This window comes from Impatiens glandulifera, chromosome 2, assembly GCF_907164915.1.
Source record: "Impatiens glandulifera chromosome 2, dImpGla2.1, whole genome shotgun sequence".
Classification (NCBI taxonomy): Eukaryota; Viridiplantae; Streptophyta; class Magnoliopsida; order Ericales; family Balsaminaceae; genus Impatiens; species Impatiens glandulifera.
This window is the reverse complement of record NC_061863.1, coordinates 64,034,014-64,094,961: the sequence shown is the minus strand read 5'-3', so window position 1 is coordinate 64,094,961 and position 60,948 is coordinate 64,034,014. Positions and strand designations below refer to the sequence as shown.

The 60,948-nt window shown below is 29.3% G+C and overlaps 5 protein-coding genes and 2 non-coding genes across 7 annotated transcripts; 4 read left to right on the top strand and 3 right to left on the bottom strand.

Moving 5' to 3' along the window:
• Positions 1–621: 621 nt before the first annotated feature.
• LOC124927139 (polycomb group protein EMBRYONIC FLOWER 2-like) lies at positions 622–7,671 on the top strand. The gene is made up of 16 exons (XM_047467493.1): positions 622–827; positions 945–1,007; positions 1,113–1,205; positions 1,313–1,428; positions 1,843–1,907; positions 2,402–2,454; positions 3,497–3,550; positions 3,625–3,684; positions 4,101–4,147; positions 4,252–4,373; positions 4,687–4,879; positions 5,524–5,572; positions 6,209–6,292; positions 6,828–6,907; positions 7,022–7,111; positions 7,333–7,671. Exons 1-16 carry the CDS (start codon positions 672–674, stop codon positions 7,460–7,462), a joined length of 1,455 nt encoding a protein of 484 aa, XP_047323449.1. The 5' UTR covers positions 622–671; the 3' UTR covers positions 7,463–7,671.
• Positions 7,672–12,830: 5,159 nt separating this feature from the next.
• LOC124925202 (polycomb group protein EMBRYONIC FLOWER 2-like) lies at positions 12,831–23,110 on the top strand. The gene is made up of 22 exons (XM_047465173.1): positions 12,831–13,089; positions 13,823–13,917; positions 14,227–14,365; positions 14,538–14,593; positions 15,399–15,516; positions 15,693–15,834; positions 15,923–15,991; positions 16,374–16,492; positions 16,610–16,672; positions 16,978–17,093; positions 17,509–17,573; positions 18,011–18,063; positions 19,104–19,157; positions 19,232–19,291; positions 19,742–19,791; positions 19,896–20,017; positions 20,331–20,523; positions 21,166–21,214; positions 21,851–21,934; positions 22,433–22,512; positions 22,627–22,716; positions 22,938–23,110. Exons 2-22 carry the CDS (start codon positions 13,883–13,885, stop codon positions 23,065–23,067), a joined length of 1,887 nt encoding a protein of 628 aa, XP_047321129.1. The 5' UTR covers positions 12,831–13,089; positions 13,823–13,882; the 3' UTR covers positions 23,068–23,110.
• Positions 23,111–25,420: 2,310 nt separating this feature from the next.
• LOC124925201 (zinc finger CCCH domain-containing protein 54-like) lies at positions 25,421–26,071 on the top strand. The gene has a single exon (XM_047465172.1). The coding sequence runs from the start codon at positions 25,421–25,423 to the stop codon at positions 26,069–26,071; it is 651 nt and encodes a 216-aa protein (XP_047321128.1).
• A 6,367-nt stretch (positions 26,072–32,438) lies between these two features.
• LOC124926465 (ethylene-responsive transcription factor 2-like) lies at positions 32,439–33,301 on the bottom strand. Its single transcript, XM_047466696.1, has one exon. The coding sequence runs from the start codon at positions 33,253–33,255 to the stop codon at positions 32,593–32,595; it is 663 nt and encodes a 220-aa protein (XP_047322652.1). The 5' UTR covers positions 33,256–33,301; the 3' UTR covers positions 32,439–32,592.
• Positions 33,302–50,208: 16,907 nt separating this feature from the next.
• Positions 50,209–51,248, top strand: LOC124926677 (ethylene-responsive transcription factor 5-like). Its single transcript, XM_047466953.1, has one exon. It carries the CDS (start codon positions 50,355–50,357, stop codon positions 50,928–50,930), a length of 576 nt encoding a protein of 191 aa, XP_047322909.1. The 5' UTR covers positions 50,209–50,354; the 3' UTR covers positions 50,931–51,248.
• A 7,762-nt stretch (positions 51,249–59,010) lies between these two features.
• On the bottom strand, positions 59,011–59,082 carry TRNAT-UGU. Its single transcript has one exon. It is a non-coding gene; the product is annotated as a tRNA-Thr (tRNA).
• Positions 59,083–60,102: 1,020 nt separating this feature from the next.
• TRNAT-UGU lies at positions 60,103–60,174 on the bottom strand. Its single transcript has one exon. It is a non-coding gene; the product is annotated as a tRNA-Thr (tRNA).
• Between the last annotated feature and the right edge of the window lie 774 nt (positions 60,175–60,948).

Here is a 60,948-nt window from a genome sequence, read left to right as displayed (position 1 = left end):
GAAAGGCTTGTTGATTGGGACGAGTGTTTTGTTTTTCATCCTAATATTATGTTCATACAGTATTCTGCAGTTTATCGCTTTAGTCGAGCAGATATCCTAACTACTTCAACTGGAGCTGAAACAAAGTTTACCTTTCCAGACATTAACAAGTTGGAGGGGGAGATTAAATCTGGTTCTCTTTTTATTCTGTTTGTCAGCTTTGGTATGCTGTAACACTTATATGGTGACAAATGATGGATTTCCAATGATTCTTCTCTTCTTTGTAATAATTTTTTTTGTCCCCTTTAATGCAGCTCAATTAGGAGAATCAATTAATGCTATTGATCTGACAAAGTATTGTACAGATGCATCACATTGTCCATGTAAGTTGTTATTCAGGTTACATTTTAGTAAAGAAGGTAGATATATGAAGCATGAAATTGATTCTTGCGAGTAACGGATGTTTGATGTACATTTTGGAGGCATGTTATGTCGCATGGATGACAGTGGATCTAGCCTATATGAGCCTTAAAAATGCCTTCTGAACCCCCAATTACAATATCAAAGTCCAATTACAATATGTAACCTATATTAATATCAACTGTTTTTAATACTACTTTATTATTATTATTATTATTTATTTTGGGTGAATTAATCTTGAGCTTGTGATTCCTTGTTTTCTCTGCCCAAAAATGTCCTGCTTCTTACTTGATTCCATGTACATGTCAGCAAACATTGAAGGATGCTGCCTATTTGGCAAAATACCCATGGAAAAGTCTCCCAACTTGAGTTTAGGGGAGAAGGCGGAGATGACGACCTCCATTGAAATGCACTCTTCATTTATGAAGGTATAAGTTAACCTGAAGTGTCTTACTTTACATCATCTTCTTTACTCTTAGAAAGGTAATATACTTAAAAAAAAGTCTAAACTAGACTTGTTTCTTTTTTTCTTCTATATTTTACAGTTAAGTTGCACAGACAAGGACAAATTTATTTCATTTCAGACCCCTTACAACTCTGTTGCTGAGGTTTGTACCGTTTCATTTGTCTCTGCAAAGCTCTTGTTAACATGTATTTCTTGTGTGTGTAATAATACTTTTTTGGTTGATCACAATTTGTTTTATCGTATGAAGACTGCACCAAAGCAAATTGAAGTTATTATTTGTGCGGAAGAAGTTGGCGCAAAAGACAAATACCCTTATGACTCAGACAACTCTGATGCTGTGGTTTGTACCGTTTCATTTGTCTCTGCAAAGCTCTTGTTAAGATGTGTTTCTTGTTAAGAGTTGACTAGTGCTTTCTTGTTGATCACAATTTATTTTATTGTATGAAGTCTGCTCCAAAGCAAGTGGAAGATATTATTTGTGCTGAAGAAGTTGGTGCAAAAGACAAATCCCCTTATGACTCAAACGACAGTACTCTTAATACTTCATTGTACCGTGTTATCCGGTAACGATTTTCAATTGTTTTTTCTCCTTACTGAGAAATATTGATGCTACCTTTTTATTTGTGCTTCACCCTCTTTTTAATTGAGTTGGTTTAGTTTTTCTGAGTACCCTTCTTGTGATTGAAGATATTCCATATGGAAGTGAGTTAAAATTTTACATTACAAATAAAATCGCCAAAGCCTTACTGTGAACTCTCTTGTTGCTACCTCTTTATATGTTCTGCATCATCATAATATATCTTTCTATTGTTCGATTTATTGCTTGTTTGCCCGGTGATGTAAGTGGTCTTTGATATTCATCTCGAGTAATATATGAAATACTATTAGTTTTGGGTAATACATTTTGTAGGTCGATTAGTTAACATGGATCTCTAATAAATAAAATACTTCTAATTTTTTAGTAATTCTTTTTGTAGGTTGAGAAGTGGTAATGTAGTATTCAACTTCAGGTACCTTAACAATAAGTTGCAGAGAACAGAAGGTATTCTTGTTGTTCAAATGTCCTATTTTTCAAACTGCCATATAAATTGAATAATAGTTTCTCTGAGGGAATAGTCATTAAACATTCCAGTCCCAATCTAAATTTATGTTTTATCATATTCCTTATTATTTAATATTAGTTATAGTGTAAAATAATAAATATTAAATTCTTAATAGGACATTTTATTAAAAACATTAAAGTTTGCATAAAATTGTTGCAATATGCGAACAGTCGCTTTGAGATGCTGTTTACCCAAAAACCACGATCCAATGTAAAAAAAATGGGGGTTTAGAAGAAGAAAATGAACGAGAAATAAAAAGATCCTACATAATCTTAGCATCCTTGTTTGTATACATCACTAAAAGCAGTTAGTATGACGTTAATCAGGAGCTGTCTAGACTAGAATATCATTCATTTGAATTTATACTACTGCCAACATTGTCACTTCAAGCTGCCTTTGAGGTGTGTATCTGATGTTTTCCCTGAAAATGCAGTTGTAGAAGACTCCTCTTGCCCGTTCTGTTTGGCCAAATGTGGTAGTTTTAAGGTAAATCTTCTTGTCTATTTTATCTACTTCACCTTTTCGGAAAGAAAATTTAATGTGATAGTCTCTTCCCTAGTATTTTCTTTTGTATATTTATTTTTATAAAGAAATAAATCAAGGATAAATTTTATTATTGAAAACATGTCTTACATAATATAGATAATCTATTTATAAGATACTCAAGATAGTAGTATTTTATTTAATCTAATCACATACTGTATGTGAATCAACCTAATCCTTTTATTTTAGGAGTATAATATCTAATATTCAACACTCTCCCTCAAGTCTAACCCTTAAGTCTTAACCTAATGTTGTGAATTATGATATCATTTACTATTATAAACTTTAATTGTATTATTGAGAATATATTTATATATAAATAATCTATTATGGATATCCTAACATTGTAGCACTTTATTCAAATCCAATCATATAAATTTATCTTTTATTACACCCTATCTGATACAAATTTAATCTCATAATTTTAGGAGTATCATATATCTAATATTCCGATAGTTTGTGACCACAAGGTCGTGGGCTCTGTCCTTCGTGACCATTTTAAAAAGAAAACATCCAATAGTTTCCAAATTAATTTACAAAAGAAAAAACAGAGATTGGGTTTTAAATCTTAGTTTTTCTTGTTTATAGCACAAAACATCCTAGTGTAATTTGAAAACCCGGAAAAAGAGAGACTTTTTTTTGTTAAGATACTGTTGCACTATAGAAGTCATTTGATTTGGGGTTATTTGAATAAAATTTGGAATTAAGAATTCAAATCTTGTTTGATGAAAAAATGGATTATTTTGCTTAAATTACTAAATAACATTTTGTATGTTAAGTAGGGATAATTTGGTGTTTTGATTGATGAATTGAGTGAATTGATTGTTGAAGGGATATATGATGTGATATGGGAATAAATCCAACTAACCCCACATCGAACAAGCTCCTATAGTTCTCATATTTTTGTTTTCAAGTATTATACTGATGCTGCTGAGATAAACACAATCTTAAGTTAGTTTGGCTAATGCTTGTAGTTTATTAACAGGGTTTGAGATACCATTTATCCTCATCTCATGATCTATTCAACTTTGAGTTTTGGGTTAGTAAATGTCTTGATTTGATTTAATCTTTTATCCTTTGGAGAGCAAACTACAAACTTCCTTCATCTTATAGGTCAAAGGTGAGATTCAAGCTGTGAATGTATCTGTAAAAACTGAGGTTGAGCAATCTGAGGTGAGATTCTACTTCCATCTTGAAAAATTATAGAATTTTTTTTTCTGTTATAGGGGCTATAGGGATTCTAACCATAGAATTTATCAGCATCAGTAATACAATTATGATTCAAACTATTAAGATGAGCTTCATATAAAAAAAGATTCAAACTATTCCACTAAGCTGTTTAAAATTATATCAAAGTGTTATAATATATATATATATATATATATATATATATATATATATTGTTCTTGTTTGTAATGCACGTGTTTTTTAGTTTGTTTCTCATTTCTTTTGCAGAATATCATTTTGTGAGAAGTTTTGTATACTCCACTTAAATTTTGTTTAATGATGCTTCTTTTAGTGGATGATGGATCTACATGTGATTATAACTAGATGATCTTATTAATTTCTTTGTAATGTACTTCATTTAGGTCGCTGCCGATTGTGTCGATCCTCAGCAACAGGCCTTTTTCTTTTGGTGAGTTTGTATAGTCATTTTCTTCGTGTATAATTTATGACCTAAGTGCTAATATAATTTTGACTTGACTGAGAATTTGATCCTTCTGAATGTTCTCTGTGAAGTTCAAAGCTACTAAAGCGTAGAAAAGCAACCAATCTTCTGCAGAATTCGAAGCATGTTCATCCACTGATCATAGATTCTGACTACCCATCTGCAGTTAACGAAGTTCAGGACAAGGCTGATGGTATGTACACACATTCAAGTAAATTTTTCTAAAAGTTCTGTTCTTGTTGTAAAACTGTCCAGAAAAATATATTTACATTGATTGTGTAAACAATGGTTTATCAGTGACTTGGTAAATAATTTATTTTCTTCAGAGGTTTATACAACTCAGATCCATTTTAGAAAAATTTCTATTCTTAACAAATTCAAAGGCTACCTTCTCTGGAAAGGAACCCTATAAGCTATATCTTCTGTATCTCCATGAATGATAGGGAAAGATCTTAATGCGTGGACTTATATCTTTATGAGAGTAATTGACATATTCTCATTTTTAGGTATCGCAGAGTTCTTGGATCGTGATATACCCAGTTCTGATGTCACTGGAATGTCAAAAGGTATTGCTCAATCACACTCACATGCAGATCCTGAAGGTATCCAATCGATAGCTGGAAACAATCTCGGACCTACTACCTTGCCACAGCTTGCAAAGAAGAAAAAGTTATCTATTGCGCGTTCTGACCCAAGGAAGTATGTTCATATTCCAATTTAGTCTTTGAATTTAGACAGAGTTGGTAAAATATTATATGCTTTAATTTCCAGATCTTTAGTTTAATATTATTTGATATATTCTGTAATTATCTAAACTAGTAGATAAGCATAAGGGGTTCAATTCATATCATTACCCAAGGTTACTTAAAAAATAGGCATCTAATCACTATTTTCAAGTAACTTTGGATAAGATTATTTAGGTTAACCCCCTATAATCTCTGTATCCCTTGTCACCATGCATATTTCACATCACAGTTGAGCTTATTATTTAGGTACAACCCTATTTTTCTTGTGGCTAAAGAGTTTCAAAATTTTTAAAGGGAAATTGGATTACTTTATCTGTAAAACACAACTGCAGTAGTTGAATGATTTGTGAAGTATTATTTTGTATCTGAAAGAGTGTGATAGATCTAGGTCTATTCATTTGATTGCCTTATCAGTTGCTTTACCTTCTATATATTGAAATCCAATTTTGCATTTGTTGAAATGTTTGTTCCTTAAAGCCTTGCATTTATAACTGTCTTAATATTTGATGTTTTCTATAAACTCATTTAAAATTTTTAGTGGATTCTTCTCCTTCTCCATGATCTGAATATAGTTCTTTATTTAATTCTTCGTTTCAGTCGTGCCTTGTTGGAGAAACGCCCATTCATCCACTCCCAAAGTGCACAGGTGAGATGCCTTTGTCTAATCTTCACAATCTCTATCAATTATCTAGCTTTTTGTACGTGAGTACAATATGTGTTGCTTGTGCATGAATTAAAATTGTTTCTGAAAGGATTATATTTGTTTTAGTAGTTTTCCTAAAAAATTGTAAAATTACAAGTGTTCTTCCACGGGTTTTCTAATTACATTGTTAGCATATTTTAATATTGAAGTTCTGCTTCAATTTACTCATTTTTGCACCCACTTCTTTGATAGTTCATTAAACCATAAACGAGCTACAAGCACAAATCCAACATAGATACTATGTAGTTTAAGAACTTGAAATATGGCCTATTGAATTAGCAGATCATTATTTAAACAATATAGTTCTGCTTCAATTTTCTTATTTGCACCTACTTCTTTGATGGTTCATTAAACCATAAACGAGCTCCAAGCACAAATCTGACCTAGATACTATTTAGTTTAAAAACTTGAAATATGGCATATTGATTAGCAGATCAATGCTTAAATGATGGCCAAATCTTAACAGTGATGAAGGCTATAATGATATTTTCCTGAACAAAGCTGCTTTGTGGATAAAGATCTTGGCATTAAATTGTTATATCTCTAATTGTTGTCTAAAGTGTAATCTTCTAATTGCAGCCTATGGCATTGGAAGAAGTTTTGGCAGATCGTGACAGTGAAGATGAGGTTGACAATGATGTTGTGGATATTGAAGATCGAAGGGTATGTTTGTTTGATTCATTTCTTGGGATTTCTTAGCTGTCCTAGCTTTGAATAATTGAAGGGCTAGCAGATTCTCACTGTTCATTTGTTTCACCATCTTATCTTTCACAAAAAAAATGTTACACATACAGATTCTTATTCCTGGATAGATTTGTGATTCCTTTGCTTTCGTTCAATTTATACGTGGTAATCATAAATGTGTATTGTGTTTGATTGTACAAATAATTAAAACTGTGAATCACATAATTTTCTGGAGGTGCACATAATCAAAGCTTTTAATCAGTTTTTTTATACAATATTTCATGTGGTGAATCAAGGTTTATGCTTTGGGACATGACTCTTATCACTTGAGCTACCCCGTTGGGTTTGGAAAGATTGTATATCAGATTAGACAAATAAACAAAGAATTGCTGGAGATATTTAAAATGAGAACATAAGTTTCAACTTTAGTAATATGATAAAGTGATTGTGTATTCAACATATTTGCATAAGTAAAATCTTTATTTTCCAACAAATTTACACTTTATTGTTGCAGAGGCTTAATGAGTTTGTGGACGTTACCAAAGACGAAAAAGAAATGATGTTAATGTGGAACACATTTGCGAGGAAACAGCGGTAATCCTTTTACATTGCTTATCATAGCCATATTTCTGGTATTGGTATTGGAAGCATTGAACCTGTTCCATAAGGGCTTCTTTGATGCTAATGTTTATATTTTCACATTGGCAGAATAATTGCAGACGGTCACATGCCTTGGGCTTGTGTAGCATTTTCAAAACTGCATGGCCGAGCTCTTGTTGATTCGCCATCACTGCTATGGTAGCTTGTGCTTTTTCATCTTCATTTGTTTAAATTTACTCTTTTGTCTGCTTCAATCTTGAAAACTCATACCCAATTGTTTCACTTACTTCCCATTTGGAAACTCTTTTAATTTTTGGATCTGAATTTGGATCCACGTGAGAAACTAAATGCCAGTAATTTTTGAATCGGTTCGAACATGTGGATCTGTATATGGCTTCGTTAATGAATTGGTTGTGCAGGTGCTGGAGATTATTTTTGATAAAGCTATGGAAGCACGGGCTGATTGGTGGACGGAACATTAACGATTGTAACCTAATATTTGAAAAGATTCAGAAAAAAGATGCGGAGGATCCTGAGAAGAAGAGCTAGGATGGTGGTGATGATATATTTGGATTTTGTTAAAGGTGTCAAGAACCACCCTCACTAATTTACTGCTAATGATATTTGTTACTGGTTTCTTGAAATTTACTCTTTTGTTAAGATTATCAACAATTTAAGTGACGGCGGTGGCGGTGGTAAGAACTCTTCCTTTTGTTCAATTTTAGAAAGAAATAAAGACCTATTAATTAATCTGTTTACATATGTGTCTAGTTTATCGACAAAAATATATTTTCAATGCCTATTTGATTTAGCTTACAACATAGTTTCTAAATTCTTTGAATAAGAAATCATGATCATTGGATTTCCTAATTGCGAGGATTGCTGAGTTTACCCTTGGGTTTGCTCTGTGTGGTCCGGCATATAAGCCAAAGACCAATACTATACTATATATGCATGTCCTCTACCATAAACCAAACAGTTTGACCTTAATAGGGAAAGTTAAACCCTAGAACAAGTATTAAATTGCTTTCCCACTCCAAAGTCAAATCTCTATCTTAAAATATAGTTTTAGTTAGTTGTGTTGCATTGAATGAAGTTTGTTTGAAAGGTATAAAGCTAGTATATTCATTTTAAGTAAATGTAACTAAATCTCTTCTAATGTGTCTTGCCTAAGTAGATAGCATACGGACTGTTCGCTTCTTGTCTAATCTTTTGTCGTTCACAACTCTATTTTTTATTTCTATCATATTTATGTGCTAATAAAGAATCAAAATTGCACATAAATTTAATCATTGTATAAAGGTAAGACTAAGGTGAATTAAGTAACATAAATAATTGTTCAATTTACTCAAATTTGTTAAGGAGAAGGAACTCAGTATTTGTTTATTGTTTTCTCTTTTATTTAGTATTAATATTTTGTAAATGTTAAATTTAGTTTATTTCTAGTAATATAATCATATATATATATATATATTTATTGATAAATTCTTTAAGGCATTTGAATAAACTTGATTAAATTTAATTGAGAAAAAAAGGAGAGAAGATCTTACTTAAATTACATTATGTGTTCATTTATGGTTCAATTTTCAAATTAACCTGGTTTGAAATTTAATTTCTCATAATAATTTTTTTTATTCATTCTCAAACTAAATTTAGTTTTTTTCCTTAATTTTTTTAAATCTTATAACTCATTATTAAATATATATATATATATATATATATATATTTAAATTATTACTTTTTTATAAATTTGATTATTTATATTTTAATATATCAATTTATATTATAATTTGTATAAATTTAATTAGTTATATTTTAATATATCTATTTAAATTATTATTTTTAATTTGATTATATATTTTTAATATTAATATTTAAATTATTATTTTTAAAAATTTAATTATTGCAGTCTAGTTTGTTTGTTTTTTTTTATTATTTTATATTATCCCTTCCAAACAAATTTTACTCTAATAAGTCTAATCTCAATAGACAAATTTAAAAGCTTACTGAACAATTTATTTTTTCTAATCCAGCTTTTGTTTGACTGTCAACTCTGAGTTTATTATATATTATATTAGTTCACATAAAATTGAAAATATTTTTTTACCATTTATTTTAGTTATTTGCTTATGAATATAAATTATAATCCTTCATTGGTTTTATTCGAATTGTAAACATCTCCAAGGAAACAGCAAATGCAAACGTATTCCCATTTTCTGCTCTAACGCCGGCAACCGCAGCGGCAAAATAAGAATGTCCTCCATTTCTAAACAAGAAAACGCATATATGCGGTAGTTTCTGTTCATTTCCACAATTTTTTTTATAAATTTATAAATAAGTCCTTCAAATATATGAAGTATAATTTAAATATTAAACTTGTTTATATAAATTATTTGAAACACTTCACTGATTTTTTAATTTTTAATTTTAAGATAAAAGTTATAATATTTTTTAAATACATAATTAAATCATTAAATTGTATTATATTTGAAATTTTATTTTTTTATTTTATTTTTTTATTTTTTATTTTTACGTTATATTTTATAACTTAAATTTTAATATAATATATTTGTTTATTTAAATATATTATTGAATTATTTAGTTGTATATGAATTATTGATATATATAATTTATTTTATTAAAGAAATGAAAAAAGATTAGGGTTAAATATATAAAGCAGATAAATATATAGATAATATTAATAAAGTTAAAAAGTTAGTGTAAGAAAATAATATTCTAAAAATATTCTTTTTGAGTTTGAAAATGAGTTTTTGGGTTGGAGATGAATTAGTGTTTGATATGATGTTTATTACATTTTGAGTTTGAGAATGAGTTTGTGGGTTTTAGATGATCTTAGGGCTGCTTTTTATCCCGTTTTGGCCGGTACTTGATTGAGAATGGAATGAGATGAGATGTTATTTGTTTTCCGCTCGGATATCACCCCAATTTTATCATGAATAATCATAAACACAATTAAATATATAATATCACTAATATATTTGTTTATTTTTTATGTTTTACAAGTATTTTAAATTTAATTTTTAAAATAATATAAATTTTGAATATTTTTTAAAATCTTACTATATAACAGATATATTAAAATATAACTTGTCAGATTTATAAAAGTAATAATTTAAATTGATATATTAAAATATAAATAATTAAATTTATAAAAATAATAATTTAAATATATTAAAATATACAATTAAATTCATAAAAATAATAATTTAAATATATATATAATATAAATTATTAAATTTATAATATATTTAATAATTAATTATAAAAAAATAAGTTTGATCAATAAATTAAATTAATGTGAGAATAAATAAATAAAATAAATTAGTTTAAAAAATTGAACTCCAAACAAGATTAATTTAAGAACGTCCAAAGGTCACGAGGTAGTTTCTTTGTATTTCACGTTCCATCTTTCAACTAATTGACCTAAAAGCAAACACCTTCTCTTTTTATATAAACTTATAATTTTTAAATAAATTCATTAAATTGACATAATATACGAACATCATCGTATTCTTAAACTAAAGAGAAAAATTGTATTGAATTATTATTTTTTGTTACAAAGATTATGTCGATTATATAGACATTGTAATTGACATATAAGAAAACTAAATAATAAAATATTGATATTATCACAATTTATAATATTGTTATAATATCTTACAAATATATATTATATTATACTCTAACATTCATATTCAAACTCACGATTCAACAACAAAATGCATGGAGAGTTTAACAATCAGAAAATGAAAACGCGAACAATAAGAAGTTACGCATCATTCTTAATCTTCTTTTCTTCCCTCTTCTGCCCAATCCATTAACCTTTCACCAAAAAAATAGCTCTTTTTCGATTCAGACCAACCAAAATTAACTACCAAACCAAAATCAATTAAACCAAACTTCTCCAAAACACCAAAATGAAATAAAAAAAAAAACCCACAACAATCAAACCAAACCAAAACCAATCAAACCAAATTTACAAACTTAAGGAAAATCCAAACCAAATTCAACTCCATATTCTCAACAACAACCAAACCAATCAAATCAAGTTTCACAAAAATAGGAAAACACCAAATCAAATTCAACTCCCTATACTCAACTAAACAACCAAAACCAAAACCAATCAAACAAAGACCAATCAAACCAATCTTCAAAAACTCACTTTCGATTTTCTCTCCTCCAAGACTAATAATAAAACCAACATTCTTTTAAATCAGCTAATTCAACTAAATCAACCTTCGATCCGTCCAAGTTACCCTCCTCATATAAGAACAAAACAACCAAACTCATTTCCACCACGCTACCAAAAAAAAATCTTCAATCCAACTAGAAAACAAATTCACTCAAATGAAATCCAAAACCCTAGATAAGTTGCTTAAGGCCACCGACAAAAAATAATATTATTACTAAATGATTAGAGCCCACCATCAATGACTAATGTAACCATTGATGGAGACAGCGGAAGACTATCACTTAATTGACTCGAGAACAAAAATAAGGCTCTGATACCATGTTAAACTAAAGAGAGAAAAATTGTATTGAATTGTTATTTTTTGTTACAAAGATTGTGTCGATTATATAGACATAATAATTAACATATAAGGAACTAGATAATATAATATTGATATTATCACAATTTATAATATTGTGATAATTTATAATATTGTGATAATATCTTACAAATATATATTATATTATTCTATAACATATATAACCAAAACAAATAAAAAAAGAATAAATTAGACCTAAATTTAAAAGTTATAGAAAAATATCAAATTCAAGTATAAGATGTTGCTCCTCTATTTTTATGCAAAAAAAAAAAAAAAAAAATTATGTTTTTCCTTGAGTATCTATCAAATGAAGGAGATTACTAGAAATTCAATATGTCATTAATTTGAATTGCCAGATTCTTGGAGAGTTTTGGGGAGACCTATCCCAATAGAGACGGTCTCAATTTCGAAATACATATTCCACAAAAACTGCGTAAACAATCCTTTCCGTTACAAAAAAATTCATAATTTTGAAATTCAATAGAATTATTTTACTTCACCAAAAGAAGTTAAAAATATGATCTCTTTCCAAATTTGTCTCTAATATTTCATTTAAAAAATGTATCATCATTTTGAAATGTTAAAAGTAAAATAATGAAATAAAAATAAGATTAGAGAATACTTCGACACAAGTCAAACACCTCTTACTCTACTTGAAAAGAGAAAGAGGGTGATTTCATTAAATTTCCCACTCCAACTTATGCATGCATAAAAAAAAAATAAAGAAAAATAAATTATAAAATATATATTTAATTCAAAAGTAATAAAATATTTTCTAAAAGCCCATATATATATATAAAAGTCCAATAAAACTCTTTTCTTCTTCCATTGTTGCTTCACCCTCCTTGATATCTCTCTCTCACACACATGCACACACAAAAACATATAGAGAGAGAGACTATTACAGTCTATAGAGCTGCTAGCAATGGCTGGCTGATCATTATAATCCTCCTCTCAGCTGTCAATGGTATATGATAATTGGATAACCCATTTCAGTCCGATGATCATTTCATAACCAATACCTGAATTCTCTATTATCAAGCTAGAGACCGCTATATGTAAAGATGAGCTCTGTCTGGGCATTCTGCTAATGATTTTTATGAAGTTTCAGATTACTTGTTATACGCACGAGCCTTATAAACGAGTCGGAAGAATTCAGGATGATCGGATTCAAGATCAATAAATGTCCGAAGACGACGAGGAGGAGCCACCACTGGAGACTCTTTCGTTTTGCTCACCGCGGCATGAAAGCCTGCCGCCGGGATCACAACTACGAAGCCATGGCATGCGCGCACTTTTGGGTTTAATGCCCTCAAGGACAGTTATGCGCACGGCGTATTCGAAGAATACTGACTCCATCCTGTTGGACGGATCATCTTTATTAATTGGAGGCCCTTTAAACTTTCGAAACGGGGGCCCGATTACTTAATGCTGACGCGAAAAAAAACCCTGATCTTGAGCTAATCAGCTGCTGCTGTTTCAGCTAATGCCTTAGGTTTCCAAGTATAAGAAGAACTTACCAATTGTTTACAGATAGGTTTACGGACCCACCCACCGTAGGAAATCACCCCCACCCTATATCTGCGCCGTATCAACCTTAATCTGGTAACATTTTTTGTTTTTCAATTCAATTCAATTCAGTTCAGCTCTCATTATAGTTTATGCTTATCATTATCATCTTTGAATAGAGCTGATATTTTCATCTGCTGAGACGCATATGATCGGTGGACAGACACTTGTATTATAAGTGTATAGAGGTGATACTAGATTTGATCAGAACTTTTATCCTACACGGAGAAAGCTTTATCTACGTACTGTATTGCGTGTTTTAACATATCAACATAGATTCTAAATATTCAGATTCATCTTTCCTTAGTCCTTACTCTCGTTCTTGAAGAATGATGACTTTCTAGTTGAGAAGTTGCCTGTTGGAGATGATAGCTTATAGAAATCTTGTTTTCTGATAATTCACAGCAGTGTTGTGTGCATATAAATTTGCAAAAGTAGAATCCATTTAGGGTTGGCAAAAGTTTTAAGTGATGTTTGTTGGCGTTGACCAATTTTGGCTCCATGGGAACCTGTACTTACTATAATGAGTTTTCAACAGTGTTAGTATGGAGGCCTTGGGGGGTGAAAAGTATTTTAGTATGGGATGGAATGGAATGGAATGGAATGTTTACTATAAAAAAGGAATTTTGAGAGCTATTGAAATACCCCTAGTAATTTTCCTTATTGGCATCACTTACAATAAGTACATTAAAATAGTTATGTTTGTATCTTGGTCCATTTTATTTCCCTTTAAATTTTTGTTTGTAACAATGGATATCATTTCATGCAGGTCTGTTAAACTAACATAGAATTGTCCAAAAGCTGCGTCGTCTGATATCATCTGACAAGCATGCCTGGCATACCTCTCGTGGATCGTGAAATCACGTATGTACTTTCTCACCCTTAGTCATGTTACTGTTCTAGTCGCTAGTTCAAAGTGTTGCACATGTGGATTTGTTTCCATATTCTTGGACCAACTGTAATTCTTGTTTTTTCACAAGCTTTTGGGGGGGGGGGGGGGGGGGGGGATGTCTATGTGGATATGATAATTAATCAAAAACGGCTAGAATGGAATACCTATTCCTTTTCTATATATGACGCATATGGTGAATATGCTGTTTCTCTGTAATGTTATTGGAAATAAGAGCTTCCACTAACTCACATCATTTCTGTTTGCAATTGCGGCTATTCTAGAAGTGCAGATCAAATGTGCCGCCAAGGTTGTATCCTACATTTGTCCGAGGAAGAGGAAATTGCAGCTGAAGAAAGCCTTAAACTTTATTGCAAGCCTGTAGAGCTCTACAATATTCTTCAACGACGTGCTATAAGAAATGTAATACTAGTTAATAGGTGCTCATGCAATGTATCTCTTACATTAAAACTATGTTCTTGGATTTACAATATTTTTACTCTGACATCCAGATTTTTATCCCCTATAATATTCATTCTTGCAACATATTGTTCCATTTTTCCCACCTAATCAGTAATGGTCTGTCCTTGTGTAGCCATCATTTCTCCAGAGATGCCTACGGTACAAAGTACAGGAAAAAAACAAAAGGAGGTATCATCCTTCAATGTTTTTGTTTTTAATGCACTTAAATAGGCTTTACATACTTTTAAAAGCCCTGTAGTTTGACATAATGGATATTTGCATGTTGAACGTTCAACAACTTGTAATGCTTTCCATTCTTACCAATTTTCCAATTTGTCTAAAGAATTTGTTGAATAGAAGCATAGCTCCTTGTCCTTCTGTTTCAACAGCTACTTTAAGGCTTCTTAATCATATCTTAAGACCCTGCTTCCTTTCACTACTAAAAAGATCTTGAGAGATGTACTGTTCCTCTGAATCTAATCAACCAGAATAGTTCAAGATTGTAACTTACTAAATGATTGATCTTTGTTTCGTAGTCTGAGAATCCCAGGTGAAACTGGGAAAGTGCATTACTGAGATTTCCAGATAATTAATGAGAATATGCTTCTTCGCTGCATGGATAATCTTTTATTGTTCTTTTTCAAGCAGATTTTGTTGGGTTTTTCCTAATTTCGATGTTATTGTACCTTATGAGAAAGGCCCGTCTATATATTGTCTTCATGAAATCGAGGTTCATAAAATTGTATAATTTGCTTAATTTGACATCTTGCTATCTGGGAAAAAAATCAGAATAATTTATCATACTGTGTAATTGGAGTATTAAATGCAAGTTTGCCTGTTTTGATCAACAGTATATTTCTCTAAAACCTTCTAGGCCAAGTTATGAACTGACCATCACTAGAACATTTTTCCATAATATCTGGGACAATTTTTAACATTATATGTTTTGAAGTTTTCAGATTGACAACACTTCTGGTTTCTTTTTTAACTGCAGGGTCCAGATACCAGTTTCTGTTTCAGGGACTCTGATCAATGGATTTCAACATCAAAATCTTTTCCCTATTTGCATAATGTTGGCTAAGCCAGTTGCTGACTTTGGAGTTACAGATACTGTATGTTTCTCTAGTTCTCTGCTAATCCATCTTGTCGTTCTGCTTTTCTGGAAACATTATCCTTCTTTGTTTACTATCCATTTTATGTTCATACAAATGTCTGTCTAAATACTTATGAAAGGCTTGTTGATTGGGACGAGTGTTTTGTTTTTCATCCTAATATTATGTTCATACAGTATTCTGCAGTTTATCGCTTTAGTCGAGCAGTTATCCTAACTACTTCAACTGGAGCTGAAACAAAGTTTACCTTTCCAGACATTAAAAAGTTGGAGGGGGAGATTAAATCTGGTTCTCTTTTTATTCTGTTTGTCAGCTTTGGTATGCTGTACTTATATGGTGACAAATGATGGACTTCTAATGATTCTTCTCTTCTTTGTAATAATTTTTTTTGTCCCCTTTAATGCAGCTCAATTAGGAGAATCAGTTTCTGCTATTGATCTGACAAAGTATTGTACAGATGCATCACATTGTCCAAGTAAGTTGTTATTCAGGTTACATTTTAGTAAAGAAGGTAGATATATGAAGCATGAAATTGATTCTCGCGAGTAACGGATGTTAGATGTACATTTTGGAGGCATGTTCAACTCTTTGAATCCTTCCATGAATCCTAGCTATATTATATGTCGCATGGATGACAGTGGATCTAGCCTATATGAGCCTTAAAAATGCCTTCTGAACCCCCAATTACAATATCAAAGTCCAATTACAATATGTAGCCTATATTAATATCAACTGTTTTTAATACTACTTTATTATTATTATTATTTATTTTGGGTGAATTAATCTTGAGCTTGTGATTCCTTGTTTTCTCTGCCCAAAAATGTCCCGCTTCTTACTTGATTCCATGTACATGTCAGCAAACATTGAAGGATGCTGCCTATTTGGCAAAATACCCATGGAAAAGTCTCCCAACTTGAGTTTAGGGGAGAAGGGGGAGATGACGACCTCCATTGAAATGCACTCTTCATTTATGAAGGTATAAGTTAACCTGAAGTGTCTTACTTTACATCATCTTCTTTACTCTTAGAAAGGTAATATACTTAAAAAAAAGTCTAAACTAGACTTGTTTCTTTTTTTCTTCTATATTTTGCAGTTAAGTTGCACAGACAAGGACAAATTTATTTCATTTCAGACCCCTTACAACTCTGATGCTGAGGTTTGTACCGTTTCATTTGTCTCTGCAAAGCTCTTGTTAACATGTATTTCTTGTGTGTGTATTAATACTTTTTTTGTTGATCACAATTTATTTTATCGTATGAAGACTGCACCAAAGCAAATTGAAGTTATTATTTGTGCGGAAGAAGTTGGCGCAAAAGACAAATACCCTTATGACTCAAACAACTCTGATGCTGTGGTTTGTACCGTTTCATTTGTCTCTGCAAAGCTCTTGTTAAGATGTGTTTCTTGTTAAGAGTTGACTAGTGCTTTTTTGTTGATCACAATTTATTTTATTGTATGAAGTCTGCTCCAAAGCAAGTGGAAGATATTATTTGTGCAGAAGAAGTTGGTGCAAAAGACAAATCCCCTTATGACTCATACGACAGTACTCTTAATACTTCATTGTACCGTGTTATCCGGTAACGATTTTCAATTGTTTTTTCTCCTTACTGAGAAATATTGATGCTACCTTTTTATTTGTGCTTCACCCTCTTTTTAATTGAGTTGGTTTAGTTTTTCTGAGTACCCTTCTTATGATTGAAGATATTCCATATGGAAGTGAGTTAAAATTTTACATTACAAATAAAATCGCCAAAGCCTTACTGTGAACTCTCTTGTTGCTACCTCTTTATATGTTCTGCATCATCATAATATATCTTTCTATTGTTCGATTTATTGCTTGTTTGCCCGGTGATGTAAGTGGTCTTTGATATTCATCTCGAGTAATATATGAAATACTATTAATTTTGGGTAATACATTTTGTAGGTCGATTAGTTAACATGGATCTCTAATAAATAAAATACTTCTAATTTTTTTAGTAATTCTTTTTGTAGGTTGAGAAGTGGTAATGTAGTATTCAACTTCAGGTACCTTAACAATAAGCTGCAGAGAACAGAAGGTATTCTTGTTGTTCAAATGTCCTATTTTTCAAACTTCCATATAAATTGAATAATAGTTTCTCTGATGGAATAGTCATTAAACATTCCAGTCCCAATCTAAATTTATGTTTTATCATATTCCTTATTATTTAATATTAGTTATAGTGCAAAATAATAAATATTAAATTCTTAATAGGACATTTTATTAAAAACATTAAAGTTTGCATAAAATTGTTGCAATATGCGAACAGTCGCTTTGAGATGCTGTTTACCCAAAAACCACGATCCAATGTAAAAAAAATAGGGGTTAGAAGAAGAAAATGAACGAGAAATAAAAAGATCCTACATAATCTTAGCATCCTTGTTTGTATACATCATTTGAATTTCTATTACTGCCAACATTGTCACTTCAAGCTGCCTTTGAGGTGTGTATCTGATGTTTTCCCTGAAAATGCAGTTGTAGAAGACTCCTCTTGCCCGTTCTGTTTGGCCAAATGTGGTAGTTTTAAGGTAAATCTTCTTGTCTATTTTATCTACTTCACCTTTTCAGAAAGAAAATTTAATGTGATAGTCTCTTCCCTAGTATTTTCTTTTGTATATTTATTTTTATAAAGAAATAAATCAAGGATAAATTTTATTATTGAAAACATGTCTTACATAATATAGATAATCTATTTATAAGATACTCAAGATAGTAGTATTATATTTAATCTAATCACATACTATATGTGAATCAACCTAATCCTTTTATTTTAGGAGTATAATATCTAATATTCAACACTCTCCCTCAAGTCTAACCCTTAAGTCTTAACCTAATGTTGTGAATTATGATACCATTTACTATTATAAACTTTAATTGTATTATTGAGAATATATTTATATATAAATAATCTATTATGGATATCCTAACATTGTAGCACTTTATTCAAATCCAATCATATAAATTTATCTTTTATTACACCCTATCTGATACCAATTTAATCTCATAATTTTAGGAGTATCATATATCTAATATTCCGATAGTTTGTGACCACAAGGTCGTGGGCTCTGTCCTTCGTGACCATTTTAAAAAGAAAATATCCAATAGTTTCCAAATTAATTTACAAAAGAAAAAACAGAGATTGTGTTTTAAATCTTAGTTTTTCTTGTTTATAGCACAAAACATCCTAGTGTAATTTGAAAACCCGGAAAAAGAGACTTTTTTATTAAGATACTGTTGCACTATAGAAGTCATTTGATTTGGAGTTATTTGAATAAAATTTGGAATTAAGAATTCAAATCTTGTTTGATGAAAAAATGAATTATTTTGCTTAAATTACTAAATAACATTTTGTATTTTATAAGTATGGATAATTTGGTATTTTGATTGATGAATTGAGTGATTTGATTGTTGAAGGGATATATGATGTGATATGGGAATAAATCCAACTAACCCCACATCGAACAAGCTCCTATAGTTCTCATATTTTTGTTTTCAAGTATTATACTGATGCTGCTGAGATAAACACAATCTTAAGTTAGTTTGGCTAATGCTTGTAGTTTATTAACAGGGTTTGAGATACCATTTATCCTCATCTCATGATCTATTCAACTTTGAGTTTTGGGTTAGTAAATGTCTTGATTTAATTTAATCTTTTATCCTTTGGAGAGCAAACTACAAACTTCCTTCATCTTATAGGTCAAAGGTGAGATTCAAGCTGTGAATGTATCTGTAAAAACTGAGGTTGAGCAATCTGAGGTGAGATTCTACTTCCATCTTGAAAAATTATAGAATTTTTTTTTCTGTTATAGGGGCTATAGGGATTCTAACCATAGAATTTATCAGCATCAGTAATACAATTATGATTCAAACTATTAAGATGAGCTTCATATAAAAAAAGATTCAAACTATTCCACTAAGCTGTTTAAAATTATATCAAAGTGTTATAATATATATATATATATATATATATATATATATATATATATATATATATATATATATATATATATATATATATTGTTCTTGTTTGTAATGCACATGTTTTTTAGTTTGTTTCTCATTTCTTTTGCAGAATATCATTCTGTGAGAAGTTTTGTATACTCCACTTAAATTTTGTTTAATGATGCTTCTTTTAGTGGATGATGGATCTACATGTGATTATAACTAGATGATCTTACTAATTTCTTTGTAATGTACTTCATTTAGGTCGCTGCTGCCGATTGTGTCGATCCTCAGCAACAGGCCTTTTTCTTTTGGTGAGTTTGTATAGTCATTTTCTTCGTGTATAATTTATGACCTAAGTGCTAATATAATTTTGACTTGACTGAGAATTTGATCCTTCTGAATGATCTCTGTGAAGTTCAAAGCTACTAAAGCGTAGAAAAGCAATCAATCTTCTGCAGAATTCGAAGCATGTTCATCCACTGATCATAGATTCTGACTACCCATCTGCAGTTAACGAAGTTCAGGACAAGGCTGATGGTATGTACACACATTCAAGTAAATTTTTCTAAAAGTTCTGTTCTTGTTGTAAAACTGTCCAGAAAAATATATTTACTATGATTGTGTAAACAATGGTTTATCAGTGACTTGGTAAATAATTTATTTTCTTCAGAGGTTTATACAACTCAGATCCATTTTAGAAGAATTTCTATTCTTAACAAATTCAAAGGCTACCTTCTCTGGAAAGGAACCCTAGAAGCTATATCTTCTGTATCTCCATGAATGATAGGGAAAGATCTTAATGCGTGGACTTATATCTTTATGAGAGTAATTGACATATTCTCATTTTTAGGTATCGCAGAGTTCTTGGATCGTGATATACCCATTTCTGATGTCACTGGAATGTCAAAGGGTATTGCTCAATCACAATCACATGCCGATCCTGAAGGTATCCAATCGATAGCTGGAAACAATCTCGAACCTACTACCTTGCCACAGCTTGCGAAGAAGAAAAAGTTATCCATTGCGCGTTCTGACCCAAGGAAGTATGTTCATATTCCAATTATTCTTTGAATTTAGACAGAGTTGGTAAAATATTATATGCTTTAATTTCCGGATCTTTAGTTTAATATTATTTGATATATTCTGTAATTATCTAAGCTAGTAGATAAGCATAAGGGGTTCAATTCATATCTTACCCAAGGTTACTTCAAAAATAGGCATCTAATCGCTATTCTCAAGTAACTTTGGATAAGATTATTTAGGTTAACCCCCTATAATCTCTGTATCCCTTGTCACCATGCATATTTCACATCACAGTTGAGCTTATTATTTAGGTACAACCCTATTTTTCTTGTGGCTAAAGAGTTTCAAAATTTGTAAAGGGAAATTGGATTACTTTATCTGTAAAACACAACTGCAGTAGCTGAGTGATTTGTGAAGTATTATTTTGTATCTGAAAGAGTGTGATAGATCTAGGTCTATTCATTTGATTGCCTTATCAGTTGCTTTACCTTCTATATATTGAAATCCAATTTTGCATTTGTTGAAATGTTTGTTCCTTAAAGCCTTGCATTTATAACTGCCTTAATATTTGATGTTTTCTATAAACTCATTTAAAATTTTTAGTGGATTCTTCTCCTTCTCCATGATCTGAATTTAGTTCTTTATTTAATTCTTCGTTTCAGTCGTGCCTTGTTGGAGAAACGCCCATTCATCCACTCCCAAAGTGCACAGGTGAGATGCCTTTGTCTAATCTTCACAATCTCTATCAATTATCTAGCTTTTTGTACGTGAGTACAATATGTGTTGCTTGTGCATGAATTAAAATTGTTTCTGAAAGGATTATATTTGTTTTAGTAGTTTTCCTAAAAAATTGTAAAATTACAAGTGTTCTTCCACGGGTTTTCTAACTACATTGTTAGCATATTTTAATATTGAAGTTCTGCTTCAATTTACTCATTTTTGCACCCACTTTTTTGATAGTTCATTAAACCATAAACGAGCTACAAGCACAAATCCGACATAGATACTATGCAGTTTAAGAACTTGAAATATGGCCTATTGAATTAGCAGATCATTATTTAAACAATATAGTTCTGCTTCAATTTTCTTATTTGTACCTACTTCTTTGATGGTTCATTAAACCATAAACGAGCTCCAAGCACAAATCTGACCTAGATACTATTTAGTTTAAGAACTTGAAATATGGCATATTGATTAGCAGATCAATGCTTAAATGATGGCCAAATCTTAACAGTGATGAAGGCTATAATGATATTTTCCTGAACAAAGCTGCTTTGTGGATAAAGATCTTGGCATTAAATTGTTATATCTCTAATTGTTGTCTAAAGTGTAATCTTCTAATTGCAGCCTATGGCATTGGAAGAAGTTTTGGCAGATCGTGACAGTGAAGATGAGGTTGACAATGATGTTGTGGATATTGAAGATCGAAGGGTATGTTTGTTTGATTCATTTCTTGGGATTTCTTAGCTGTCCTAGCTTTGAAAAATTGAAGGGATAGCAGATTCTCACTGTTCATTTGTTTCACCATCTTATTCCTGGATAGATTTGTGATTCCTTTGCTTTCGTTCAATTTATACGTGGTAATCATAAATGTGTATTGTGTTTGATTGTACAAATAATTAAAACTGTGAATCACATAATTTTCTGGAGGTGCACATAATCAAAGCTTTTAATCAGTTTTTTTATACAATATTTCATGTGGTGAATCAAGGTTTATGCTTTGGGACAAGACTCTTATCACTTGAGCTACCCCGTTGGGTTTGGAAAGATTGTATATCAGATTAGACAAATAAACAAAGAATTGCTGGAGATATTTAAAATGAGAACATAAGTTTCAACTTTAGTAATATGATAAAGTGATTGTGTATTTAACATATTTGCATAAGTAAAATCTTTATTTTCCAACAAATTTACACTTTATTGTTGCAGAGGCTTAATGAGTTTGTGGACGTTACCAAAGACGAAAAAGAAATGATGTTAATGTGGAACACATTTGCGAGGAAACAGCGGTAATCCTTTTACATTGCTTATCATAGCCATATTTCTGGTATTGGTATTGGAAGCATTGAACCTGTTCCATAAGGGCTTCTTTGATGCTAATGTTTATATTTTCACATTGGCAGAATAATTGCAGACGGTCACATGCCTTGGGCTTGTGTAGCATTTTCAAAACTGCATGGCCGAGCTCTTGTTGATTCGCCATCACTGCTATGGTAGCTTGTGCTTTTTCATCTTCATTTGTTTAAATTTACTCTTTTGTCTGCTTCAATCTTGAAAACTCATACCCAATTGTTTCACTTACTTCCCATTTGGAAACTCTTTTAATTTTTGGATCTGAATTTGGATCCACGTGAGAAACTAAATGCCAGTAATTTTTGAATCGGTTCGAACATGTGGATCTGTATATGGCTTCGTTAATGAATTGGTTGTGCAGGTGCTGGAGATTATTTTTGATAAAGCTATGGAAGCACGGGCTGATTGGTGGACGGAACATTAACGATTGTAACCTAATATTTGAAAAGATTCAGAAAAAAGATGCGGAGGATCCTGAGAAGAAGAGCTAGGATGGTGGTGATGATATATTTGGATTTTGTTAAAGGTGTCAAGAACCACCCTTGCTAATCTAATAATGAGATTTTTTCTGGTCTCTTGAAACTTACTCTTTTGTTCAGATTATCAACTATTTAAGTGGTGGTGGTGGTAAGAACTCTTCCTTATGTTCAATTTTAGAAAGAAAGACATAATTATCTGCTTACATCTGTCTAGCATATCCACAAAAATATATTTTCAATGCCTATATGACTTAGCTTAAAACATAGTTTCTAAATTCTTTGAATGAGATATATAAGAAATCACGGTCATTGGAAGACCCGCGATCAAGGCGACTATGATGATTGGGTTAATCATGTTACAGTATTAAGTATAGTAAAAATCATGTTGAGGCTGCCTTAATAGGGAGGATTGCTGAGCTTACCCTATGGCCCGGGCTCTGTGTGATCTGGCATATAAGCCAAAGACCGATACACGATACTAGATGTGCATGTCCTCTACCGAAAACCAAACAGATGGACCTTAATAAGGAAAGTTACATCCTAGAACAAGTATTAAACTGCTTTCCCACTCCAAAGTCAAATTTCCATCTTAAAATATGGCTTTAGTTAGTTGTGTATTGAATGAAGTTAGTTTGAAAGGTATAAAGCTAGTATATTCAAGCAAGTAATATAACTAAAATTACTAATGTGCCTTGCTTACGTAGATAGCATCCGGATCATCGCTTCTTGTCTATTTAATCTTTGTCGGTCACAACTTTATTTTTTAAGTAACATAAGTGAAAGAACTCACGACAGTAACCAATATTTACATTAATTATAAACTTCACCAATATTTACATTAATTATAAACTTCACGACTTACTAATTTTATATCTTATTTTGTTAATTGTTTTGTCTTTTATTTAATATTAATATTTTTTGAATGTTATATATTTAGTTTATTTCTACTATTACAATTATGTATACTTATTGATAAATTCTTTTAAGACATTTGAAAAACTTGATTAATTTTTCTAAAGAGAAGATTTCAAGATTACATTGTGTAATTTATCCACACGTGCTAAGGTCACCATGTAAAAATGGGACAAGTTTGTTTTGATTTCACCTGCTCTTATACAAAAATGAAACGTTCAATTAATTGCCCTAAAAGCAAGACACCTTTTCTTTTTATATAAACTTATATATATTTTTAAGTAAATTCATTAAATCGATATAATATAAAAATATCATACAACCAAAACAAGTTAAAAAAAAAAAAAATGTTAGACCCATCTTACAAAATCTACAAAGATATCTATTGAATCAAATATTAAGAAGTTTTACATACGTGACGAATTACTATCTTTTTTATTATCAGATACGATATGTTATCTAAATCGCGAGATTTTATGAGAGTTTTTGGGAGGTCTACTCCCTCATACAGAGTGTCTCAAATTCGAAATAGCATATTTCAAAAAAAGTGGCGTAACCAATCTTTCACTTACGACAAATATCGCAACAACAAATATCCATAATTTTAAAATTTAATAAATATTTGCTTACATTCGATGTCCATAAACGAAAAGTAGACATAAATATGAGCTCTTTCGCATTTAGACTTAAAAATTCCCATAATATTCCATTCCAAAAATGCAACATCATTTTGACATGTTAAAAGTAAAATAATGAAATAAAAATAAGATTAGAAAAGCCAAACAAACAGGTCTTACTCCACCTAAAAAAGAAAAAGAAAGAGGTGACTTATTTTAAAATTAAATAATATTATTAATGTTTGAATTATAAAGAATAAAAAAATAATAGAATAAGAAAAGAAAAAGAAAAAGAAGAAAAAGACAGTTGAACATTTAAGCAAGGGCAGATAGAAATCAACAGTTGGTCACAGCCTCACAGGCGCAGCAAGACTGCCCTCCATTTTACATGAACACGTGTGAGATGCATGCAATGCAACTACAAAATATTTAATCTTTAACAAAAAAAAAAATTAAAAATTAAAAATATTAAAATTAAATTTTTTTTACCGTTTTTCTGGGTTACCCCACAACTTATATACATGCATATAAAAACAAAAACAATAAATTTATAATATATATTTAATTTCAAAACTAATAAAATATTTTCAATTAAGTCCTATAAAATGTCCAATAAAACCTTCTTCTTCCTTGCCTCACCTCCTTCTTCTCTCTCTCTTTCTCTTATTACAGCCTATAGAGCTTCTAACAATGGCTGATAATTTCTTGAGGATCTAATCCAAAACCCTCAATGGGTTATGATAATTAGATAACTCACATTTCAGTTTAATGATCATTAATTCTTAACCATTATTCTAATTATTATCGAGCTAGAGACCACTATTCTATATATAATGATGAGTTCTGGGCATTCTGCTAATGATTTGTATGAAATCTCAAATTACTTGTTACAGGACGCCGTATATGCGTCGGATGAATTCAGGATGTTCGGATTCAAGATCAATAAATGTCCGAAGACGAGGAGCCACGACTGGACGCTCTGCCCATTTGCCCACCGGGGAGAGAAAGCCTGCCGCCGGGATCCACGTTACCACAACTACGATGCGGTTGCATGCCCGCATTTCAGGCTTTCCAGTGAATGCCCTCAAGGCCAGTTATGCCCACATGCTCACGGCGTATTCGAATACTGGCTCCATCCTGCCAAGTATCGGACTAGGGTCTGTAATGCGGGTAAGTTTTGTACTCGAATAGTCTGTTTCTTTGCTCACAGTTCAGATGAGCTCCGACCTGAACCCGAGCCTGAATCTGAGCCGGAACCTGAAGTACCGGAACTCAGCAACTTCCTCCAGTTCCAGTCATGCATGTATGGGATCGGAAAACAGACCGGTGGTAACAATGAGGCGGCGGCGGCGGCGGCGACTGAAGAGGCGGTGGAGTTAGATTTCCTGGCGAGTCTAAGTGGGTTGAAGCTGGCGGAGGCGGAAGATATGCCGTGGAATGTCATAAAGAAGATGATTGCTGTCGATGGATCCAAGGATCCGGCCTAATTAAGATAATAAATGGGTTTCATGCATAAATAAGAGATTATTATTATCATTATTATTTTCAGAATATTGTACTAATTGTTTTCTGCTACCTATTATTATAAAGCTATGCCGCGCCTCAAAAACGCGCAAATAAACGTTTTCTTATTTGTATTAACAAACCTTATAATATATATGTTACCCATTTGAAAATACTTTTTACACTGCTTTTGGATGATTTATTTATTTATCCTCTCATCTACATTTGAATATATTAGATAACATTTTTTTTGTTTAAAAGTAAAAATACATATACAGTATGTAAAACAAACCAGCAATTGCAATACAATTCTTCCTCCTAAGAAAATATTTACTTGAGTTTACAATCAAATAGATCTGTTTCACAATACCCTCAAGATTCTTTGTTGAATTTTGTTTTAACTCTTACATGGGAACAAAACTTTTTTTTATTCACAATAATTTCTCTATTTTCATAAGACCGAGTTAGAGTTTTGCCTGTTACTTTTTTGGATGATGCTCTTAATCCATAATAATTGTAATGGTTAAGAATAATAAAAGAATTTTTGAGATCTTGCATCTTTCTATCTAGGTGATGTTCTTAATTAAAAATAAATTAATAATTATCAAAATCTATCATGAAAAAAATATCATGATACATTTCAAATCATCCAAATGATGTCACAAAACTACCATTTGGTTTTATTAACCTAACAATCAACCCGGGATCTTCTTTTCGAGGAATTAAACGGGATTTCAGGAAGATTTGTCGGCAAAATCTTACTGGGGCTATATTTAATACAGATAAAAACGCTACTTATTCTGGTGCTCTCTTTTTCAGGGTTAAGAGGCTTCTTTTTCACATGAGCTGGGGAAAGGAAAAAACCTTTCAACCCTATCAAAAAAAGCATATTCATGAAATTAGAAACATTATAAATAACACAAATACCATAATTTAGTGTTTGAGGTGGTGTTTCAAATCCAATTGTAATTGAGGGGATACGATTGATAAGGTATGTATATATGTGCTAAAATGGTCGAATTACCAATAGTTTTATAGAACTTTTCAAATATCAAGTTCACTTGTCTTTAATTAGACTTCATTAAGCAATCTACATACAATCAATCATCAATGAAAAGTAACAAACCAACTTACCTAATGTTGAAATATTGAATGTCCCAAACATAAGAATAATATATGTAATCATAATGAAAATTAGGTTCTTCAAGTTTCAAGGTTAATGAAGATGAAACATGATGACTTTCAAGTTCACTAACCTCATAATGAAAATTAAGATTGTAACATTTTTAGCACAAAGTTGAAAACAACATTTTCAGATATCCAAATGACGTATAATTCAATCATTAATACATACATACATTATGATTGTCTGCTACCAATGTTTACATTAGTTTATCAATGGACAATGACTCCATATCCAAGTAGTTTAATTTTCATTTCGTAACATTTAAACATTCTTAAAGGCATTGGATAACCAACAGAAATATAAAGAAATTATTATTCAAGATACTAACAAATTATTATATTCTAACTATGGATAGGATCAATTATAAATATGGACACTAGGATTGAAAATATGAACGATTACGTATACGTATACTATATACCATATATATCATTTTATAAAGTCAATATAAGAGAAATAACTTCCATAGTTTGGACTAATGAACTGAAATAAAAGCATAAATAAATTCTTCCCTAAACATAAATTAGTAACATATTGAAAGCATGAAATTGTAATACAGAAATCGAACAAATTAGGGAAAATGGTTGCATCTTTGTTTTCGATTGAGAGCCAGAGAGAATGACATACCTTTGGCAAAAATCTTGTCTTCGTTTTCAATCTTCAATGGGAAAAGAGAAAGCTTCAATATCTTCATCTTCATTTTTCCTATGGGGAGAGAAGAAGACAAAGAAAACATAGATACACACAAATACATGCATATAATCTTCAACATACCAAATTCTAAATGAAGAAGTTTAGTCTGCTAATTCCAGTTGAAGACCAACATTCAATTGAATAGCCCATTTTAACCTCTTTGTAATGTCACTTTCATTGCTGCAACAGGTAGTAACGGGATAAGATCAGCGGAGTTAAACACTGAACCAACTTGGTAAAATGTAAATAATGTTACACTTACTAAGATTAACGATACATTTTAAGCACTGGTTAATGGCATCCAAATGTACACAAGAAAATATAGAGTAGTACGGAATGAAAACTAAGATTCAGAAGGGCCAATCACACACCAAACCCAAGTTAAATAGGAAATATAAATAACATCCTAATAAACTAAAAAGATAAATACTATATCATATTAAACTAAAAGATAAATATAATATTATTAATTCATCGGCAACTGTTATTGTGGTGATTGGCTCTATAGTCCCCATTTGTATCAGAAAATTTCAAAAACATGATCCTTAAAATGAATCATTTGCACAAAATGATTCATAATAATGTCCTTCAACGAACAGTAAGTTAGATCCAACATGTCTAGACACTAGCTAAGTCATGAATTGATAACTTTTACCTTTTATAACCTAACAGAACAAACCTGCAAGCAAGCAAGCATATATAATATCATTGATGTGGAAAAGTATAAGTTTGCATTGCCTGTACCCTACAACCTAAGCCAGTTCATAAACTTGAAAAAAAGAATAGCAATCTTACCTGCTAATGCATTGATGAACAGGTCGATCCACAAAGAATCCCCACCTGATTTTGATTTCAAGGTACAAGAAAGTTAATCATAGCAGAACTTTTACGGATTTTCAGAATATAAAGGAAAAAATCGCTGGTGCAAATAGATTTTGATCGAGTAAATCTAATGGTGATATTGGCATCATCGATCGATATGACAGGTAGAAGTTGAGAAAGTAATGAAACGTACGGGATCGAATTAGGATTCATACAGATAGTTCGCTGAGGACGTCTTCACTGTTGTTGCCGTATTACTCAGCCGCCTCCATCTCTCCGTTTTCGGAAAAGTCTCTCCAGTAGCCTACTAGCTAGGGCTTCGGCATAGCTATTAAAGTTAGGTTGTTTAGCATATTTTCTTTTTGAAACCTTGTTTGGTTGACTGACTACGGGGGGATATTTATTTAACTATTTAACCGATAAGCTTAATAAGACTTAAATTATAATTATTAATAATTATTTCCAAAAAATTGCTAGATAATTTAATAAGAAGAATAACATATTTAATTATAAAATTAATATATAAGTATTGTAAGTACCAAGAATATTTAATATTGAAATTTAATATGTATGTTGAACATCTTAAGAATATAAAATAAGCTTATTTGTCACTAAAAATAATATAATTTAAGTTGTTTACCATGAACTCAAGAAATTTCATGAAATTATACCTGAATCTCTTATTAAATAATTATATTTGTATAATGTATATTAAATAATTAAAACTCATAAAATAATTATTTTAAAATATATTTTTAATATTCAAAATATGATGATTTAAAAACTAATTCTTAATAAAATAACCGTTTTTAATCAATATAATAATTTAATTTATAATATATTTTATTTAAAATAGTAATTAAAGTATTTATTAAATAAATATTTTTTTAAAGATTTAATTTTAATTAAAATAAAGTGTTCATCTATTTAAATTTATAAAATTAATCGTCCACTTGTAGGCAATCTATCCCTACTATAAATATTTTAAAATATAAATTCAACAATTATAAAAAAAAATATATTTATTTTAAATTATTCAATTATTTTCTTAAAATATTTATTTTTTATTACATTACTTATTTATTTAATGATTATTATAATAATTTTTAATGTATTATAAATAAAACATTATATATATTGAAATTTTTAATCTAATTAAAAATTTTCAAATTGAAATTTTTAATCTAATTAAAAAATTTCAAAGTAAAATCAAACAATTATTAATCTTATTAAAAAAAATTTAAATAAATCATAATTTCAAAGTATTTTATTATTTATTATCTTAAAATAACATTTTAATTAGTTAAAATATCAAATATATATTATAAACAAATAAGTATTTAAGAAATACCTCAGCAATGGTTTGTACACCTGAATTTATACAAACTAATTAATAATTAATAAACACATTTTATCAAATAAAAATATGAATGAAAAAAGATATTAGACTATTTAAATTTAAATTATGTATTATTATTATTATTTTCTAAAAGACTCAAATCATACCGTTAACAATTATTTTAATGATAAACACATCAATGAAAAAGATATTAGACTATTTTAAATTATTCCAGCAAAATTAAATTAAATATAACTATTTAAGCTTAAATTGAATATATGAATATTTAACCTACCAAATCCACAAATTATAAGTGTAAAAAAATGATTATGATTGAAATAGAAAAATAAAAACCTTAATTCACCATAGAAACAATTGCATAAACGAGATGTCACACTAAACAAGATTGCAATTTTTATCACTCATATTAAAATAAAATATTTTTAAAGAAATAAAAAAAAAAACATAAAATTCACACAAACACATAAACTACACCACTCCCAAAAACAACTTTAACAGTGAGTACAATACACATTTATCACAACAAAAGAGAAGCTAATTAAGCAACCAATTAATTATGAAAGCATGCAGCCAACATACCAAATATATTTCCGGTCGTTAGTTAGTAATTAAGAGGTGGTTGTTCCCGGGTCATGTACTTGTACATCCACGAAAGTGTAGTCACTCCCGCCGTTCCTAACCCTCCCGACGTCAAGAACCCTACCATAATAAGGCTCACTGTGATTGTGGCAGGGACAAAGACCGGACTGAATATGACCAGAAGCGGTGTTACAAGAGTCAGAGAAATGATGGTTCCAACTAGAGTCAGCCCGGAAAAGACCATGAGGGAGCCACCGACGGTTATGGCAGTCGCCAACTTTACCATCTGGTTCGACCCAAGTGGGTGCTGGTTTGTTGACTGACGTCCATACATTTGAGTTTCCGACATTGTTCACACTTGAAAATAAAAGGGTTTTGTTGTTCCCAAATAGAGTCGACAAGTGATGAGATAGAGACAGAAGGAGGGGGATTTTAAAGAGAATTAATATTCAATTGTGAATTGTGAGGGCACGTGTCGTCAAAGTAGGTCGTACTCGTGTGTCAGGTGTTGCTTTGCTCTTCATGCAGAAATACCACGTATGATCTATCACATGTAATTACTACAACTGCAACACCTATCTACTTTAAAAAAAAAATATTATCTTATGTTTCTTATCAATTTTAAAATTCCAATTCATTTCATTCTTAACTTATTAAAATTATAATTATATATATTATGTTATAATATATATTGATGATATTAATATTTTTATTTTTCATTTTTAATAATTTTAAAATTATGTGATGTTAATATTTGTCATCTTTAATTATATTAAAATTATGTGATCATGATATTCATATTTGTCATTTTTAAATAATATTGTAATTTTACATGTAAATTTGGATGATTAATAACCTGTAAATTAGTGAAATGTACAATATATAATGTTTAAAATATTATTAAATTAATAAAATAGGTAATTTTAGTTAATAAAATTTAATTTTTGATTTTTCAGAGTTTGAGCTCGAGTAGTTCGGATTGTCAACGTGTCGAGTTCGAGTATAAATTTTAATACTCGATCGAGTTCGAATATATATAATGTAAATTGTGTCGAGTTCGAGTAGTATGGTACTCGGCTCGGCTCGTTTACACCCTAGACATAATCCAGTTTAAATAAAATTTTCAAATTATTAATGTTGATTGTTAAAGATATTTTGTTTAAAAATTATTGTCATCTTGTGAATATAACATAAAAGTTATTTAAATAGACTTAGACGTCATTTCTATTATTGAACCAATGGACAAATCTGAAAATAGAGGTTTATGAAAAGGATAAAGTAGAGCACCCTAAAAAGGAGAAAATGACAATTAGTTAGATGTTTATCTAATTATGAAAATACTTGTTTTTTAAGATTATTTACTAAAATGATTTAAAATCTTAGAGAATGAATGAAAAATTAAGTTATGTATATAAGTAAATAAAAATAAAATAATAAACAGTATAAATATATATACTTAATAAATAATGTGTATTTTAATATTTTATATGAATAATGTGATTTATAAAAAAATCAATATTTTAATAAAATTTGAATTTATTTAAAAATTAAGGTGCTTGGTTTGTAAAAATTTGATCCATCACCATAAATATCTGCTAGCTTTGATTCAAAATTTAATAAATAAAATAAAAGAACCCATTATTTAAGATCCCATTAATAAATAATAAAGGGATCTCTATAGCTACAAATATTGCGGTGATACCAATCTATTTACATTTTGTACTCGTCCAAACACTCCTTTAAGGATGAGCCAAAAAACAAAACAAACAAAACAACTTGAAAGAAACAAAATCCCTAGTTCTAATAATGACTTGTCACACCATATCTTCTTTTATCTAACCAGTAATTACTCGACAACTGGCCATTTATATCAAGTTGCTTTCAAATTCCAATGTAGCTAATAATTGACTCTCCACCTCAACTTGCTTTCTCCTCTTTGGAGAGCCACTCTCGGAATTAGCCGATGAGCCACACGGCTCAGGCGACCTCCTTTTACCCGTTATCCTAACCGGTTCCGGCTCATCCAATCCAATACGATGAGGAAAATTCAACAGAGCCCGTGTCCCTCGCATCCTATAAGCGGCTCGATCATAAGCCACGGCTGCCTCCTCAGCCGTTTCGTATGTTCCAAGCCAAACTCTGGCTCCATTCTTAGCCGGGTCTCTTATCTCCGCCGCAAACCTCCCCCAAGGTCGTTGTCGTACTCCCCTGTAGTGCCTACCTCTTGGACTTGGTCTATCAACCGATAAATTTTCCGCCTTTACCGGCGCCGCCGCTGGAGATGGCTCAATTTCTGTCGTGGTAGTCGTAGCCGACTCAATTTCCTCAGGTTTAACTTCGACGTTGAAGGGAGACCAACCCTCTCTTAAGGCATCACGGAGAAACCCGTAAATAACCATGTCCTCGGAATCGTCGACTTTCAACGGCAAGTCTCCCCACGTATCGGTTAAACATGGAAACAGAGTGCTGAAACTTGAACTCCGGTGATAGACGGGGAAATCAAGAAGTGTTGATTGTTGGGCGTACATGATCGATCAATCAATTAGTAAGACTGTAAGAGTGAGATGAGATTTGGGGGTGACGATGGGAAAGAGGAAGAATTTATAGTGGAAAGAGAGAGAAGAAGGTTCAATGAATTGGGGAGATTTCTAAAGAGATGAGTTTCTGTGAAACTTCTGAGTGTGCAGACGCAAGTGGCAAAAGTCAGTAGGGACCCTATTTTTCAATCACGTGCCTAATTACATAATTCTAATATTTATTACTCTCTAATTTATTTGGTTGCTCACGTCATATAATGGAGTAAGCAAATTGCATTAGTTTGTTTTATATGGATGATTTATTTTAAACAATTTATTCATTTTCAGATTAAAAAAAACAATTTTCAATTATTAATTAAAATAGTATTACAATCAATTTATTAATATCATCATGTAAATTAATAACTAAAATATTGAAAATTGTTACTTTGGTAGACACTGTATTTTAGACGTTCTAATTTATAGTTTTAAAAATCTTGAGATTTATAATAAAATAATTAGTTTAAAAAGGGTTAAATATCTGACCCAAAATGAAATAAATAAATATAATAAATAAAACTCTTAACTATATTTGATATAATGTTTATTTTGTGTTTTGGTGTTTGAAATGAATGATAGGGTAGGCACAAATACATACACGGAAAAGTTTTGTATAAAATATTATTTTTTTAAAAGTAAAATATGCCCTTAATTTTATAAAATTTTCAATTTCATTCCTTATTTGTTTTTTTAATTTTTTTTTCTTAACAAAAATAAAAACAATATACTTGTTTTATGCATAAATTTTTCTTTATTTTCTTAAGACTACCTAATTTTTATTTCAAACACGTTCTAACTCTAATTTATATATCTCAAAATTTATAATTAACATTATTTCAAAATTAAATCTTATATTTCAATATAACAAATTATTGCCATTTAACTTACAAAACAATAGATTGTTGAGTGTCTTATCATATCATGATTTGTGATTTAATATTTGATGACAATAATCATTTATTTTTTTTTAAAAAAAACTACTTAGGTCTTATTTGAATTAGTTTTTTAAAAAACTTAAAAGGAGAAAAAAATAATTATTGGTGATGATTTTAAGAAAATGATGATTATTTTTGATAAAAAAATTTAAAAGGTATTGATATATATAAATAAAATAAAAATTAATAATTTAAAATATATATTATTTTAATATTTTAATTAATAAAATAAGTGATATAATTATTAAGAAATTATTAATTAAAAATTAATTTTAGTTAAATTTTTTTAAAAACTAAAAAAGAAAACCGTCTTAGTTTTATTAGGATTATTCCTGGTCCATTAATTCATTCAGAAATTTCGGCACCTAAATTGGACAGTACGGACCTTTTGAGAGCCTGATTAAACCATATATCAACTACTCTTATCTTAGTTGGATGTGATGTCTTAATTAAAAGAATATTAGTGAGACTTTATAGTTTTTTTTAAGTAATGACAATCAAAAGTAACTAATTTGATTAAAGACAATTAAAAGAATATTAGTGAGACTTTATAGTTTTTTTTAAGTAATGACAATCAAAAGTAACTAATTTGATTAATAATTGTTTAGAGAAGGTTAGCATGTTATTTTATCAAGTATTTATTACTCTTTACTTCAAAATTAAGTGTTTTTTAAGAGTTAAATCTAATAATTGAGATGATTGTGGCAAGTAATTTGCTTTTTATATTTAGAAGCATATTGTATAAAAAAATACTTTATTATATTAAATTCATTAATTTTGATCTTATCACTAAAGAGGCTAAAATATGGCTTGACGATGAAATCGAGACAAACTTTCTTATTTTATTTATTTTTGGTTATGACAATTATTAATAAATTAATAAGGACAGAGTCGGCAGAGAATATTTTGTTATTTGAGATGTCTAAAGCTTAGACTTCGTTATGGTTTTTAAAAAAATTCATACAAAATCAAATATTACTTTCGCCTTTTTTATTTAACATATCCCTCAAATCATTAACCAAAATATTAAAATACTTTCTATTTTAAATTATTATTTTTTATTTTATTTATATATATTAATACTCTTTAAGTCTTTTCACCAAAAATAATCATTACTTTCTCAAAATTATCACAAATAATTATTTTTTTCTCCCTCTAAATTTTTAAAATAACCTCCAACTAAACAAGCTCTAAGAAATTCAAGGACATCATAAAATAACTTAATTGTTGGACCACCCCATTCCATAGTCTCTGTTATAGACTCAACTTGAGTCAAAATAATTGTAGCATTTATTTATTTATAATAACGAATATAAATAAACAAAAAAATTTCACGTAAATGCATAGTACAAGTTTATACAAAGTATTGAATTTGTGAACCATATCATAATTTATTAAATAATTTTAAAACTCATTTAATACCATGATTGAACATAAATTTATTTATATAAGATTATAAGTTTCAACTAATGTTTTTGATTATTAAAAAAAAAAGGTCACTTAACCCACTAATTAAAATTCACTCCCTTTTGATAGATTGGACTGACCACGAAAATAGAATAATTTTGGTTTAAGGTTACATGAGGATATATTAGGTTTGAGTCCTACCAGAATTGTTATTAAGTGAATTAAATGTTACTCAAATAAAACAATACTTTAAATTCAATAAATTTTAATAATTCAAACAACCCCTTAAAATCCAAATATAGTGGTCACATATTTAAAGGTGATAGAGATCTCCATAACTTGCAGTTGATTGGAAGCATCCTTTGATGTTTATCCTTTTAGGATTTATATTATTATTTATTTTTGTTATGTTTAGTGTAAAAAATGTCCCTTACAAAATGACAATTTACAAGTGGTAGCACAATTTTAATGTATATATATGCTTTTAATTAAATATTAATTCTCCATAGCTACACACCAGTCCCCACTTCATAGAAATCAATTTGCACTTCGCTTAGTGGAGGTTGGTGCATTGTTTACCAGGATATCTGTGGTCCAAATAATATTTTATTTATTTGGAAAATATTTTATATACGTTAAATATTCTTCAACTAATAAAGTCTACTCTCTTAAATAATAACTATTACTAATCTGAAAAGTATTTTATTTATTTTATTTTTCTAAATGAAAAGTCTTATTGAAACGATTGAAAATTATTGAAAAAAACAGTGTCATAATTTATTGTGCTCTATCTTTTTAACTTACTAGTGATGGGCCCTTGTTACAAAAGAAGAAAAGAAATTGACAAAAGGAAAATCATGTATGTGAATGTGATGGTATTAATGGCGCCGCTTTGATATAATGTTCACAGATTTTCTTCAATAATTAGATATACAACTAGTGATTAAGTTGATTAATTAATTGTCAAGTGGTACTTTTGGGTGAAATGTTCAAATTAATTAACTAATTAAGCATAGTCTGAATTGATCACATCTTTGAATGGAGTAAGTTCTTTTTCATATGTCAAAGTCAAACTAGTAACATGTTCTTATAAAGGCAAACGATTTTTCATTTTTTATTTGGGCAAAAGTTATGGCTATTCTTATCCTACTCTTAACCTCATCATAAGTAATCTTGATTTTGAAAGAGCTGCAATTTAATAAAAAAAATGTTAAAAAAAATAATATTCTTATCTCATCCGTGGGCAAACAGAAAGTAATGTATATCCGTATAATATCCATCTCATCAACCTAATAAATTCATTTGGAATGGATAATATTTCAGCATATTCTCATATTATCCTTTTTACTCAAATATATTCGGTGATGATTATATTTTAACCGTAGCAAGACCTTACATAAAAAAAATTCTTAATAAAATTGAACATAAAACATTTAATTTATTAAATAAAAATTTTAACACTTAATTATATAATTATCCAATTAGTCGGTTATAGCAAAATATTTTAATTGTAAGAATACAAGAGTCTTCACATTAGTAAATATGAAAAAACAGATATTTTGATTTATTTCAATTAGAAAGTATTGTTTAATGCATTATTCAGTTTGAATTAGACGAAGAAGGCCCTTTCCTGACCGAGCCTATGGAGGAAAGACTTCTCTTTTTACTGAATTAACTAAAATATCATATATTTTAAATTATTACCATTTAAAAAATTTAATTAAAAAAATTCACTTTCTCAAAATCCCACGAATCATTATTTTTATAAATAATCAGTTAAAAAAATCCAATCCTAATTTACAACTAGACCAAATTGAAAAAAAAAATTTACAAAACCAAATTAGAAAGCAAAAGACAAGCATAATTAAATGATAGAGAATTGTGAGTTCATAGTCAGACTTTTTAGTTCATTTAGATATTCTCAATGAAATATTAGAAACACTTACTCTTTTTTATTTTCATTTATAACACTTAAAATAAAAATAAAAATATGATTGAAAGATTAAGCTAATTTTTTATATTTTTTTAATAATAATTTTATGATTATCATACATTATTTATAAGTTCTAATTTTTTAATTATTAGAAGGTTGAATCGACATGGCCAATTTCATTTGATGAATAATCTATTCCAATTCCCACCTGGATCAACTTCAACTTGTGCACCATTCAACAAGCACGAGCGAAGTTTTTCATTATTATTATTTTAAATCCACTTATATTACAATTCAAAAAACATAAAAAAAATTCAAAAATAAATATTAATTTGATTCCGTAATACAAATATAAAAGTAATAAAAATAAATTTTAAAAAGAAAAAATCATTATTTGAATACAAAATACACAAAGAGGATGACATAATAATAATAAATAATAAATAATAAATTATATGATAAATCATATCATTTTTTTTTTTAATTATATATATTTATATATAATTTTAGAGGAGTGATAGAGTGAGGGAATTTGGTGAGGGAATTTGGTGAGGGAATGACGTGGCATCACATTCATTGGTTGGAAAATGTAAAAGTGGGAGGAAAGAGAGAAAAGAGAGAAATTATTTGATTTTTTCATCGAATAAGATTATGACACGTCATTCCCTCACCAAATTCCCTCACCAAATTCCCTCATCTAATCATTTCTCATAATTTTAATATTATAATATAATAAATTTTAATATTTAATAGATAGGATTTGTTACATTGAATTCAAGCAATAAAGGTCAAAAGATTATAGGACAATATAATAATAATAATAATGCTTAATTTGAATTTCTCATGTCGAGAGCGGTGATTAATTTGGATATATATGTGAGAGTAAATATATACTTAGGTCGGATCGCGGATTGACTCACTCATAAACTTGAAACGGTTAAAATCAAAATCAAAATTGATATATGTATGTTTCAAACTTATAAACTAACAAAAACAAGTACAAATCTTTAACCAATTAAGCTAATAAGACTTTTATTTTAAATTATACACAAAATTTGATGAACGCGCAACATTCATAACAATATATATAATCTATATTATATATAATAATATTAATAATAATACTTAATTTGAATTTTCCGGGTTAGAGTTGTGGTTAATTTAGATATATATGTGAGAGTAAATGAATACATGGGTCGGATCGTTGGTTAATCCGCCCATAAACTTGAAACGGTTAAAAATAAAAATAAAAATGCTATATGTATCGAATGTTGAGATGCACATGAAAAACATAAAAAATAAAATAAATTCAACAACAAAAAATTACATTACTTTTAAAATATGTCTCAATGTGTCATATACACAAAATTATAAAATTATTTTAACAATTATAAGTGGTCTAGCGGTTAAAGTATAACATTTCATATATTTAAGATCATGGTTCGAATCCCTCTAAAATTAATTATTATATATGGGTGCGCGAACATTGGTAAATGAAGCGAAAACGAGAATGTTGGGTTGAGTAAAGCAAAATTGGTGAGAAAAATTAAGGGTTCTTCCACGGAGGGTTGAGTAAAGCAAACATTGTTGAGAAAATCTAAAGGTTCGTCTAAGGAGGGTGATTCAGAGTATAAGTTCATGCCGAAAAGTGTAAAATTGAGAATAGTTAGAGATATTAATGTTTCATTAATATATATGGATGCAAGATATTTTATTAATATATTTTGTAATATTAAAATTATTAATTATATATGTATACAAAAATTTATAAAATATAATAAATGTTTGTTATTTTAATTTATAATATTCCTATATATATATATATATATATATTTTAAAAAATATTTAACTAAATAGGTTAAGTTTTTAAAGTGATCAAATTTTATTATTATTATTATTACAAATACAAAATAAAATATTATATATTTGAAATAATATTTTAGAATTTATCGAAAGTTTGAAAAGAATAATATATATATATATATAATATATATATATATATATATATTATTAATTAAAAAAATTAAAATTAAAGAAAAATTAAAAAATATTTGTTAAAATTAAATTTTAGATATTTTTTAAATTTTATATATTTAATGAATTTAAAAATATAAATAATCATTAAATTTAAATTTAATTTTATAAATTAAAACCAATTCAAATGTTATTTTTATTTAAAATATTTATATATAAATAATATTTTGTTTATATTTTTACGAAATTCATTCTAATTCTAGTTATATTAATAGGAAATTGTGTAAGCTCCCGAACCACTGGGATCTGTTGTTAATTAATTTTAAACTGATTATTAAAATTTATAACTTACCTCGTTCCCATTATGAGAATTAAATGATGTCCCACCTAAAATGATTAAAATAAATTAAAATAATTTAATAGTTAACATTTTTATTTTAAATAGCCGTCACTTAATAAAGATTTCAGGAGTGTAAAAACGTAATTTTATTAGAAATTATTGTTAAATTCGATGTTAAGTAATAATCGGGAAATGGCTCTTGCGCTATATCTTCTGTACCCGTTAAAAAAGTCGATAATTTTTAAAATTTTAGCTTTTTAGAAAAAATAATCCTTACATTTTTTATTTATTTTTTCATGATTTAGGCATATATCCGAATTTAGTATTTTAAAATATTAAATAAACATAAATAGTTTGATAAATGCGATTGGTGTCGAAAATTATAAAAAACGATATCTGAGAATATCAATTAGAAATGTTAGAAATTTAAAATAAATTCAAACCGGCCTTTAATAAAATATTTTTTTACTAAAATATTCTAAAAGTATTAAAATTATTTTCAAATTTTAAAAATAATTTTGGGCTTCACAATGTTAAAATACATTAAAATTTCAAAAGCTAGAAACAAGCAAGTAAGGCTTAAGCCTATTGGACCAGGTGTCAGGCGAGTAGATGGTTCAAGGGACGCGGTCTAGGAGCGCACTGGGTCGAACTTAGGACCGAGGAGTCTCGCACCTAATCGAGAACTCCCGAACTTGAGATCGATGAAGTTAGCTCTATGCTAACCTAAGACCGGTAGTTTCCACACTCGACCGAGGGACTTCAACACCCCGACCGAGGATCTCCGAACCCCGACCGAGGGACTTCCGCCTAGGAGGGTCTTAATCACTGACCGATAAAAATGCACCTAGGACCGATGACACCGGTCCTAGGGCCTATTTGGTTGCACTTTTCATTTTCCGAAATTATTTTTATAATTTTGGAACTTCAAACCATTTTATTAAAATCCCCCAAAAAATAGAAAATAATTTCAAAATATTTTTGGGATATTTCTACGAAAAATATTTTTATAAGGGCTTGTTCGAGATTTATTTTAAAACCATAATACCTTTAAATATTGATGTTCTTCGAGTATTTTCCTCCCTAGTCACCATCATCAGCAACATATACCAACAATTAAATATTGTTCTAACAATTTTAAATACACAAAAACCTGTATATGTATATGAATAAAATAATAATTTGTTAAAATAAAACGTTATACAATCAATTTTCAAAAGTCAAAATTTTATAAAGTAGAGACCGTTTTCAAAGCGGGTATAGAGGATGAAGCGCGAAAACTCTTTCTCGAGTATTACCAAACTACGAACCAAACGAAACTCTAGTTAAAAATATGTTTGTACACGTATACTTTTTTATTGATTTTAAAACAAAAAAATTAATTGGCAACTTTGTTTCAAATAATTAATCTTTTAAATTAATTATTTTTTAATTAATTTAAATACTGATTTACAAAAATTAAATTAATTTGATTATTTCAAATCTAAAAATTATTTAAACTTGAACCCAAATTAATTATTTTTATAATTAGTTTCAAGATGTCAGGATTTGCTTAAAATTTTTTAAAATAATATTTTTGTTAAAAAAAATTCTAATACACAAACTGATGTTAAAACTTCTTGAACCTCGAACATTTTCGGGAAAAGGGTTTTTCGGAGATTACAATAGGTCTTGTAAGTCAGTTTGAAGTTCAAGTGGGATGAATTTAGACAGAAATCATTATTGAGTTTTGTTTTGTTAGACTTTTTTTTATCTGTTTATGTCATTATTCGAGCTAGACTTATAGGTGGAATGATCACCAAGGCGATCATTTGATTTTTTAAAATCCATCATTTGGTCAAGTGTTGGTGAAGTTTTTTTTTTTTGGAAAATCAAACTTCACAGTTATTCTGATCTACGTGATGCAAGGATGAAGACGACCTCTAGCCGCGAACGCGCATCCTCAAGGAATTACGTAAAGGTCCGTTAGCGATAGGCGTTCTGTGTGTTTGTCATCTGTTGATTTGCTGAGACACGAAAGCATGCTGCTTCCTTTGTAGTGGGCAACGCTGTGGGCTGGCATCGGTTGAATGATTATTTGATTTTTTTGTCTGGTCTGTTAGCATTTCTTGTTGATTTCAACTGAATTACAATTTGTTTTAAACCTTAAAGAATTTTTTAATTTGATATTTTCTTTGTCTTTTTTAGTTTATTTTAATTTATAAAATAAATAAAATATTTAATAAAATTAATAAAATATTTTATTATTATTATTTTATGTATTTTAGGTTTTTATTTGGTAGGAATGAATACAGTGTTAGGATCGGGATCACCAATGGAGACGGGGTCTCACAAAGTTGAACGCTTACACATACACCGTTTGATAACAACCATGTTAGAGGTTAGTTATCTTGTTTCTACTCAAGGCCGACTATAAGGGTGGGCAAGATGGGCCACCGCCCAGGGCCCCAAAATTAAAAAGGTCCAATTTTTTTTTATGCAGTACTATAAAAAAAAATTAGGTTTTATGTTTCTTTCTACTCGCTCTCTAAAATCCTTCTCTCAATAGTGACTCAAAAGTTTAATTAGATCTTTGAAATCCTTCTCTCAACAAAGACTCAAAGTTTAATTAGATTGAAGCAGGAAACATTTGATCAAAATTTAGGCCCCAAATCTTAGATCGCCCAGGGCCCCAAAAATGAACGAGACGTAGGGGTGAGCATAATATGGGTTTACCCAAACCCAACCCTAACCCAAACCCAAAATATTAATTTGGGTTGGTTAATATGGGTTGGGTTGAATATGGGTTGGGTTGAGTATGGGTTGAGTTTAATTTGGGTTGGGTTAGGGTTACCCAAATTACCCAAATTATATAAATTTAGTTTAATTCTCTATTATTAATCCAATATTAACTAATCATCTTCCAACTTTAAGTCGAACACGTTTTTGACATATTTAACACATTTTTCATACGTTTAACACGTTTTTCACTCGTTTTCACTTTTTTGACACGTTTTCACGTTTTTGACACGTTTAACACGTTTTCACGTTTTTGACACGTATAACACGATTTTGACATGTTTAACACATTTTCACACTAATAACACGTTTTTTTACGTTAAACACGTTTTTGACATGTTTAATACATTTAACGCGTTTTTGACAAGTTTAACACGTTTTTTACGATTTTGACACGTTTAACACGTTTTTAACATATTTAACACGTTAACACGTTTTTGATAAGTTTAACACGATTTTCACGTTTTTGGCACGTTTAACACGTTTTTAACATATTTAACACGTTAACACGTTTTTGATAAGTTTAACACGATTTTCACGTTTTTAGCACGTTTAACACGTTTTAAACATATTTAACACGTTTTTGATAAGTTTAACACGATTTTCACGTTTTTGGCACGTTTAACACGTTTTTGGCACGTTTAACACGTTTTTGACATTTTAACACGTTTTACACATTTAACATATTTTTGACATGTTTAACATATTTTTTTGCACGTTAACACGTTTTGATAAGTTTTAACACGTTTTGTCACGTTTAACACGTTTTGTCACGTTTAACACGTTTTGTCACGTTTAACACGTTTAACACGTTTGACATTAAACGTGTCAAAAATGTGAAAAACATGTTAAACGTGTCAAAAACGTGTTAAACGTATCAAAATGTGCCAAAACGAGGAAAACGTGTTAAACGTGCCAAAAACGTGGAATATGTGTCAAAACGTGTCAAACGTGCCAAAAACGTGAAAAACGTGTAAAAACATGTTAAACATGTTACAAACGTGTTAAACATGTTACAAACGTGTTAAACGTGTTAATAATGTGAAAAACGTGAAAAACATGTTAAACATGTCAAAACGTGTTAAACATGTCAAAACGTGAAAAATGTGTCAAAATGTGTTAAATGTGTCGTAATCGTGAAAAATGTGTCAAACGTGTTAAAAACGTGTTAAACATGTCAAAACATGAAAATAGTGTCCAACGTGTTGAATGTGTGAAAAACGTATTAAACGTGTCGAAAACGTATTAAGCGTGTCGAAAACGTGTCAAAAACGTGTTAAACGTCTCAAAACGTGGAAAACGTGTTAAACGTGTCAAACGTGCCAAAAATGTGAAAACGTGTGAAACGTGTGAAACGTGCCAAAAACGTATTAAACGTGTCGAAAACGTGTTAAACGTGTTAAACGTGTCGAAAACGTGTTAAACGTGTCAAAACGTGTTAAAAACGTGGAAAACGTGTGAAACGTGCCAAAAATGTGAAAACGTGTGAAACGTGTCAAAAATGTGAAAGATATGTAAATGTGTCAAAACGTGTTAAACGTGTTAAAACGTGTTAAACGTGCCAAAATGTGTCAAAATGTGTTAAACATGTCGAAAACGTGGAAAAACGTGTCAAATGTGTTAAACATGCCAAAAACATGAAAAACGTGTTAAACGTGTCAAAAACGTGTTAAACGTGTCAAAAACGTGTTAAACGTGTGAAAAACGTATTAAAAATGTCAAAAACGTGAAAACGTGTTAAACGAATAAAAATGTGTTAAATGAATCAAATAAATGTTAAATAAAAAAATAAAAATAAAATAATTTGGGTTACCCAACCCATACTCAACCCAACCCATACCCAACCCATATTAGTAAATAATATGGGTTGAATTATGGGTTGGGTAATACGGGTTGGGTTTACCCGTTTGCTCACCCCTAACGAGACGGCTCTGTTTCTACTCTACGCAAATTGTCACAAACTCTTGACAAAGTCAAGTGCGGAACTGTTTGTTTCGACTTGAAGCAATAGATGATCAATAGGAATGATAAGATGAGGAAGAACACACAACACATGAGACATAATTTATGGATGTTCAGAGTATAAGTTCCTACGTCACCCTTCTTCTCAAACCTTTGAGAAGGATATTCACTAGAATATTCAGTTTGTTTATAACACGTATGCAAATTCAGTCGAACAACCAAGGCTTGGTTACTGTCTATTTTTACTTTCCAATACACTCACTCTATTGAACAAAAACAAATTCTGTCAACTTACAATCCTCACCACTCACACGGAATAACTAGTATTGTAATACAACTTTGGAACTTTAACACGCTTGAATGCCTTGTGAAACTTTGAGAGCTTGAAAGAGTTGATAACTTAATGTTCGTAATTGGATGCAAAGTATTGTCTCTCAAGATTGTTGAAAAGGTTAGAGCGATTCTCAAAGGTGTGTTAATTCGGTTGACCTTTGTCTTCTTAAGTAGGCAAAATATCAACAGATATATTTGCTACTTAACGGCTATATCTGCTTCATAGAACATTTATCTTGATCTTGATTGGTTGAGGTCCAGAATTGTACATCGAATGAGATATTCTTTGATCTTGTCTGTACTTGAATGATAGTAAGCCAAATTTTTATTAATGTGATTTCAATCTCCAAGGAATGTATATCTCAAACTGTTTGATTTGTCTCTGATAATAGTTCTGCTACTACAGGAAGATTTTCATTAGTCTTTACACTTAAATGGAAACAATCATTTGGGAAGTGTAAGGCTGATGTCTGAGTTTTCCGGAAATGTCCATATATATATTCCATATGTTGATTAAGTATGGGAATTGTGAAATGCCGGAGGCGCTTCATATATTGCCGATATGCAGAAAGCCAGAGGCTCTTTTACATAGTACCGATCTCCAAAATACCGGAAGCGCTTTGTAAAAAGCCGATCTCCAAAAAGCCAGACGCACTTTTACAATACCGATATGCAAATAACCGATATGTCTGAAATGCCAATTCCGCTTCACTTCATAAAACCGATATGTATAGAAAGCCGATTCCGCTTCATAAAACCGATATCACATAATACCGATATGTACATAAATCCGATTACGCTTCATAAAACCGATATCACATAATATCGATATGTACATAAAGCCGATTCCGCTTCATAAAACCGATATCACATAATACCAATATGTACATAAAGCCGATTACGCTTCATAAAACCGATATCACATAATAACGATATGTATATAAAGCCGATTACGCTTCATAAAACCGATATCACATAATACTGATTCCGCTTCTTCTCAAATAACCAATATCTAAAGTACCGATATGTTTAAAGTGTCGGTTACATGTTTTTGCAAAAGACTGATTTGCAGACAATCGATATGTATAAAATATCGATTTCGCTTCTTGAGATAAGACCGATAACTAAAGTGTTGGCTTCTTTTATTGTAAAATGCCGATATGTTTAATAACCAATTTTCTCAAAGTGCTTATTCATAAGATGCCGATATTTAGAGATGGCAATGGGTACCCGTATGCCTAATACCCGTGGGTACCCGATAGTCGGGTTCGGGTATTTTAAATCGGGTTCGGGGTCGGGATTGGGCATGGGGAGAGGGAGAAGGTACCCGGTCGGGTACGAGGTCGGGAATGGGGAGTGTGCGAAACCCAAACCCGATACCCGATACCCGGTTATATTAATATTATTGATTTTTTTTATTAAAGTTTAATGTGTGACTTTTCAAAAATGCTTCATCAGTATCATAAATATACATCATTTAATTTGATCTTATCCACACTTCATTCCAAACATAGTCATAAATACACTACACTTCAACTTTAATTATTTTATATTCCCAAAAAAATATTTCTCTACATAACTTCAATTTTTATTTTAATAGCAAAATATTACTCTCTCTCATAATTCTTCAGATTCAATCTCTAATTTTATTTTAATGCTCATTCTACTTTTTCTCCACTCTAATTTATCTTCTTCAAGATTTACAAAAATGCTGAGGTAGGTAAGTAATACTTTTATTTTTATTTTTAATATTTTGATATTACTAATGTTAAAATTATTTATTAAAGTTGTGTTTCTTTTTCTTCAATCTTTATAATCTTATAAGTAATTTAATCGGGTAATAGGGTACCCGTCGGGGATCGGGTACCCGACGAATCGGGGATGGGTATAGAAGTAGAGATACCCGTCGGGTTCGGGGTCGGGTAGTGAAATGAAATCGGGTTCGGGGATGAGTACTTCACTACCCGTCGGGTAGGGTACCCGTTGCCATCCCTACCGATATTTGACAAAACCGACTTCAATTTGAATATCGGTCATCTTTTTAGTTTAATCTGCACATGATTATTTTGACACAATTAAGTTCTTATTTAAATAGTTAATTAATACTGTTACTTAATTAACTATTTTTATTTATCATATATCTTTTTCAATTAATTATTTAATTTAATTTTGTCCTTTATTTTAATTCATCGGAAATTAATTAATATAATATCTTTTTTTTATCAATTATTTAATTTAATTTTGGCTTTTATTTTAATTAGTTTGGGATGAATGAATGCAACATTTTTCTTAATTAATTTGAGATTAATGAATACAATATTTCTCAATTAATTATTTAATTATTCTTCGCATTTATTTTAATTATTTTAAATTTAAATATTTTTTTTTAATTTATAAATTGAAACTGTCAAAATTGAGTGCCTATCTATCGACATCTTATTGTACCTTTATAATTAATTGTATATTTATTTAAAGGTACATAGTGCCTAAAGTTAAGGTTTGTTTAACTTGGTTGGTTGAAACTTGAGACATAAAAAAAGGAAGGTTACTTTGTAAATAAATAAGTAGGCAAAATGCATACCAAAACAAATCAAAATTTTAACACTTAAATATTATATTATAATAAAAAATTAAAAAACTTAAAGAGAAAATAAATTAACGCTTGTTTTTTTCACTATTGATTAAATCATAGTCTTGGCTATGATCAAATCATAACATTTTTCAATCGAATAATAATTCAAATATCATAGCTTAGATTTCTCGAAAAATTCAAATCAAAGCCGACGACAACCTCGAAGAAGACGACAGTAAAGAAGACGATCTCGAAGAAGACCACCGCGAAAAAGACGACCGCAAAGAAGACGACTGCGAAGAAGATGACCTCAAAGAAGTCTATTGTGGACAAGATAGAGAAGCTCAATACTCAATACGTGAACTGTAATGTTATTTAAACTAAAATATATTGACTTATAAACTAAACTAAACTAAACTGAACTGAACTGAACTGTAAGGTGTTTTAAACTGAATTGTAATGTTATATAAACTGAACTGTAATATGTTTTCAACTAAAATGTAATGTCATTTAAATTGAACTAAAGATGAGCAGAAACAAGTGGATTATTGATGTAAAACATTGTAAAATTGCTTAAACTTTGGTTCCGTGTAAGACTTGATTTACTTTAGAGTTGTTGTAAAGCAGTTCTCGTGTAAGGCTTGCTTTACTTTAGAGCTGCTTTACAACAACTCTCGTGTAAGGTTTGCTTTATTTTAGAGTTGTTGTATAGCAGCTATAAACTAATGCTTACTTTACACGAGAGTTGTGTCTACAAAACGCGTGCATTACAAAAATTGGAGATGTAGAGAATTATACTTCATACATTTCAAATGTAAAGCAAGTGCTCTACCATTTGAGTTAAAATGTATTGTCTTATAAACTGCAAATAAGATAGAGAAACTCAATATTCAATATGTGAATTGTGATGTTATTTAAACTAAAATGTTTTGTCTTATAAACTGAACTGTAATGTTATTTAAACTGAACTATAATATGTTTTCAACTAAAATATAATGTCATTTAAACTGAATTGAGGATAAACAGAAACGTATTATTTGTTCCGTGTAAGACTTGCTTTACTTTAGAGTTGTTGTAAAACAATTCTCGTGTAAAATTTGCTTTACTTTAGAGCTGCTTTACAACAACTCTCGTGTAAAGTTTGATTTATTTTAGAGTTGCGTCTCCTATTAAGCGCGTGCATTAAAAAAATTGAGATGAAAATAATTGAACCTCATGCCTCTCGATTATATTAGAAATATTTTTCTAAGAGTAATGATAGAGAGCGACGCTGGGGCAACTACTCCACGGCTAATCCAATCTAGGAGTCACGTGAAAAAAAAAAATTATATGACTTTCTATCTCTAACTTTTTACCTGATAATTTTTTTTTTTTTACAGTAAATTAATTTTTCGACTGGGGTTGTAGGAGTGGCTGCCCTAGTGTGCTACTCTTGTCATTATTCATTAGACTATTCGATTGATTGATTTATTTATTTAATTTAAATTGTAAATTAGTCAATAATGAAATATGGATATGATTAAATTGAAGGATGATACCGACCTCTTTTGGACCACGCTTAATTTTATCAGATAAGAATAAATAACAATAAATTATTTTAATAATTTATTAAAAAAATATTTGTTCAGTCTAAACTCTAAACTGTGATATTTATTAACATTTTATTCTAAATAATATTTTTTTACAAATATGCACAGTAACCTTTAGCTCTGTCCAAGAGCCTCCGAACTAAGTAATTATTTAATTTTTATATTTTATAGAAGTTTTAAATATAATTTTTTAACATATTAAATTATATGTTATATAAAAATATTAATTTTATTATAATTCTTTTTTAAAGATTATGATATAAACAATGTCCAAGTAGATATTCTTCAAAGTTAAACAAGACAATAATGATAATAAAAACATATCCAAAATAGAATAGAACATTGATAATAAGTTCACTTTTAGTTTGGATATATCACTAGGCGATTCTAGTTTTATATATTCACCTCATTTTTTCTCATCATTATATTGGTAGTCAATCTACATTCAATTAAGTTTGATTCTTTTACTGAATATCAAGGTTTTATGTAAATATATGTATAGAAGAAAAAAAAGAAAAAATGAGCACAATATAAAGTGAAATATCTTTACTTGAAATAGGAATCATAAAAGATACCGTCACACTCCTTGTTGATAGATAACTTTTATATAAGGCAATACAAGTATTTTTTTGAAAATATTTAATTTGTCAAAAAAATATATTTATTAGATAAATTAATATTATAAAATAAAACATAATTATATATATAAATATATATATATATATATATATATATATATAAATTTATCAACAATTTTTTTGGTTAACTTCCACCTCGATCTGATCAAAGATTTTCTGTTTGATTAAAAAAAATTATTTTTTTTTTAATTAAAGACCACCGTATTTTTTATTTTTTTTCTCTCTTGAATGATAAATTAATTTAAAATAATAAAAGATATTTTTGATATTTTAATAGTTGAAATGATAGATAGTTTTTAGATAAAATTCTTTAAAAATAAAATAAAATTCAAAGATAAAAAACAAAATATTTTCAAAAGATTTGTATTTTTCTTGATATATCAATAATTGTCATCATTCACAACTGTTCTTTTATGGACACACCCAGCAATTTCAATCCCCATTTAAAACTTGATTTCTCTCTCTTCTGAGTTTGGATAAATACATTCTTCCGCCTCCATCAGATCCCCCATTTTCAATCTGTTAGCTTTTCTTCTCTCAATCGACAATCGCTACTAAAAACATTCCACCTTTTCACATATATATATCTCATGGCTTCGTCGTCACCGGATGATGAATTCTCTGCTCTTGAACTCATACGTCAGCATCTCCTCCTTGATGACTTTGCCTTTGCGGAAAATTACCTCGCTTACTCTCCGACAAGCCCCCTTAAATCTTCTGATCTATCTTCATCTTCAAGGTGGAATCTTGATTTCTCCAACAACAAATCACTCAAAAAAGAAAACGATTTCGACCCATTTGAATTTGAGGCGAAACCTACTACCAGCCACCCTTCTCACGATATATCTATTCCCACGCCGATTAGTAGGTTATCGATTCCGGCTGCTGCCGTAGACAGAAGGCGTTACAGGGGAGTGAGACAGAGGCCGTGGGGGAAATTCGCGGCGGAGATAAGGGACCCGACCCGAAGGGGTTCCCGGGTATGGCTTGGAACATTTGACACCGCCGTTGAAGCAGCCAAGGCATACGATCGTGCGGCTTTCAAGCTGCGTGGCCAGAAGGCCATTCTGAATTTCCCTCTCGAAGCGGGTAATCCGCCGGAGAGTATACCGGCGGTGGGATGTGGACGCAAGAGGAGGAGAGAGAGTTTGGTTCAAGACGAGTAAAAAAATATGAAAATGATAACCGGAGCTGGAGGGATTTGACGATGCCGTTACTTCCCCGTTAACGCTGTCGAGTTGGATTGGTATATTTGACGTCCACGGGTTGTCGTCCCAAAGTGGGTTGGGCCTGGTCCTGGGCCGGTCGTGGGTTATGGGTTATGGGTTATGGGTTTAAGAACTTTCTACTGTGTTTCTGTTAGATGCTACACAATAGGCACCGCATGTTAGGAATTAGGATATATTGATCCTAATCTTGAAAAGTTGTTGATTTTTAATCCAAATATTATATAGATAAATGGTAAATAATTGTATGAACTTGTGCTATACTTTTTTTAAGTTTTTTATTTGGATGATAAATTGAGAGAAAAAAAAGTGAATCAGTGGGGGAAAGTCAGAATTTGGTGGTGGGATGGGCTTAACTTTTTTTTTTAAAGTGGGCTAAAGTAAAAAACGATAAAATTTTGAATAAAACGGTTAAATAAAAGTAACTTTTATCATTTTTTAATAATTAAATAAATAAAATAATGAATTCTATTGATATTTTTAAAAAAATTAAGAACTAATTTCACATTTTAACTGTAATTTTTTTATTGGACTTCTGCCGACCAAACCCCTCCATATATTCGTTCATAAAGGTAAATGGAGATGAAAAGATAAAAATGAGAGAAAAATGTTTTTATATTAAGCCACTGGGCTATTAGGAATGGGTTTGTCCCTTGGGCTCTAAAGCTGCTCTACAATAATATAATTTAAAAATCAAATTCATTAAAACCTTTGGAACCTTTTTTTTTTATATATATATATATAACATGTATATTATTAAAATGAACTCATTTAACTTCTTACATATTTATAATTATTACATGATTAATTTATATATATTAATATTTATATATAATATAATTTTTTCTCTCTAATTTTATATTCTAGTCATATATTGTTTTTAATTTTATTTTATTTTTTATAAAAAATAAGTTTATACTATATTTTTTTAATATAAATAAAAAATTCACTCAAAATTATTTAAATTTAAATAAATTTACATTTTAAATATTATTTTATTTAATATTAAAAAATATTTTAAAAAATAAATTAGTTTGACTCATTATTATTTTTTATTTTGTTATAAATTAAGGAGAACTAACATGACACCCTATGTGACCCGCTTGAACTCGTAACATTTTAATCTTTTAAGCCGACTATTGTCACTAAGCTACATTGATTGGTGGGTTAGTTGACACTAATTTGAATCAAATTAAAAATTAAAATAATTTGAGTATACAACTTTAGTATCAAAGATTGAAATAGTAAAAAATAAAACATATAAACTAATTTCAAACAACCAAATTTTTTTGATTATAATTTAACAAATATGATTTTAATTCATCTCTTGATCACCTCTAATATTAATTAAGATATTAATTGTCAAAATGTGGTTCTACCCAACTAAATAATAATTAAAAAAACATATATTAGAAAACATCAAATGATTTGATTAGATAGGCTGCTAATATGTAACATGCATTATTAAGTGCAAGAATTAATTTGATATTTTGTTTGAAATTGTGCACTTTGACATTTGTATATCGAATTAAATACGAAAATGGCTGTAAGAGTTGGGGTATGAATTAATTCTTTTTTATTAATTAATTGACTCCATTGCATTTGTCAAATTAATTAATGTATTTCATATATAATATATGTGCTTGATAACATTACATTTAATTAATTAGTTTGACTTACCATATTAAATAACGCTTGCTAGCTTACCTTATTTAATTCTCTCTGTATTAATAGACCCGTCACTTGTTTAAATCTGTGGTGGGCGATTCATCCTTCATGTCTAGGTAAGTACGTAATTAATTTCTCTTCGATGATTGCAATCTTGGTCCTAGCTTTTTGGACTTTAATGTGTCTATATATTTTATGAAACATTGCGACGGAAATTAATAATCTGAAGACTAGGGTTCACTAATATTCCTACTAGCAAATTAAAGGATCTGGATTGTTTGCAAATTAATGAAGGAATGTTATAGAGACATTTTAATTTGAGGACAAGTATAGATTAATCTCAAGATTGACGGATCCTTATTTTCCTCTTTTTGGGACTCGTAATTTTGTTGTTTATTTTGTTTTATGAAAAATGAAACAAACTCACTTTCGATTCAATATCAACCCCAAACACTAACCCTATCCCGAACCGACTTGGTTCTACCCAATTTTTTATGGTACTCGATAGGGAATGGTCTTATTTATATCCAAGAGGAAGGATACATGTATATCAAAAGTAGAAAATAATTAGTTTTATATTGTTTCCGATGTTTTGATTAATATTTATGAAAATTGCTTTTAATTTATCAACAGCAACAATCAAACAAAACAAAAAATCTCTATTGCACACTTTTTACATATAGGGTATGATCAATTTATAACTATTTCAACAATACAAATAAAAATTTGATTGGCATAATATACCAACGGTAAAAAATGCACATTGGCAGAGGTATAAGCTTGTAACATCCCTCAAGCTTATATAAGAATTTTATTGAACTTTTTAACCTTTAATTTTATTAAATTAACAGTTATTCTTAATAATAATAGCTTAATTAAGTTATTAATAACAACAATAAATAATGTGATTTTAAATAGTTTATTATATCTTAGTTAATCATGAATAAAATAGTCTTTAATTCTTACTGAATACTGAATACAGATTATAAAATTTATACATTTAATTATTAATATTAAGTAAATTATAACAGATATATATATTTTAATAATAAAATATATTATAATAAACTCTTCTATATTAAATTAGAATCTATTGATTAATAAACTGCAGTAATTAAGAAGGTTTAAAAAACAAATAATTATAATAATAAAGGAATACAATAAATAAATTAAGTTTGTATTATTATTTTAACCAAACGTTCAAAATTATCTTTGAATCTTTAGGGTTTGTTTGTATACTGTAAAATCAGGACCAAATTCTCAACATTTGGAAAAAATTTTTTGTTAAATGATGCTCACTTTTAATATATATATATATATATATATATATATATATATATATATATATATATATATATATATATATATATATATATATATATATATATATATATATATATATATATATATATATATATATATATATATATAAATATATTAATTAATTAATTAAAAAATCTTTAAAGGTTTCTACTTAATTTATTAATTTGTTATCAAATTATAAAGTTTTTGATTTTGTTAACTCGTTGTTTTTTAAAATTAGAAATAAGTACTATAATATTAATATTTTATATTTTTATAATTAAATATTTTTAAATTACTTTTTCTAGTTAATTTATGACTTTATATGATTGAGTTGATTTTAACTCTTTTTTAGTTTTATAATTTTAATTTAATTAATTTGATTTTTTTTTGTCTAACTAGCTAGTAAAATTTGTATGTTTATATAATATAAATATATTTTTGAAAAAGTATGTGTATTTAAATAAATAACAGATCTATACATGAGTTGTATTAAACTTAATCTTAAGTCTTAACTCTAAAAACATTACCTATTAAGTATTCATTTTTTCTAACACATAATATACTAAGTAGTAGTGGATTTTAAGATAAATATTATATATTCTAGTTATGGTTCAATTTTTATCAAATATATATATATATATATATATATATATATATATATATATATATATATATATACATTATCTTCAAGACCTAAAAAAAAAAATCTTTACATTATGTTCTTTTAGTTGCGTTCTTAATTTAAATCACAATGATAGTGCCACAATAATTTTGAAAAAGTATGTGTATTTAAATAAATAATAGATCTATACACGAGTTGTCCTAAACTTAATCTTAACTCCAAAAACATTACCTATTAAGTATTCAATTTTTCTTAACATATAATATACTAAGTAGTAGTGAATTTTAAGATAAATATTATATATTCTAGTTATGGTTCATTTTTTATCAAATATATATATATATATATATATATATATATATATATATATATATATATATATATTTTTTTTATTTATATTATCTTCAAGACCTAAAAAACAAAACTATTTACATTATGCATGTTCATTTTTAGTTGCGTTCTTAATTTAAATCACAATGATAGTGACACAATATTTTTGAAAAAGATATATAAATGTAATAAATGCACACAATTATTTAATAAAATTATGATAGATAAAAACAAATGTTGTATAAATATTGTCATTTTGTCATGAGTATAAAAAAACAATACAAAATAAAATAATAGTCTTAAATTTTTGTATATATATAACCATTTTTTTTTAAATATCTCTAACTCATCCAACTCTAAGTATAGTACTAAACATAACCAAAATATATTATAAATTAATTCTCGATTTCTTAATCAAATTAAAAAACACAGCTCCAATTCAACACCCAAAAATATTTTAAAGACATTAAATTATCTTTATATACCACCTTCTAAATCATAAATTATAAAACATATATAAGTTGTACGCTTTATTATCCTTCAAATAGACTCCTTAATCCCTACTTATGAAACACTAATTACATAGCCCTCTCATTAGAGAATATAGAACTTCACAAGATAGTAAATACATCAATTAGTTTCGACAAAAAAAAAATGTTGAAGCTATAGAAGATCCTCCGCCTTCTTTAAAAAATTGCTTACATGTAGGATCAAACTACATACATTCAGTTTACAAGACTGGCGCTCTACCACTGATCTATACAGGCACATCGCACATCGAATCATAGAACTTCACAAGATTATAGTTACACCAACACAAGATGTGATGATTAGTTAGAGAGCTCTCTCATGAGAGAATGTAGAACTTCACGAGATAGTAAATACACCAATTAGTTTAGGCACAAAAAGATGTTGAAGCTAGAAAGTCCCTTTTTAAAAAAAATATAATTAAATTGCTCACATTCAGGATTGAACTATAGACCTCCAATTTACAAGACTGACGCTCTACCACGAGCACATCAAAACATAAAACTTCACAAGATTGTAAATACACCAACACAAAAGGTGATGATTAGTTAGAGAGCCCTCTCATTAGAGAATATAGAACTTCACAAAATAGTAAATACACCAAATAGTTTCGGCACAAAAAGATGTTAAAACTAGAAGATTCTCCGGCTTTTTTTAAAGATTAAATTAAATTGTCCACACCCAACCAGATAGCCTGCAGTCTGCTAACTGCCTGAAACGTAACTAGCTTGTCGGCGAATCGTCTTCTTCTTGGCCAGGACTAGCACATTCAATTATCATACCGGTACAAGCAACAAGTTGCGAGCTGTTCCAACCACTGCTGGATTGAATTCCAAGAGCCAAACGAAAATGAATACCACACAGAAGAGTCAAGACCAGGCTCCCTAATAGAATGTTTAACCGATCCATTCCGGATCGACCGAATTGGTACAGAAGTTGTAACATGGGAAAACCACGGAAAACACGACTTATTTGAATAACCCGGTGACCTACCAATTGTAGAAGTAGGATCCTTGGCAAGCAATAAGCACTTAAATAATACAATTCAAGTGTACCATATTCTTTCTCATTTCGAGGAAAGGGTGTGGAAGGAAAAGGAAACAACGGAGGGATCCGAATCGGACCTAAATGGGAATGACATGAAAAGTGTTTTTCGTCATCATGCTCAATCAGTAAGAAGTTGGCTTCACCTCCGGGGACCAGTCCAGCCTGTGAAGGGAGAGGACTCTGTGGGCGGAAGCTATGCAGGATTGAACTACAGACCTCTATTTACAAGACTGATGCTCTACAACGAGCACATCAAAACGTAGAACTTTACAAGATAGTAAATACACCAATACAAGAGGTGATGATTAGTTAGAGTGACATCTCATTAGAGAATATAGAACTTCACAAGATACTCCTTACTTATGAAACACTAGTTACAGAACCCTCTCATTAGAGAATATAGAACTTCACAAGATAGTAAATACATCAATGAGTTTCGGCACAAAAAGATGTTGAAGCTAGAAGATCCTCCGCCTTTTTTAAAAAATTGACCACATGCAGGATCAAACTACATACATTCAATTTACAAGACTCAATTTACAAGACTGGCGCTCTAACCTGATCTATACAGGCACATTGCACATTGAATCATAGAACTTCACAAGATTATAGATACACCAACCAACACAAGATGTGATGATTAGTTAGAGAGCTCTCTCATTATAGAATGTAGAACTTCACAAGATAATAATACACCAATTAGTTTAGGCACAAAAAGATGTTGAAGCTAGAAGATCTTCCCCTTTTTTAAAAATATAATTAAATTGCTCACATTCAGGATTGAACTATAGACCTCCAGCTTACAAGACTGACGCTCTATCACGAGCACATCAAAACATAGAACTTCTAAATACACCAACACAAGAGGTGATGATTAGTTAGAGAGACATCTCATTAAAGAATATAGAACTTCACAAGATAGTAAAATCCGTCTTTTTTAAAAATAAAATAAAATTGCCCACATGCAAGATTGAACTACAGACCTCCAGTTTACAAGACTGGTGCTCTACCATAGAGCTATACGGCACATTGAAACATAAATTTCACAAGATAGTAAATACACCAACACAAGAAGTGATGATTAGTTAGAGAACCCTCTCATTAAAGAATGTAGAACTTCACAAGATAGTAAATACACCAATTAGTTTCAGCACAAAAAATATTGAAGCTAGAAGATCCTCCGCCATTTTAAAATAATAAAATTAATTTTTTTACATGCAAGATTGAACTACAGACCTCCAGTTTACAAAACTGGCGCTCTCGCACGAGCACATCAAAACATAGAGCTTCACAAAATAGTAAATACACCAAAACAAGAGGTGATGATTAGTTAGAGAGCCCTCTCATTAGAGAATATAGAACTTCACAATATAGTAAATACACCAATTAGTTTCGGCACAAAAAGGTGTTGAAACTAGAAGACTTTCGCCTTTTAAAAAAAATAAAAATAAATTGGCCACATGTTGGATTGAACGACAGACTTCCAATTTACAAGACTAACGCTCTACCACGAGCACATCAAAACGTAGAATTTCACAAGATAATAAATACACCAATCCAAGTGGTGATGATTAGTTAGATCGCCCTCTCATGAGAGAATATATAACTTCAAAATAATAAATAGACCAATTAGTTTCGACACAAAAAGATGTTGAAACTAGAGGATTCTCCGTCTTTTTTAAAAAATAAAATAAAATTGCCCACATGCAGGATTAAATTACAGACCTCCAATTTACAAGATTGGCGCTCTACCACGAGCACATCAACGTAGAACTTCACAAGATAATTAATACAGATGATCCTAATAAATACACCAATCCAAGTGTTGATGATTAATTAGAGTGCCCTCTCATTAGAGAATATATAATTTCAAAATAGTAAATAGACCAATTAGTTTCGGGACAAAAAGATGTTGAAACTAGAGAATTCTCCGTCCTTTCTAAAAAATAAAATGCAGGATTGAACTATAGATCTCCAGTTTACAAGATTGGCGCTCTACGTAATTACGGATGATCCTAATAAATACACCAATCCAAGTGTTGATGATTAGTTAGAGTGCCCTCTCATTAGAGAATATATAACTTCAAAATAGTAAATAGACCAATTAGTTTCGGCACAAAAAGATGTTGAAACTAGAGAATTCTCCGTCCTTTCTAAAAAATAAAATGAAATTGCCCTCTCATTAGAGAATATATAACTTCAAAATAGTAAATAGACCAATTAGTTTCGGCACAAAAAGATGTTGAAACTAGAGAATTCTCCGTCTTTTCTAAAAAATAAAATGCAGGATTGAACTACAGACCTCCAGTTTACAAGACTAACGCTCTACGTAGAACTTTACAAGATAATTAATACGGATGATCCTAATAAATACACCAATCCAAGTGTTGATGATTAGTTAGAGTGCCCTCTCATTAGAGAATATATAACTTCAAAATAGTAAATAGATCAATTAGTTTCGGCACAAAAAGATGTTGAAACTAGAGAATTCTCCGTTCTTTTTAAAAAATAAAATGAAATTGCCCACATGCTGGATCAAACTACAGACCTCCAGTTTACAAGACTGACGCTCTACCACTGAGCTATACGGGCACATTGTGACATAAAACTTCACAAGATTATAAATACACCAACCCAAGAAGTAGTGATGATTAGTTAGAGAGCTCTCTCATTAGATAATGTAGAACTTCACAAGATAGTAAATACATCAATTAGCTTCGATAAAAAAAAAATGTTGAAGCTAGAAAATTCTTCGCCATTTTTAAAAAATAAAATTAAATTGCCCACATGCATGATCAAACTAGAGAGCTCTAATTTATAAGACTGACGCTCTACCACTGAACTATTAGCACATCAAAACCCTCTTAAGCACTCCGTGAAAACCCTCTTATCGAAGCCCTTCTGTCAAATCATTTTCGTGAAAACCTTTTGGAAGAATCCCTCCAAATTTTCTATTGAGTTTTCGCTACTAGATAACCAACATACTCCACGTTTGGTATTATATTCCTTAATTGGATAACTTTAGATTATTGTGTTTATATAATATTAAATATATATTTTATTTTAAATATATTTTAAATATCTAGTGTCAAAATATATTATTCAAATTTAATAATGATATTTTTTATTTTAAGAATCCTGGGGTCACCGTTTGGTATCATATTCCTTATTGGATAACTTTAGATTCATTGTATTTCTATAATATTATATATATATATATATATATATATATATATATATATATATATATATATATATATATATATATATATATATATATATATATATATATATATATATATATATATATATTATTTTTACTATATTTCAAATATTTAGTGTCAAAATATATTATTCAAATTTAATAATGATATTTTTTATTTTAAGAATCATGGGACAATTAAATAAAAAGAGTTTATAAAATAATAAAAAGTAAATTGGATAACTTAAGATTCATTGTATTTCTATAATATTATATATATATATATATATATATTTCAAATATTTAGTGTCAAAATATATTATTCAAATTTAATAATGATATTTTTTATTTTAAGAATCATGGGAACAACTAAATAAAAAGAGTTTATAAAATAATAAAAAGTAAAAAATTGCCCACATGCAGGATCGAACTACAGACCTCCAGTTTACAAGACTGGCGCTCTACCACTGAGCTATACGGGCATATGCAATTTTTATTACATTTAAGATTATTAATTTATTGTTTATTGTTAATATAAGTTATCTACTAAGGTTTAGTCATTTAGCTTATAAATAATTTTATAGGCACACAAAATATAGATGATCAAGAAGAAATAAAAAGAAAATTCAGATGAGAAAAAAGACTAAATTAAGATGTATTTTTTTAAATTGTTCTATAGTGTTTTATTTAGTTCGTTCTCTTAAGATTAAATGTTTTAGATGAATTTGTAAGGGTTATAATATTTGTAAGGATTGTATTAAAGGGTTTTGGAGGAACATTGAGTTTTAGAAATTTGGAAGAATTATTTGAAGATTTATAAATTTATACATTAAGTTCAAATAGATTAACTATTTTCTATAAAATTTGGAAGTTACTTTTTCTAGTTAAATTGTTCATTTGAGAAAGACCTTATTTAAACTTAACTTATACATTATTTAAATTTTAATATTTAGCCATGACAGATTTTGAATATAAAAAAAAATAAAAAAAATTCTCAATGAAATGGAGACAACATATAATGAAGTGTGCATTAATCAATAGAGACGAATTAATAATAATACGATGCAGGTTCTAGGGATCGGATGGACCGGAAAATTCCTGATCGATCGGTGATGATCATTGCGGAAGACAATGAGATGAATTTTTACTATATATGCTCTTTTTACTAGTGATATGATTGAATCTCTTTTGACAAGCTTAACTATCCATAAATTAATTTGAGAAAGATTCAGACTCTATGTTAAACTTTCACAACG

Excerpts from the sequence above, each read along its gene's own strand:
- LOC124927139 (XM_047467493.1), top strand. The coding sequence starts at position 672 with ATGTCCTGCTTCTTACTTGATTCCATGTACATGTCAGCAAACATTGAA. Across the intron at positions 3,685-4,100 it reads CTGAGGTTGAGCAATCTGAG|GTCGCTGCCGATTGTGTCGA; the intron begins GTGAGATTCTAC and ends TACTTCATTTAG. Across the intron at positions 7,112-7,332 it reads GATTCGCCATCACTGCTATG|GTGCTGGAGATTATTTTTGA; the intron begins GTAGCTTGTGCT and ends TTGGTTGTGCAG.
- LOC124925202 (XM_047465173.1), top strand. The coding sequence starts at position 13,883 with ATGCCTGGCATACCTCTCGTGGATCGTGAAATCAC. Across the intron at positions 14,594-15,398 it reads CAGGAAAAAAACAAAAGGAG|GGTCCAGATACCAGTTTCTG; the intron begins GTATCATCCTTC and ends TTTTAACTGCAG. Across the intron at positions 18,064-19,103 it reads CCAAATGTGGTAGTTTTAAG|GGTTTGAGATACCATTTATC; the intron begins GTAAATCTTCTT and ends GTTTATTAACAG.
- LOC124925201 (XM_047465172.1), top strand. The coding sequence starts at position 25,421 with ATGAGTTCTGGGCATTCTGCTAATGATTTGTATGAAATCTCAAATTAC.
- LOC124926465 (XM_047466696.1), bottom strand. The coding sequence starts at position 33,255 with ATGTACGCCCAACAATCAACACTTCTTGATTTCCCCGTCTATCACCGG.
- LOC124926677 (XM_047466953.1), top strand. The coding sequence starts at position 50,355 with ATGGCTTCGTCGTCACCGGATGATGAATTCTCTGCTCTTGAACTCATA.